At 44.5% G+C, this 72,089-nt stretch overlaps 2 protein-coding genes and 1 non-coding gene across 3 annotated transcripts; 1 reads left to right on the top strand and 2 right to left on the bottom strand.

Annotated features, from left to right (window-relative positions):
• The first annotated feature begins 36,367 nt into the window (after nt 1-36,367).
• LOC123089348 (60S ribosomal protein L18a-like protein) lies at nt 36,368-39,272 on the top strand. Its single transcript, XM_044511053.1, has 5 exons — nt 36,368-36,584; nt 37,932-38,065; nt 38,257-38,389; nt 38,454-38,571; nt 38,878-39,272. The coding sequence occupies exons 2-5, from the start codon at nt 38,056-38,058 to the stop codon at nt 38,968-38,970; spliced, it is 354 nt and encodes a 117-aa protein (XP_044366988.1). The 5' UTR covers nt 36,368-36,584; nt 37,932-38,055; the 3' UTR covers nt 38,971-39,272.
• A 21,575-nt stretch (nt 39,273-60,847) lies between these two features.
• On the bottom strand, nt 60,848-62,652 carry LOC123115087 (noroxomaritidine synthase). The gene has a single exon (XM_044536357.1). The coding sequence runs from the start codon at nt 62,604-62,606 to the stop codon at nt 61,041-61,043; it is 1,566 nt and encodes a 521-aa protein (XP_044392292.1). The 5' UTR covers nt 62,607-62,652; the 3' UTR covers nt 60,848-61,040.
• Nucleotides 62,653-62,919: 267 nt separating this feature from the next.
• TRNAG-GCC (transfer RNA glycine (anticodon GCC)) lies at nt 62,920-62,990 on the bottom strand. Its single transcript has one exon. It is a non-coding gene; the product is annotated as a tRNA-Gly (tRNA).
• Between the last annotated feature and the right edge of the window lie 9,099 nt (nt 62,991-72,089).

Below are 72,089 nucleotides of genomic sequence, written 5' to 3'. Positions count from 1 at the left end.
CCAAGCTAAACACATATCATGTGACGAATGAAAACATAGCTCCAAGTGAGGTTACCGATAATGTTGGAGACGAAAGAGGGGATGCCTTCCGGGGCATCCCCAAGCTTAGTTGGTTGGATATTCCTTGAATATTACCTTGGGGGTGCCTTGGGAATCCCCAATCTTAGGGTCTTGTCACTCCTTATTCTCCTCATATCAACATTTCACCAAAACTTGAAAACTTCAATCACACAAATCAAAACGGAATTTTGTGAGATAGGTTAATGTGATAAAGAGTAAACCATTTCACTTTGGTACTGTCAAAGAGAAGATTCATAATTATTCCACATAATGCCTGCTATAGCATATCATTTCCATAATCTATATTGAGCAATATAAGCCATGGAAACAAGAAAACAAGCAAACTATGCATTGAAAACAGAATCTGTCAAAAACAGAATAGTCTGTAGTAATCTATACTCAAACCATACTGCTGCTACTCCAAAAATTATGAAAAAATGACCGCGTGAGAAATTTGTATATTAATCTTCTGGGAAAAGAATCAACTCAAAAGCACTCTTCAGATAAATATGAGAGTTATTTTCGTGAGCGCAAAAGTTTCTGTTTTTTAGGAAGATCAAATCAACTATCACCCAACATGATTCCAAAGGCTTTACTTGGCACTTTATTGAAACAAAAACAATAAAAAATGATTACTATAGTAGCATAATCATGTGAACACACAAAAATAGTATATGAAAGTGTTGGGTTGTCTCCCAACGAGCGCTTTTCTTTAATGCATTTTAGCTAGGCATGATGAGTTCAATGATGCTCGCATAAAAGATAAAGACTAAAACATGATGGGAGCATCATGAATCATAAGTTACTCTCTCATAATAATTTTCAGTAGTATCATGAATACATTCATCCATATAACCATCACATAAAGCATTCTTTTCATTATCAAAATCATAGCTAATTTATTACTCTCTATAGCATACATGTCATCATAATAATCATCATAGATAGCAACATTATTGTCATTGTCAATTGAAACCCCTTCCAAAGTAGTGGATGTATCACTAAATAAAGCCATGACCCCTCCAAATCCACTTTCATCAATATTGTAATAAGATTCAACACCCTCCAAAATTGTGGGATCACTACTACCTAGACTTGACACTCTTCCAAACCCACTTTCATCATTGTAGTCATCATAAATAGGAGGCATGCTATCATCATAGTAAATTTTCTTATCGAAAGTATAAGGAATCAAAGGATCATATTCATTATGCAAAGCATCCCCAAGCTTGGGACAAGCACTATTTTCAGCAAATAAACCTTCAAACATTTCATACTCATCAAACATAGCATCCCCAAGCTTGTGGTTTTGCATATCATCATAATCAATCTTATCAATAGCATGAATGGCACCAATAGTATGGCAAACATTATTATCATAATCTTCCAAGCAAGTGCCAAAAAGATCTTCAAGGTCATAAGATACATTATTTTTTTTCCAATCATAATCATCACAACAAGTAGTAGGCATCACAAAATCATACTCACCATCATCATCCTCCATCAACATATTTGATTCACTTTCATGAGGCACAATGGTGATAGGAGCAATATTACTTGGGAGAGTTACCTTTTTACCTCTACTTTTTCTTCTTTTCTTTTCTTCTTCACCACAATTTTTTCGAGCTTCTTGTTGAAAAGATTGATTGGATAGGAAGCTCCTCCTCGTTACCTGATTCATCATAAGAAACACTAGGAGGGTATTGGGAAACATTTTCCCTATCATTAGTACTCTCTTCATACTCTATTTGTTTTCTTGTCTTTAGATAGTTGGCAATATAAGGATTCTCAATGCAATTTACCGCACAAAACATATAAATATCCTCTAGATAAAAATCAAGAATTCTATTGATATTAAAATATTGGAATACCTTTAGTTATACGTTTCATTTCTTCATACCCCAAAAGAAGACTAAGCTCTTTATGATGCTCAAGGGTAATCAAATTATCACAATTTTTGGACATGATTTGATCATGAAACAAATAGTATTGGAGATTTAAATGACCATGTTCATTGCAAAGTTCACAAGGATGGCGAGAAATATTAAATCTTTCAGCACAATCATCTAGCTCCCTTGCAACTTTTTCGTTTCTAAATATTTATGCTTCTTACAAAATCTATATTCCCTTTTTGGTGTGCGTGTGCACTCCCAATTTACTCCGCAAAAATTGACATTCTTATAGGAGACATCATTATTATGGCTAGTGTAATCATCATTAGCATTTTGGATATTCAAAGAATTCATACTAACAACATTGCAATCATGCTCATCATTCAATAATTTGTGTCGAACATTTTATTGACTTCTCCTTCTAACAATTGAGCACAATTTTCCAAACCATCATTTTCAAGAAAGACATTATAAAGATGATCAATAATATGATGCAACCTCAATTCAATTTTTTGTAGTTTTCTTTTATGAACCAAACTATTGATAAAACAAGAAACTAAAAGATTTGATTACAAGATCTAAAGATATACCTTCAAGCACTCACCTCCCTGGCAACGGCGCCAGAAAAGAGCTTGATGTCTACCACACAACTTTATTCTTGTAGACTTGTGTTGGGCCTCCAAGCGCATACTTTTGTAGGACAATAGCAATTTTCCCTCAAGTGGATGACCTAAGGTTTATCAATCCGTGGGAGGTGTAGGATGAAGATAGTATCTCTCGAGCAACCCTGCAATCAAATACAAGAAATCTATTGTGTCCCCAACACACCCAATAAAATGGCAAATTGTATAGGTGCACCAGTTAGGCGAAGAGATGTTGATAAAAGTGTAGTATGGATAGTAGATATGAGTTTTTATAGTGCAAACAATAAAAAACAGCAAGGTAGCAAATGATAAAACAGAGCATAAACGGTGTTGCAATAATGGAAAATGAGGCCTAGGGTGCATACTTTCACTAGCGCAATCTCTCAACAATGCTAACATAGTTGGATCATATGATTATCCCTAAAAGTGCAACAAAGAATCACTCTCGAATTCCTATTAGTGGAGAACAAAAGATAGAAATTGTTTGTAGGGTATGAAACCACCTCAAAGCTATTCTTTCCGATCAATCTATCCTGGAGTTCATACTAAAATAACAGCAAGATATTCTTTCCGATTGATATAATCAAGAGTTCGTACTAAAATAACACCATATGATACATATCAACCAACTCTAATGTCACCTAGATACCCCAATGTCACCGCGATTACCCATGAGTTAATTATACGATATGTATCAAACAATTTCAGATTCATAATACTCAATCCACACAAATAACTACAAGGAGACCCCAAAGTTTCTATCAGAGAAAAGATAATAAAAATGTGCATTAGCCCCTATGCATAGATTACCCCAAAGTCACCGCGGGAATCCGCAAGTTGAGTGCCATAACATATATCAAGTGAATCAAAATAATACCCCATTGTCACCACTGGTATTCATATGCAAGACATATATCATGTGTTCTCAGATCTGAACATTCAATCCGACAAGACAAAACTTCAAAGGGTAAAGACTCAATTCATCACAACAAGAGTAGAGAGGGGAGAAACATCATATGATCCATCTATGTTAACAAAGGCCATGATACATCAAAATTGTGACATCTCAAGATCGCGCGAGAGAGAGACTAAACACAAAGCTACTGGTAAAAACCCTCAGACCCGAGGGTGGACTACTCCCTCCCCATTGTGGTGGCCGCCGGGATGATGAAGATGGCCACCGGAGATGATTCCCCCCTCCGATAGGGTGCCGGAACGGGTCCCGATTGGTTTTCGGTGGCTACAGAGGCTTGCGGCAGTGGAACTTCCGATCTAGGGTCTCCTCGAGGGTTTTTGGAATATTTGGGAATTTATAGGGCAAAGAAGGGGTACGGGAGGCCATCGAGGTGGGAACAACCCACGAGTGCGTGCCTGGGGGCCCAGGCGCACCCTGGTGGGTTGTCCCCCCTTGAGGCATGATAATACCCAAGTGCAGGGAATCATCGTAGCAATTCCCAAAGGTGGAAGTGATAAGTATGGAGTGTCGAACCCACAAGGAGCTAAAGGTAAGATCAATATTCTCTCAAGTCCTATCTGCCACTGATATGACTCTACGTACACTGAACGTTTGCTTCCAACTAGAAACGAGAAATAAAACTATGTTGTGGGTATGAAGAGGATAGCTTTGCATGATATCGGAGAGCTAAAATATAAAAGTAGGTGTTGTTATCATAAAGTTGTAAATATTATAAATAGCGAGTGTGGAATCATGATGGGTCGGTGTGGGGAATTATCCTAGGCAATTGTTAACAAAACCGGTAATCACTATTGCAATTTCATATGAGGGAGAGGCATAAGCTAACATACTTTCTCTTCTTGGATCATATGCACTTATGATTGGAACGCTAGCAAGCATCCGCAACTACTAAAGATCACTAAGGTAAAACCCAACCATAGCATTAACATATCAAGTCCCCTTTATCCCATACGCAACAACCCCCTTACTCGGGTTTATGCTTCTGTAACTCAAGCAACCCACTATAAGCGAATCATGAACGTATTGCAACACCCTACAGCGGGAATCCCTCATGCTTGCGTGACGCGAAGGGCACAATAGGACAGCACCAAAATAAAACATACAACTCATACCAATCTAGATCATCAACCAACCCAAAGACAAAGGATATCTACTCAAAACACCATAGGATGGAAACACATCATTGGATCATAATATGTGGCATAAAGCACCATGTTCAAGTAGGGATTACAGCAGGGTGCGGGAGAGTGGACCGTTGAAAAGAGATGAGGATAATGATGATGATGGTGACGTTGATGAAGACGATCACCACGGCGATGATTCCCTTCCCGATGGCACTCCGGCGCCACCGAGAGAGAGGAGGAGAGGTTCTCCCCCTTGTGCTTCCTCCTCCATGGCCTCCCCCTGGATGGGGAGAGGTTCTCCCTCTAGTCCTTGGCCTCCATGGTGATGATGGCCCCTCCGGGATCCTCCCCCATGGCCTCCGGTGATGATGGCCCCCTCCGGCAGGGTGCCAGAGAGGGCCTAGATTGATTTCTCATGGCTACAGAGTCTTTCAGCGGCGGAACTTCCGATCTAGGTTATGTTCTGAAGGTTTGGGTATTTATAGGAGAGATTGGCGTTGAGAACTAGTCAGGGGGCCCCACGGAGAGTCCAAGAGGCAGGGGGCGCGCCCTCCACCATCGTGGGGCCCATGGGACTCCCCTCCAGTAACTCTTTGTTCCAGTATTTTTTATATTTTCTAGAAAAATTTTCCGTTGATTTTCAGCGCATTCCAAGAACTCTTATTTCTGCACAAAAACACCACCATGGTAGTTCTGCTAAAAACAGTGTCAATCCGGATTAGTTCTAATCAAATCATACCAAAATCATATAAAACTATTGTAAACATGGCATGAATACTTCATAAATTATAGATACGTTGGAGACGTATCAGGGCACCCCCCCCCCCAGGTGCTGCTCTGGCCCAATGGTTCTCTTCTGGTCCATAAAAAATCCACAAAAAGTTTCGGGGTGTTTGGAGAACTTTCATTTCTGCAGAAAAAACAACACCACGGTAGTTCTGCTGAAAATAGCATCAGTCCGGTTAGTTTCATGCAAATCATACAAAAACCATATAAAATTATTGTAAACATAGCATGAATACTTCATAAATTATAGATACGTTGGAGACGTATCACATTCACATTGTTTTAACCTCACATACTCCTGGACTAATTCCAAAGCCCCTTTAAATAATCATCTTCTTTAGTAAGACTAGCCATCTATTCCTAATTTTCCAAACCATAGCCCTCCGGTCCAGCGGTTCCAAAGGGCAAAAGAGATCCAGATGTAGGCTTTTAGTGTCCAACATGTCCTCGTCAAAGGCTCGTTGAGCATAGTTTCCGCCGTCACCGACCACCCAAGGGGTGTTCAGAAGTGGATCAATAATGTATCCAACTCCCTTCAAAAGGTGGAGATGAAGGTCATCGGTCTCGAGCAAAGTACATGGAGCATGCCACTGGGAAGATCCAACGCGTCGCCGTCCTTCACCTGTGCCTCGAAGATGATGTTTTGGTGTACCACATCATACACGCGCCCTCCATACCAGGTGAGCTCCATGATTTATTGTCTCGGGAGGACATATACTTCTGTGGGGCAGCCATTGAAGGGGACAAACAGAAGCTGGTGCCATACAACCTTGATTTGAACAGCATCCCTGGCCTACAAACCAGAATCAAAATTCCTGTAGAACATTGTGATAAATAGCCACCATCACTATTCGACGTACCAAATTTTGTGATCGGAACAAATCTTTAGAAGGGTGAAGAGACGCTGACATTAAGGTCGTCTCGATGGGAGAATTATCCCTTGACGTACGAGCGGATAAAATATGCTGCCCTCGGTGCCCGTGTGACTTTCGAGATAGCTACAAGGTCCAAAGAGCTTGTTGCGAACTCGTCTCATACAGAAAATGAGATCAAGAAGAAGAACGAGAAGAAGAAGAAGAAGAAGAAGAAGAAGAAGAAGAAGAAGAAGAAGAAGAAGAAGAAGAAGAAGAAGAAGAAGAAGAAGAAGAAGAAGAAGAAGAAGAAGAAGAAGAAGAAGAAGAAGAAGAAGAAGAAGAAGAAGAAGAAGAAGAAGAAGAAGAAGAAGAAGAAGAAGAAGAAGAAGAAGAAGAAGAAGAAGAAGAAGAAGAAGAAGAAGAAGAAGAAGAAGATCAAGAAGAAGAAGAAGAAGAAGAAGATCAAGAAGAAGAAGAAGAAGAAGAAGAAGAAGAAGAAGAAGAAGAAGAAGAAGAAGAAGAAGAAGAAGAAGAAGAAGAAGAAGAAGAAGAAGAAGAAGAAGAAGAAGAAGAAGAAGAAGAAGAAGAAGAAGAAGAAGAAGAAGAAGAAGAAGAAGAAGAGAAGAAGGAGAAGAAGATCAAGAAGAAGAAGAAGAAGAAGACACTACAAAAAAATACACTTCCATGATGATACGTGTTTGTCACAGTAGGTCGCGTTTTTTGTCATGCATGTACATCCATGACAAATTTATGACAGAATCAAGATAGTCATACATGTGCTGTCGTAGAAGTGTTCCATGACATTACCAAAATTATCATCACGGAAGTGTCCACTTCCATGATGATAAATCGCGCGTCACAAAAGTGCTTTCGTCAAAGGTGACCGACACGTGGCATCCACCGTAACGGAACGCCGTTAAGCTATCGGGTCAGGTTTTGGATCCGATAACCCATTAACAGCCCCAACCAATGGGGATTTTCCACGTGTAAAATCATCATTGGCTGGAGGAAACACGTGTTGGCTCACCGTTGGGACAGATGTCATCCACTCATTGGACGGAAGACGCCTATGGTACGTCGACACGTGGCATGGCCCAACAGAGGCCCATTCCTGTGAAAAGGTCGGCCCAGTAAAAATTAGCAGGCCGACCCATATAAGGCCTACTTGTGTCAGATCCATTTAAGCCTACGGCCCATACGAGATGAGCCAATTCGGCCCGTCAATAGCCCGTTAAAGATTTGACACCATTGCAGCCCATCGTCAGTTCGAGCCCTGTTAACAGCCCGCTATATATCTGGGCTCAATATCGGCCCGATGAGATTTCATCCTGTTAACGGCCCGTTTAATGGATGGGCCAATTTTCAGGATGTACATATTTTGGCCTTTTAGCGACCCATTTAAATGTTGGGATAGTTTCCAGCCCGGTGTGTCCTTCAGCCTGTTGACGGCCCATAAATCTGATGGGCCATTTGTTGTCGGACCTGAATTTCGGCCTTTTAGCGGCCCATTTAAGTGTTGGGCAATTTTCTGGCCCGGTGTCACTTTCAGCCTGTTGACGGCCCATAAATCAGTTGGGCCATTTTTAGTCGGACCTGAATTTTGGACTTTTAGCGACCCATTTAAGTGTTGGGCCAATTCCCGGCCCTGTGTGACTTTCGTCCTGTTAACGGACCATAAATGAGTTAGGCCATTTGTAGTCGGACCTTAGTTTTGGCCCTTTAACGGCCCATGCCCTTCATGGTCCAATACCAGCCCGGTTTCTCTTTCAGCCTGCTAAAGGCCCACAACACAGTTGGGCCATTTACAATACGACCTGACTTTCGGCCTCTTAGCGGCCCATGGTCTTCATGGTCCAGTACAAGCCCGCTGTCTCTTTCGGCCTGCTAAAGGCCTACAGTATAGTTGGGCCATATGTAGCCCAAACTTAGTAACGGCCTGTTAACGGCCCGTGAAATAAACTGGGGCCACCTGTTGCCCGCTTCGATGTCGGCCTGTTAACGACCCGGGAGGTAAGAGGGCCGACCATTAACTTTCGGCCTAGTAACGGCCCATTAACTTAATGGGCCCACTAAAGTTCGTACATGTCTTTAGGCCAAATTAGATAATTTGAGCCCATTACGACGAGCAATTATGCACAGGACCAAAACCGATCACGCAAAGGTACGACATACAGGGAATAACGTTGCACATCCAGCATATATTACAGGAAATTACATCCACTGGGCAATCAAAGATTGATGCCAGTGCAAATAAATGAGCAGAACCTAACCATCTACAACGTCACAATCTGCAACCTCAGCACAGATGACGCCCATAAGCATGTGGGCAAGTTCTTTCTGCTTTGCTACACTGTCTCTGAAAACATTGATCAGTTGTTGTGTCGCACGACTCTGCACCTCTGATTCATCCACCATTTCCATCATTGCTTCAGCCATTAATTGGTTCACAAACATACATTTATTCCGTTGCATTCGAGACAGAGGATACTGAACAGATTCAGATGGCGATTTTGGCAGGCTTGTATTATTGATAGTGGAGAGTGTCTCGACCACTGCATCATAACATAAATTAGGACGGGAACCAAACAGATTAATCATGAGTTATTGCCATATTACCTGGCCTAGATTTACTGGAAAGAAACAATGGGGTTGCCTTGCTGTTTTCAGAGTTTGTCTTCTTATCTTCAGCAGCCTGCACAAAATTAACACACTAGCATTGCTATCATTGGCCAAGTCAGATAATAGGAAAGCAACATTGACACAACGAACGTTTGGGCAAGTAGCCTACACCAAATTAACACAATATGGCACAGCTATCATCAGCCAGGTAAGGTAGTACGAAAGCAACATTGACACAATGAATGAATGGGCAACCAGAGAAGCACTACAATTCAGTAATGTGCGTGATATGAGATAGTACATTCATGCAGCTCAGTATGCAAAACTACCAGGCAGTTTTCCTTACAAAAATCAACATTGGCGCCTTTAACATTTTGCTACAACTAATTTTAGATCAGATAAAGGTTAGATTCACGCCAATTAACAAAATACATGTTGATGTAAAAATATAGTGATATACAACAGGTACTTACATCAGCATTGGAGCACAGAGAATTCCCGCAAGATATTTTCCTCGAATACGATCCCAATGGAGGAAGTCTTCTATCGTTCAACCTTATTTTCTAAAAGAGAGATGGGTAAGAAACATGTAGAAAATATGATCAGAATGCTATAAAATTTCATGATGCGAGGATACGCACACGCTTCTTAGAATGGAGTTGACATTCTTTTGCTGGACTGGAGCGGACTAGTTCTTTGGCCACTGGAATCTGCTTATTATCAGTGGGAGTTGGGTTTCTCTGTGCTGGAGCAGTATCTATGAAAAATGGAGTTGGTTTATTATCTCCTGGCGTTTGGATCTTTTGCAAAGACCTGGTTGTAACCCTTCAGATTCTAACATAGCCGTCTTCCCCTTGCATGCCTTATATAGAAGAATGGTGATTCAGTTATAAAACATGCTACAACAGAGATGGAATAGGTACTGAAGAATAGAAAGGCATGACATATTGACATGTATTCCCTCCATCCGGAAATAAATGGACGGGTCTAGGCGTATTTCAGTTCTAGATACATCCAATTTTATCCATTTCTGCGACATTTAATCCAGACGGAGGGAGTATGATGTAAGAGCTAGGGATACGACAGGACAACACAGTAAAAAAATACTGAAAAACCCACTGCAGAACCAAAGTATTCAAACCCACTGATATGAGATAGTACACTCATGCAGCTCAGGATGCAAAACTACCAGGCAGTTTTCCTTACAAAAATCAACATTGTGGCCTTTAATCATACATTTTGCTACAACTAAATTTAGATCAGATAAAGGTTGGATTCACGCCGATTAACAAAATACATGCTGATGTAAAAATATAGTGATATACAACAGGTACTTACATCTACATTGGAGCATAGAGAATTCCTGCAAGAATCTTTCCTCATAAACGATACCATTGCAGAAATTCTTCTATCTGTTAAGCTTATTTTCTAAAAGAGAGATGGGTAAGAAACATGTAGAAAATATGATCAGCATGCTATAAAATTTCATGATGCAAGGATACGCACACGCTTCTTAGAATTGAGTTGACATATTTTTGCTCGACTGGAGCGGACTAGTTCTTTGGCCACTGGAATCTGCTTATTATCAGTAGGAGTTGGGTTTCTCTGTGCTGGAGCAGTATCTATAAAAACTGGAGTTGGTTTATTATCTCCTGGCGTTTGGATCTTTTGCAAAGGCCTTGTTTGTAACCCTTCAGATTCTAACATAGTCGTCTTCCCCTTGCATGCTTGTATAGAAGAATGGTGCTTTAATTATAAAACATGCGACAGCAGAGAGATGGAATAGGTACTGAAGAATAGAAAGGCATGACATATTGACATGTATTCCCTCCATCCGGAAAAAAATGGATGGGTCTAGGCGTATTTCAGTTCTAGATACATCCTTTTTATCCATTTCGGCAACATGTAATCCGGACGGAGGGAGTATGGTGTAAGAGCTAGGGATACGACAGGACAACACAGCAAAAAAAACTAGTTGAATGTAAAACTATATGCTAGCGGAATACGTACAGAAATAACTAAGGCAACATACACGTGTATGATTGGGAAAATAAGATGGCATTGCAACAGAGCACTAGAACAGCACTTCAATGTAAAAAAACATGGTATGGCAGACAGATGAAGTACATACTGATGAATAACAATGCATAAGATATTCAGAAGCATGATGTCCAAATTAAGCAGATGGCATTGCGATAGAGTAGAATGACAGTACTTGAATTTGAAAACATGTTATCATGAATGGAATAGGTACTGAAAAACAGGAAGGCATGACATATTTACATGCATGATCAGCATGCTAAGCACATGGCATTGCAACAGAGTAGATACACTCCAGGACATTATATGCATGTTGTACCCATATCACAGGCCAAGTTAGAGCAAGGACCTTGTGGGGTGAAGAGGATTCATCATCTTTCTGCAAGTCTTCTGAAGAACTGCCTTTACATGTTCCATCATATTGGGTATCATTGACATCAAGTTTATTGGCCTTTACATTGCTCCGTGAGGTTCTTGTGGATATATCAGTGTGTGCAATTATATCTGACATGCATGGAAGACAACTAGTAGTTAGATTTATGTAAATGAGTGCCTGTAGGAGACGACATAAATAGTAGGACTGGGGTTAACTAGCAGCAACAGGTCTCATAAACTAAAGGGAGAACACAGATGAAAGCTACAGAATATGTATCGTTTGTACTCGAGATTAACTAGATGGCACACAAAAGTATTAAAGAACAACATAGGTAATACTAGAAGTGGTATAATACTATAATCACCAGCCTGTGGGATAGCATTGGCTGATGGATGATAACTATGGAACAACGTTACCTAAAGAACAAGTATCTTAGCTGAACTATGGAACAGCGTGAACTCCTGAACAAGACCCGTAAGAGATCAGCATGAATATACAGTGAAATGTGATGATCTATTTTCCGTGCTTAGATGAATAACAAAGCCATAAATGTTGCACACAAGTAAGATGAGGGTACAACCTATCTGGCTGCCATCCATAGGAGTGAGCATCATGTGATGACTTGTCGATGGCCCTGCAGTTGTTGTGGCTGTCCATGTCGGGCACGCGCATTCGATGCAGGGAACTATTGAGTGGGGACTGTAGCTCCCTTCTGGTGTATGCTTCCCTTGTTGGAGCAGCTGCGGTGAGTCAGAAGACGGTGTGTCTGAAGATGCAGATAACGCATAAAGTTAAGAATGACATATCTCTTTGATCCGAAGAAATACACTAAGAGATCAACAGCAAGGTACAGAGTGGTCACACGTCTGTTGACTGAAGACTAAATTGGGGTCACACAATTTTATTTTATTTTGGTACTGTCCGATCTATGCCGGATGGCTTGATGGCCGTCTTGTGCCTGCCGGCTGACACTGTTCGGAATCTTCCCCGAATAGCCAGCGACCAACAGCAGAGCAGCCTGCCTCCGCCGTTTGTGGCCCCGTCCAAACCCCCGCTCCCCGCCCCACCGCACTACCGTGGTTGCGCCGCCCCCGGGCTAATCCACAAAGACTCCCCGTCATCCAGATTCGGCGGCGGCAGTACCTTAAACCCACGCAACTCTAAAAGATAGCCATCTAAGTGCTGCTTCCACGGCGAACTTGCGGCCCCGCACCCTTACGTTAGACACCAGCCAACCGGCAGCCTAGGAGCTCCACCGCCTCGAGGGGTGCTGCTTCCCATTGGGAATCGATTGGCCCAGAATAAAAATTCAGACAACTCACGCCTAAATAAAGTGATTTCAGATGAGGGTGTGACCTATCTGGCGCCATGGTGAAGTAGGCAGGTCCAGCTGCCGAGTCGCTGAGGCCGGCGCGGTTGCGGTGGTGACCGGCAGCAGGGGAAGAGCGATGTCGCGACGGTCGAGGGCTACGCAGAAGCAGCACCAGGACTCTGGACGGATCCGAAGTTGGAGCCGCTCCGGCGCCGTGAACAACGGTGGGGTGAATCGGCTCCGGTACGGTTCACGCGGCTGTCGTCGAGGCAGCACCAGCAGCACGGAGTAAGAGGCACATGGCCTAGTGCACGACGGCAATTGGACAGCGTCTCCGGCATTAGGGAGGAGGGCGGCTGTGAAATTGGTGCGGTGTGGGGCACCATGGAGGTGGGGCTGAGGTTTCGCGGCTCGGGAGAAGGGAGCTTCCCGGGGAGAAGGTGATTTGGCGCCCACGAGGTATGAATGGGGGCGGGCGGGGGGGAATTGGGAGGGGAGTGGAACCATGTCTTACGGACGCATTTGTCTGAAATGTGAGGGGGAGTTACAGTTCTACCCTTGCCTATAGGCTTCTCGGCTTGGGTCTGTGTACTGAGGGTCGGGGATAGTAGAGTAACTTTGCTTCTCCCCAAATAGTGGGCGGGAGCGATTTCGGGCGAGGAGGGCGTGTTTTGAACTATAGTGGGCGCGAGCGAATTCGGGCGAGGAGAGCGTGTTTTGAAATAGTGGGCGCGAGCTATTTCGGGCGAGGAGAGCGTGTTTTGCCGACCATGGTTTATGAATTATTCGGCACATGTCATTTCGGCCGAGGAGAAGGCGCGCTTGGATGAAGTTACGAACCTACCCTCGATGTACAACGGGCCAATTGATGCGTGTCCCACATAGGACGGTAATTTCGCGTCTCCCATTTATTTGCTCGGGCGAATTCCACCGAGCAGAGAGGATGTTTAACGGTTCGTTCAAATTTTGGGAGAACGAGCATCCACGTCTACCTTACCAAGTCGATTCGAATCAAATTTTGAAATATTAGCTTGCCACTTCTTTTTTAGATGGAGAGATGATGCTCGGTAGTAATGTGTTTTTACATGCTCGTTGCTAGTGATTTACTATATGACAAATAGTTGACCCACTCAAAAACGCGAATCAAACCCAAAATGAAATATCTCGATTCAATGAACTAGCTCGTTCAGTAGGTCAAAATAGTGAACTAAATCCAAAATTGAACACCTCAATCGAGTAGCATGTTGTACAATATTATAGTACTCCATGAACATGTTGAAAGTCAAATTAATGAACTTGTTTGATATACGCATATATCCGTTCATGTGTGGATTGCAGACAACATGGTCTCCAATTTAAATATTTGAATGCAAGTTTATATCACTCTTTGATGCATAAAACGCGACCTCCCCCTCTCCCGGACTCATGTTCTCTCTCTCTTTCTCTCTCTCTCTCTCACTCACTCTCTCGCCGACAATCTTCAATTCTGTCGCACGCATCCAACACAAAAACCTTGTTGGTCCCTCTCCCTTTCTCTCTCTCTCTCTGTGTGTGTGTGTGGGGGGGGTCTTTCTAGTCTGCATTCATATATACACCATCTATAGGTCTCTCTCGCACACTATGTATGATACTCTAGCTAGTCCAAGCTAGATATCTTGGGTGCACTCATCGTACGCACACAAATTCCTTGGCTCTTTGCCCGTAACTCTCTCACTCACCACTATGTCGTCTTGGAGCTCTTCCCCTCCTCTCTCAAACTCTCCATCCACCTGGGTCACATACACATGCATATCTCACTCGCACTCGATAGGCCCATCTAAAACTCTATCTCTCTCCATCGTTCTCTCTCCATCTCACACGCACACACACACACAATCTCATGCCCAGCTAGCCAAGTATGATGGTCTCTCACTCAATTGTAGGCACACGCAGTCCCCCCTATATGTATATGACTAGCTAATCTTAGTCTCCATCACAAACATGTGCATGGTCTATCTCGATTTCTCTCGGGGCATCTTTCTATCGCGCACGCACTCCCTCGATCTCCCACCCATATAGTCCCCTCACGATCTCGAGGGGATCTCTCTATCACAAACACACCCTCTCTCCCTCCCCATGCGTCCATGCCATCCATGTGTCCCTCTCGACCTTTTTTCCTTGTTGGCCAGACCTCTATTGGACATGTGCTACAGGGGTGTCTCTCTCCGTTGCAAACAATCACACACTAGCTATCTTCGTGTATCTCCTCGCCTCGCTTTTCCATCTCGGAGATGCATGCGTGATATGTTCGCATAAGAAACGAAAAAACACACTCTCTCTAATTTATCGTTTGTTGTCACTTTCTCTTTCACACACATACTCTTTTTGCACACTTACTCATTCTCCTTCACACGCACTTGATCTGTCTCGACTGAGGCACTCACCTCCGTCCATAGCACATAGATTTATTGAAAAGTCAAACATCACAAAGTTTGACCATGTACGTGGAGAAAAAGAATTACATCTAGTACGGCAAACATATACCATTAGATTCACCATGAGATGTAGTTTTGTATGATGTATCTTTGGTATTGTAGATATAAATAACATTTGCGTAAACCTGATCAAAGTTTCCAAAGTTTGACTTCTAAAAAATTTACATGCACTGCATTATCGAGCGGATGGAATATCTCTTTCCCCCTCTCAGCTATCTGACGCACCACTCAGCCTTATCGGGGCTCCTCAATCTCTCTCAAACTTTATTGGTCAGTTTGGTTCGTGACCTGACCCTCATGCCTTGATGGTCGGTACTGCCTGGTGTGGACGTGAGATGTAAAATATTTCTGCCTGGCCAGGCTTGTGTGGTGCTGAAGCGTTTGGTTCATGCCTGGGCCAGGCAAAGCATCAACGTCCCATCAATCAATCCATGCATCAATTATTTAATGCTAATATCCATCCATGTTGCTGTTAGCCTCGTGGCCGCACGACCAGGCACGGCCAGGCGTTCGAAATCGGTCGCTTGGGCCAGGCTACTTGCAGTGTCTGGAGTTCAGCCAGGCTAATTAAAGTGCAAGGGAACCCAGCCCAGGCGGGCTTTCTTTTTCACAGGGTAGCAACCAAACAAGCGTGCATGAAATCCAGCCACAACCCCAGGCCACGCAAAAGATGCTCACGACGCAAGCCAAACTGGGCCTTATATCTCCCTGGTTCACACATACACATGTCTCGCTCGCGCTATACATATAGACCCATCCAACACTCTCCGCCCTTGTTCTCTCTCCATGTGACACGCACCCCCCTAAGTACCATAATCCCTCACTCCATCATAGGCTCTGTTTGGATCCATGGGTTAGAGTTAGTTTGGGTTAGTTTGGAGTCAACTAACCCAAAAAGATCCAAACAGGAGGGTTAGTTTAGGTTAGATGCATCTAACCCATCCAAAAAAACTAACCCATCCAAGAGGTGCTTATTTGGGTTAGTTCTTCTCGGGACCACTAATAAACACTTTTTTCTCTCGCTCTCCCCGCAGCAGATCCCTCCCCACTTCCTCGAAGCTTCTCGTCCTCTCCCTCCCTCCCTCTCGCACCGCCCGTGAAGGTGCCTCGCCGTATCCGCGCTCCATCTAACCCTGCCATCCAAACACCTCTTTACTTAGAGTTAGTTCAGGGTTAGAATCTAACTCTAACCTCTAACTGAGTTAGAGTATCCAAACAGGGCCATAGGCGCAAGCACTCCCCCCCCTCCTAAGTATGATTATCTCTTACTAGCCATCAGGAACACACGTATTGTCTCCTTCCATCCATACGTCTATCTCGATATCTCTCGGGGCATCTTCTATCGCGCACACACCTTGTCACTCGATCTCCCACCCATGTAGTCCCATCACGATCTCCAGGGGATCTCTCTATGACAAACATACACTCTCTCCTCCCCATGTCTGCATTTTCTCCGTACGTCTCTCTCGACCTCTCTCCCTTGTTTGTCAGACCCCTCTTGGCCACGTGCTAGGGGTCTTCCTCTCTCGGTTCCAAACAACCACACACTATCTCCTCACCTTGCCTCCGTTGTCGAAGATGCATGTGTGATATGTTTGCATAAGACACGCACGCTTTTTCTCCACTTTTATCGTGTGTTGTCCATGTCTCTTTCACACACGCACACACACTTTTTTCACTCACTCTCTCTCTCTCTCTCTCTCTCTCATCAGGGACTCTGTCACGTCCATAAGCATATGGATGTTTTGAAAAGTCAAACCTCAGAAAAGTTTGACTAGGTATATGTGGAGAAAAACATTTACATCTGGAACGATCATTAGATTCATCACAACATGTACTTACTTCATACTATCATTTATCTTTGGTATTGCCGATATAAGTAATTTCTTTATAAACTTGGTCAAAGTTTCAAAAGTTTGACTTTAAAAAAATGTTGTAACTACATTATCGAACGGAGGGAGTAGCTCTTTCTCTCTCTCTCTCTGCTATCTCTCACGGGCCTCCCCTCTCACTCGAACTCTCTATACCGACGGATTATACGCTCACTGTGTCAGCGTATAGCTCTGTATATTGTTTAGTTGACCGGTCAACCAATCCACATGCTGCGTTGTCAGCTCGTGTTCTGTATCTTGGTGTGCTGGCCCATGTGGCAGTGGGTGAAAATAAGTAAACTAGAGGCCCATCTGACACGCGGTGAAGGAAACAAAGTTGAAACCACTCGGGGTAGCACCCCGCATGCTAGTAAATTGAGGGCGCATTGAGGACAAACTTCTTGCGCGCGAAGGACGCACTCGCGCACAATTCACCACTGCGCGGCGGCATGCACAGAAGGACGCACTCGCGCACACCCAGCACACAACACACACCAGCACACGTGTACACCGGCGTCGCCGCCGGTTGAGATGGACGGGCAGCCAAAGCGGAGGCCGCTCGAGCCAAAACCGCATCCGGCGAGCCTGGACTTCATCAGCAGCCTCCCCGACGACATGCTGCTCGTCATCATCGGCCTCCTCCCCACCAAATCTGCCGTGCGGACCGCCCTGCTCTCCCGGCGGTGGCGCCCCCTCTGGCGCTGCGTCCCCCTCAACCTCACCGTCGACAGCTGCCTCTGCGACGGGGATTGCAAACGCATGGCCGCAGTCTCCAAGATCCTTTCATCGCACCCTGGGCCAGCCAGACGCCTTGACATCCGCATGTTCAGTACCAACTGCAAGGTCCAACCCAAGTTCGACGAGTGGTTCTTATCCCCGCCCTAGATCAGCTCGAGGAGCTCAGCTTTGAAGCTGGACGATGTCGCTCTCTGCCGCCGTCCGCGCTCCGCCTCACGCCAACGCTGCGCCGCGCCAGCTTCAGCTCCTGCTATCTTCCCCAGATTAATGCCGCGCCCGCCCTTCTTCTCCCTCAACTCAAGCAGCTCGACCTCTTCGACGTTGTCATCTCGAAGAAGGCTATGGAGCACCTGCTCCGCAGCTGTACTGCGCTCGAGTACCTTCGTCTTGAGCAGATCCACGGGTTCATTAGCCTCCACATCGCCTCGACGAATCTCCGATGGATTTATGTGTCTTGCTGGCCCCGCAACAAGACATCAATTGGGAAGAGATCACTCCAGCTGTTCCACGTTATGGTCATTGAGAATGCGCCTTTCCTTGAGAGATTGCTTGTATCGGATCTAGAAGGTCCAACAAAAATCAGGGTCATTGACGCGCCGAAATTGACAGCGTTGGTGTACTCGTCTGCCAAATTCTCCGAACTCTTTATTGGATCCGTAATCGTTCAGGTACAACACTCATCTTCTTCTCCGTCTTCTTGAAATTCACATTTTTAAATTTCTTCTTGATGTATTTACGACCGTCTTCCAGAAAATGATTCCCACAAGCTTGACCCAGTCCATGCGCACAGTGAAGATCTTAGCACTAAAATCTATCGGCCCCAATCTGGATCAAGTTGTTGGATTCCTTACATGCTTTCCATGCACGGAGAAGCTACTCATCGAGGTGAAACTTCTTTCCTATTAGTAAACGGTAATCACAACGTAGCTCAATTTTTTCGTAATTTTCCCAAATTACGATGACAAGTGTAGTGTTCAAAACTACATCTACGCACTGCACCGAAAGAAATGTTTTTAGTATTTTTTCTCACGTGATCACCTGCATCATTTTTATGCTGTACTACTATAGTAGCCTAGGCTAGTCATAGTGGAAAGTAACTTAGACTACTCCAGTAACTCTATGGTTACCCTAAGGGCAAGTACTACCTCCGTCCTGGTTTACTCTTCCAATTTTGTAGTATCAAAATTTGACCATAGATTTAACTGACAAAATGTTAATGCATGTCACTAAGAACTATATCGTTGGATTCGTATTTGAACATAATTTCAAATGGTGTAATTTTTAGTGACATGCATTGGCATTTTCTTAGGTAAATCTATGGTCAAAATTTTATACTAAATACGAGGTAGTATTCCCTCCGTCCCAAAATTCTTGTCTTACATTTGTTTAGATACGGATGTATCTAACACTAAAATGTAACTAGATACATCCGTATTTAGACAAATTTAAGACAAGAATTTTGGGACGGAGGGAGTACAAAAGTGGGCTATGTAGGCCAAAACATGTGCCAAATTCACTTGTGATGCATTTGGCATCGATGCCCCTCCATTGCTCACCTGGTGCCCCAATCTGGAGCACCTACTTTGCTCCGGTGCCAAATTAACTCACGCAATGAAAAAACACTGCGTGGGAGAGAGAGAGGACTGAGGCAATAAAAAACACTTGTTTGGGAGAGTGAGAGGCTGGTGTAGTTGGTTTGATTGATTTGTTTATACATGTGGGTCTGTGTGCACAGCGGTGCCAACTCTCTCACATCGCGAGAGCGGTGCCAAAATCTTTTGATTTGACATCGATGCGTATTATGTGGCATACTTTTGCGAAATATGGCATCGGCCACATAGTGGAAGGCAACAAATGCCCAAGCTCTTCACGTGCTCCTAGTTAAATGAGAGGAAACAGAAACAGAGAGAGAGAGAGGAGAGAGAGAGAGAGTGAAAAAATATCACTAGCCAGCCAACCCTATCGTATGAGCGAATGATATTGGTACCTCTTGATGACACGGCAATCTTATGCAGCCAGCTGCTCTAATATGTTCTCTTCTTTTGCAGATAAAAAAAGACCCGAAAGTGAAAAATGTGCTGCACTATAACAATCTCATCGAATGCCTTGATCTCCATCTTACAGAAATTGATTTGATCGACTACCGAGGCAGCACATCTGAGATTAAATTGGCCAGGTTCTTTGTTCTGGAGGCAAGTGTGCTCAAGGTAATGAGGTTTGGCGTTCTCTGGCGCAACAATGAATGGCGTGCTGATCACCGCAAGCGTCTAAGCCTAAATGACAAAGTCTCCGCAGAAGCTGAATTTGTTTTTGAAACATCAAGTGGCCAGAGACTCGAAAACTTATTTGCCCATTAGTGACTTGTCAGGGCGGTGGATTTTAGTTTGTACGATAACGCTGCATCCACCTAAAGTAACGAAAGTTCTTACGTGAACTTCCTAGTAATTCCCTCTTCCTAGGTGCAGCATTACTCCTAACATTTGTAATATCAGTTTGAAACTTGTAATATTGCCGTGTCCTATTCCTGCGTTTTCAAAATCCTGCGAATCAAACAGGTCCTGAGTTGGTGATGATGTTGTGCCTCCCATCTTTCACCAGTAGCCGTCGGATCTAGATCTGACGCATACAAACCAAGCTTCTCCATTTTTGCAAAAAGATGCCCGCACTTGTTCCCTATTTACAAACAACTCCTTGTCTCTCACAATCAGCCTTATCTCCTCCCCACCACATCTAGAAGGCCGTGGAAAAATCTGGCGCGATGGCCGCTGCCGGAGCAGTCCACCCCCAATCTTGGTGTTCCGTGCAATGCACGGGCATCTACGCACGGGAAATTATGTCGAACAGGGCTAGTTGTAAGCAGGCTAGCTCTACAGCCATGATGATAGTGACTGCAGACGGTGAGGCTGACTATGGTATGCCGAACACGGCGCCTATACTCAGGTGTCATCTCCGGCGCAGGGTCTTGTCACTTCACTGTGAGGAGCAGCACGTAATAATTTGACCAACGGGTAGTACAGTGCTAGTACTCCTAGGAGTACTACATTGGTAGTACTACTACTAGTACTAGTAGCACCACCGTCTGGATTTAGGAGTACTACCACGTCCATCTGGATTTTAGTATTTGACTAGCAATATCTAGTAATGCATGTCACAAAAAATGTACTACTCCCTCTGTAAATAAATACATGGTGTTTTATTCCTATCGGCGAGAGAACTTAATGTTTTCTTGCTAACTAGAGTCTTAATAGGATTACATGCAATGAACTAAACACTGCATGTCATGTTTGGTAGTCTCAAGTCATTGAAAGCATGCACGGCCCACATCTCTCATTGGTTGATATGTCACGAAATAAGAAACAAGGAGGGAGTTAATGCACCGTGCCTAAGTGTTTTGGGATTATTTGGTTTTCGTAATGTGACTTACACAACATTTTTGTTTACATGCATTAACATTTTATTAGTTAAATCAAAGGTCAAAACTTGGCGCAAAATGCAAAGGGGACCAATAAACCAGTAAACATCAAACTTCTCTCGTTTGGCCCCAACTAGAGGTCCGGTGAGATGACTATACTGCACCGGCACGGAGGGGCACAACTTCATTGACTTACGGCAACTGCCTTTGGGTGAACGACACATGGGCCCAGGGGGTGGCTGGCCCACCTATCATACAGCCAAAGGCAGGTGCAGTAGAGGGCCGAGGAGTAGTACGAAATCCTACGCACCTACGCACGCTAACCAAGGGCAAGAGTGATCACTCGAATCGCAAGATCAGTTAACTAGTAGAAGCTAAGCTAGACCCATGGAGGAGATGAGCGCGAGCATCAGCTGGCTGTGCCAGATGGTCCACGACGCTGGCCTGCAGCCTGGCAACGAGGAACGTCTCCAGGTAGTATTGCTTGAGGCCGGCAGGGCGAGGGGCCGCTTGGACGACAGCTTCGTCTCCTTGTTCGACGAGGTCCTCGTCGGTTTCCTCGACAAGTTCACCATCGTCAAGAAGCTCGCGGACGACTTTGACGTAAGCCTTCAGCCGACGCGCCCAGGCTCTGCGATGCCCGCCACCCTCAACGGCCACTATGGTGACAACCTCTTCGACGCACTGGTGGCCCTGCGACTGCCCGCCGTCGCGCCGGAGAATGTCCACCTTGAGGTCGCGCTCGCCGCGCAGCGCCTGGCGCAGCAAGACACCATGGACATAATCACCCATGTCTATGCGCATGCAAGAGGAGGATGATAGGACGCTGGCCTTCTTGGACCGCAGGGCAACCTTGGACGCACTGTTTAGAAGCACGTTGAGCTCGCCGCCAACGCCGCTGCTCCTCACACGTCGGTTGGTGACCCGGCGCACTAGGGCGTGAGGATGTCGTTGATGGATCCGTATGTATTTTTATCTTTCCGTCAAATCCATGTAGTAGTATATGATACTACAGTAATTATCTTACCTTTCGCATCAACTTCATAATTTTCGTACGTACTCCATGCATGAACGGCGCCAGAACCAAACTTCTCATTACTCTAGGCAAAATCGTTATTTTCTATCTATCGATCGCGCCATGGAGCAGAACCAAATTTTACAAGTTACGAGTTCAAAAGGAAAAGCCTGCCGTGTTCGCGTCGCACCCCCACACGGTTGGTCCGGCACGCCGCTCAAGCGGGAATGCGTGCGGTGTTGCATTTTCACTTACAAGTGGGACCGTAGTTGAGCAAACCGACTATCGGCAAACCCCCACCCCGCCCACCGCGCGATGGCTGAGAAAACAGGAGGGAGAAGAGATGGCTGTAGCACGGACTCCAAGAAAATTGGTGTCGGATGGGACTCGTGTGGGTGGCGTGTGCCGTAGTGCTAGACGTGAATGCTAGTTATGGCCCATGCCACCCCACTATATCGAGCCTATATCGAGGTACAGTACGTAGAACAAATTTCCTGCAGTCCGTGCTCAGCACTCCTCTATCTCTCTTCTCAGCCAGCCAGCGGACGCGCGGAGCCCATCGTCTGTTTGCTCACATGCGGTCCCACATGTCAGTGAAAACGCAAGCGGACCCACTGAACCTGCACATCTTTCACCTCGACGTGCTGGTGATGAAAAACAAATCCAAGAAAGATCTTCGGTGGCCGCTTTTGGAGTTACTCAAGAGTAGTAAGATTCTATTTACAGTTTAACCCAAGATGCACATCTCGTGGCTTCAACTTATCAACTACCACTCTATTTTCTTTCATGACACGACCTGGATGCTGGATGTCCCACGTGTCGGCAAAAGGAGGAAGAACCCGACCAAATCTTCGGTTGTGCTCTCGGATTAGACTAGTTGTGCTAACTTAAAATTTTATTGTGTACTCCCTCCGTTCCAAAATACTTGACTTCCATTTGTCCAAAAATGGATGTGCCTATATACTAAAACATGTCTAGATACATATATATTTTGACAAATAGAAGGCATGTATTGTGCAACGGAGGGAGTAGAATGGATGCAAGTTTTTGTATTGGGAAGAAGAGTACATCCATATATTGATAGAGCGCAATTTAGTAGATGTTCTATCACTTTTAGCTAGCACAGAGGCTATAGATGAGATTAGTGCACTTGTTGATACTCCTACTTGGTATGCGTGTTGCTGCTTAGACGCAGAGAAAAACGGACCGGAGGGAGTACTAGAATAGAGGCTAGACATGAGACTAGATGCGAGGAAGCAACGTCTACTTCTTTACACTCGAAGAAGAAAGAAGCACGCAAGATCGAGCCTCCGCAGATCAACAATGAATGCATCGAGAAGGCACTAATCCAACTTACAGGAGTAGTAAAATGTATTCTTGTGGTTCTTGTTTTCTTTGGTCTTGCTTTTCTAGTCAAAATTATCGTTGGAGTTCGTGCAAAACGGAGGTCCGTTTGGGGTCGTGCGTTGCAGTTGGCCTTACAAGTGGGACCGCAGTTAAGGAAACCGACTATCGGCAAACCCCCACCTCGCCCGCCGCGCGATGGCTGAGTTAGAGAAACGATGAGGTTGAAGAGATTGCTCTAGCACGGACTCCAAGAAATATGATGTCAGATGGAAGTCGTGCTGGTGGCGTGTGCCGTACTCCTGGACGTGAATGCTTGTTCTGGCCCATGCCACCCTACTACTCCTACTAGTTAGTACTATATAGTACTACTAGTATCGAGGATTCGAGGTGCTGGTTACGTAGTACAGTATGGCTACAGTAAAAACACCCGCACGACGCGCAAAGCATGTGAAGCTAGTACAAATAGTGTACTACTATTGTTGATTGGCCCCATCCGATAACCTGTTGCAATGCACGTACAATTATGTATTCGGAAAATATATTTTTTGCCTCGTCGCACCACTCACTCACAGAAGCAACTCGAAAGCCATTCATAAATTTAGTAAGTTTATCACAGGCATATCATTTTATTACATACAACAGGTCATCAACCCACATCGACAACGAGGATACATTATAAATACTAAAGTTTTCACCACACAACAAATAACAAGCAATGAAATGAACTTCAACTCAACCATTCCTCGGCGTTGGAAACGCTTGCTTTGAACCACAAGTGATTCTCTGGGACGGGCCATCCATTGTCGATCTGGAGACCAACGCAGGACTGATCATCCAGGCTGAAGCGGCCTACTATATCAGTACCAGGGTAGGGAACCACCCAAATGTCCGAGGTATAGACACAGTTGCTTCTCATAAATGGTAGTAACGTTGTGTCAACAGCAGTTGGATCGCCTTTCACCATCATTGGATAGTTTTGTCCAAGGAAGAGCGAGTTTTCTCCAAGACTATCAATTCTGTACCAGGGAGAAGGAGTTGGCGCTAGCACACTAGTATCCATCCCGAATACCATGCAACGGGTGTTGGAATAGGTCCGGAGAGTGCGACCATGGGAGACTACACCTGCTTCCTTAGCAGTAACATCATCAGTGGGCTGTATACACACGAGAAGAGGTGATCCATCGGAATTAGTTGCCAGGCGCCAAATAGTATATGGGCGCTGCTCGTCCTCATGCTCGTGATCATCACCATCATCATCTCCCCCTTGGTTATAAAAATCTTCAAGTATAGGTGGTGGAATGTTCACAGGACCTTGGAAACACAAGAAGAAGGTTAATTAGTAAGGCTGGCCATAGTGGGGGTAACATAAGTAGTATCATGCACTTGGGACTCGCAAACATGCTTATGTGGCAGGCAATTAAGGAAGAGAGAGATGGTTATAGTAACATAGGTAGATACCGTAACATAATAAATGTGATGCTACTATGTGTCATGCATGGCAATAAATGAGACCACCTATGATACTAATATAAGATACTATGCACTATAGAGGTAGTAACATAAACTAGTAACATATGCATGTTACTAGTCTAAGTTACTCCCCACTATGACCAGCCTTGCTAACCCGCATGCATGTGGATGAAACAATTATAATTACGGTGGAAGACAAACGTACCGAAACAACGAGGATGCCATGCAAAAACAGTGCCACGAGTGGTGGCAGCAAACACAAGGCCCTCGTATTGAATTGCATCACAGTACTCATCCGTGTACAGAAACTGATTTTTGAGCAATATCCATCCAGTCAAACCACTGACGACGGCAACAAGCTTGTCGAAGATAGCAACAACTTCATAGTTGTTGTAATTCCAAGAGCGGTTGGGGACTCGAGAAATTGCTATCTTTCATAGAAGACAGTCACCATGATTGTATTTGAACGTGCGTACAATACCGGTGTGCTCAACCTCTGGGCAGTCTGCTGAGATTTTTGGAAGTGGAACCCGGTCACGAGTGTACACATTCTCTGTTGGAAAAGGCAGTGCCTAGGAGGCGCTTAGGCATGCCTAGCGCTAGGCGATGGCCAAACGCCTCGCCTAGGGCATAAATAGAAGTCTAGGCAAGGCAAGGAAGGAATTGTCTACCCAAGCAAGGAGTCATGCCATATTGCACTAATATGCCAAACAGGTCATATTCCAATGGCAGTAGCTGGCAATTAACTTATTTAATGCCCTAAATTAATATGGACACATACATAATACTCACAAATACACCCTGATAGTAAAACTATATTACCGCCTAGTTCACGCCTAGGGCGCTTAAGCACCGCCTAGGCACTAGGCGAAGGCCAACCACCTCGCTTACGCCTACCGCCTTTTCCAACCTTGATATAAACAAATCAATATATACGTAAACCTTCGAAAATATAAAGCACACATGATTTTTTTCCAAGAAACTCATTTTGAGGTATCTAATAATTATTAATAAAGTATATTAAAAATAATGAAGAGCTATAAAAGATTCATCTATGTGGTATATGAGGAGCGGGAGTACGTACTCCCAATAGTACACAACTATTCTGATCACGGGACCAGAATATTATTTTGATCACAACATGAACTTCCTGAGTTAGACGCCTGAACTTTCCTCTATAAGAACCCGACCTAGCTATCTTTGCAATCGTGTCTCCCCACGCGAATTATTCTGGTTAGTCGTGTTCTATGTGATGTAAGTGTAATTTAGGAACGGTTTTTCGCAACTAAATGTCCGTTTTAAATAGGAATCTCACTCGTTGGCGGATTTTGCACTCGCATCATGATGAACTTGCGTTTTTTGCAATTTTACTGCCTTAGAGCATTACTAGTAGAGCCCTCAAACCCTCAAACCCCTAAAAATAACCACTTTTTTTACAGTTTTCACCGAAAAAATGCCGTAGACTAGAACCTCTAAACCCTCAAACCCGTAAAAAAATTTAGAGGTCCAACCCTCAAACCACTTTGCAACCTGAAGAAGTAGGGGTTGAGGAGAAAATCTCCCCCAACCCGCACTCCTCCTTCTCTCTCGCGCGGGAGCCAACTGCCTCCTCCTCCTGGCCTCCTCCTCCCGCCGCCTCCTGCCGCACCGGCCATGGAGGGCACCGCCGCCGCCGCGCCCCCGCCCGCCGCGCCCGCCCCGCCCGTCCCGCCTGCCTCGCCCGCCCCGGCGCCCGCCCCCGCCCTCGTCCCGCCCGCCTCGCCGATCCCTCGCCGGCGGTCCGGCAGTCGGGGCGCCACCGGCTCCCCACTGGCCCACGCGCCGCCCGTCCATGGCGAACCCGAGGAGGGTCATCGCGCTGCAAATCAACACGCAGACCCCGCCATTCCCCCCCCCCCCCGCCGCGCCCTCGTCCTCCTCGCTTCCTTTGTCGCTCCTCCACTTCCTGAAGCGGCCGGCGTCCTTCCCCTTCCTGCTCTCCCTCTTCATCCTCCTCACCTGGATCTCCCTCCACTTCCACCAACCCACCCCCTCTGCCTCCCTTCAGCGCCCCACTGTCACTGCAGCCCGCGAGGCCGGCCTCCCTGGTGAGCTCCCCCTTTTCCTCGCGAATTCTACGTTTTCAGTTATGCTCTCTATTGTTAGCTCGCTGCACTAAGTTGAATGTGGAAGGGATGATGTAGAATAAATAACACTGTGTCATCAATTGCAGAAATCAGGCCTGCCTAGTTCATATTTGTAGTAGATACTCCAATTCTTGTTCAGTTTGAAGTTCATAGTGAGAAGAACAAACTGATGTTCTGAACATGATACTGGTGGAAGTGCAGCATGAACAATGTTGTCACGCGTGGCTTTAACACCTTTCGGAGCCATTTGGTTTCCACCTTTCAAAATAATCTTTGTGATGTAAACTATTAAACTATTAATATGATGATTTTGTGATGTAAACTATTAAACCATGCATCAATGATTGTCATTTGGTAATTTGTTTGGAAGTTGATTGTGTTCTTGTTGTCATAAATTGTGAGATGTCAACTGATAGATTTAAAGGTTGGGGTCGAGGCAAAGACTAGAACCCTCAAATCCAATCCTTAAAGCAGTTTAAGGGTTGGGTTTGAGGGTTCTAGTATTTGCCCCTGTTTTTTAACCCTTAAAAGTGTCAAAAAGTGGCACTTCTCAACCCTTAAAAGTTAAAACTGCTTTAAGGATTTGAGGGTTTGAGGGTTCTACTAGTAATGCTCTTAGTTGTTCGACCTAAACTTCCCCCTGTGCTAGCTTGAACTTCCGCCAACATTGCCCAAATGGGGCTTGCGATATACCTTTGGGAAGCTATTGACTTGAGTATCATGACCCAAGATAAATTTTTGCCAAAATGTAAGCGGTTTAAGAGCAGTTTTAAAAACCGTTTTTCTTCACATAGAAAACGTGAATCATATTTTAGATTGCATTTCTAAACTATTTATTGGAATGAGACAAATAATATGGTGTTGGAAAGCTGCTGCAAAACCGCTCCTTCCACATGTTGAAAGTTTTCTCTAATTTCCTATGGATAAAGAGTAATTTGGAAAATCATAAAATTTCGCAAACCGAACAGCCGAATTCGTATTTTTGATGTAATTTCTAAACGGCTAATTCAATTGAGGCAAATGATATGGCGTTGGAAAGCTTACGAAAATGCTCTACTTTTTCATGTTAAAAGTTTTTTGTAATTTTGAATGGCTTAAAAGTAATTTAGAAAATAATACAAATACTACTGAGTTCGTATTTTCGAGCTAATATTTTAACCGTACGTCCGAATGTAACAAATGATATGTCGTTGGAAAGCTTGAGGAAATGTGAAACTTTTTCGTATATAGGATTTCTCCGAATTCCTTAAGGTTTTAAGTCAAATTTGAAAATGGCTAAAAACTTATTTTCGCCGTAATTTCTACAAACTTTATCGGATTGGGGCAAATAATATACTATTGAAAAGCTATAGAAAATGTGGAATTTTTCATGTTCATGGTTTTCTCTAATTCCTAGCTGTTTTCAAGTAATTTTGAAAATGGCGAGATCATTTGTTCTGCCTCTATCGTGAAACAGATTCTTCGAGAATGCACCGCATGAAGAACTTGAACTTTTCGGCATGTCTAGTTGAACTTCACTCTATTTTCACGTGGTTTTTTGTACTCGTAGCTCTCCATCCACTGCTCGTGGCTCTCCATCCACTCATCGGAATTGAGCAAGTGATATACCGATGGAAAGATGTTGTAAACACGCAACTTTTCCGTGTTGATCATTTTTTCGTACTCGCGACGATTTTAAAAGTTTATCATCTGAAATTCATTCAGCGTAGTAGTTGAACTTCCTGCTGTTTTCACGTTGAACTTATATGACGTATTTTTGTTTATAATTTTTCCATCCATTTGTTAGTGTTACACAAAATATATCCCTTTTGTACAAATCTCTATCACAATATTTTTTTTAACTTTCTATTACCGAGGACTTGAACTTATAACAACAACAAATTTGGACCTTGCCTTTTAATTCATTTTCTCATATTAAACTCACACCATGTAGTAGATGAACTTTTTCCATTTTTATAATTTGAATTTTTATTTCCTTTTTTTGAAATTAAATTGCTCCCAAATAATAACTGAACTTCTTTGTGGATTGAGATAATTATTTTCAAGCGGAAAAAAGACAATTTCTTTTTTGTGCTTTTGAACATGGAAATACAAGGTGAACCTCTCTCGCAAGAATTTTTTAACTTCCCGGGACAGTGCACTTGAACTTCTTTCAACAAACCTTTTAAGCTTTTATTTTTTTATACTTTTATTCTCACCTGAAATGCATTCCTTGTAGTATTGAACTTCTCATTGTTTTCACCTTGAACTTCTGTCACATTCTTGTGTATACGTAAACTTACACGCAATTGAAGGTCCGACGTCATTTTTTGCCATCTGAAAACAAAAAAAAAGTCCATTTTTTTTATTACAATTGAACTCCTTTTTTAGTATAATTAGAACTTCTCAGTTTAACAACGGAAATGAAATGCTCTCTTATTCTAATCTTTTATAAACTTCGAACTTCTCTGTTATTTTAATTTGAACTTCTTACTTTTATTCTGTTGGAAAAATTATGGTTTTTAAATAAGCATCAAACATTTTTAAAAATAATAATTGAACTTCAAACTTTTATTTTTCTCCGAACAAAAAGAATTTTATTTTTTCGTATACATGGAACTACTATGTTACTTTAATTTGAACTTCTTGTTTTTATTTCTTTGCTAACAAGGAAAATCTAAGTTTGTTTTAAATATTGAACTGCTCTATTTTTGTAATTTGGACTTCTTAGTTTTGTAATAAACATTGAAGCGCTCCGTTATTTAAATTTGAACTTTTAGTTTTTTATAGAAACAAGGGACAAATTATTTTTACAAACTTTTGGATATTTGACCTTCTTAGGTTTTTAAGAAACATTGAACATCTCCGTAATTTAAATTTGAACCACTAGTTTTTTCTAGAAATGGGGAAATATCATTTTTTATATAATTTTTGAACCGGTCTGCTTTTTATATTTGAACTTCTTGGTTTATTTCTAGTAAAGGGGAAAATCCTAGTTTTATAATAAACAATCGAAATACTCCGCTATTGTAATTTGAAGTTCTATTTTTTAAATAAGTTTACATATTTCGCCCGTGTGTTCAACTCTCTTTTTTTGGACCCACAAGGTGTGTTGTTTTAGAAAACGGTTTTTTGAACTATCAATGATAGAAACTATGAACTTCTCACCACAGAACATATTTAGTAAACCCCCCCCACGCACACACACACACAGCACACGCAACTGAAGTATATCTTTTTTAAAATTTGCGAATTCCTACAACTGGCACACACACTGAACCTTCACGAGGATAAGGCTGAACTTCCTCATTTTTACAACACACACCAGAACAGGAGCACATAGACACAACCCTGGGCACATTGTGCTTGAGAATTTCCATCCTGGGCACATGGTGCTTGAGAAGGACACTTTAGAGGCGAGGAGAAATTTTCCAACCCGTGTCCCTCTAGCCCCAAGTTTATCCTTTTTGCAAATTACGTGTTCTTTTTACCACTCGTTACTTACTAGTTTTATCTCAAAAAGTAGCTGGTCAATTATGCACATGTTTGCGAATTCACATACATGCCGATTAGAGCAACAACAAAATTACACAAAAAATACTACTTTTCACTATGAAAAAAGGTCCATTTTTACATGCTTGTCTTCACATGTACTTACAGAAAAACAACTCTAAAAAAGCTCCATTTTCTCATGGCAGTAGCACAATAGCAGCTCTTACATGCATACAAGAACAATTTGTAGGCAAACTTTGGTACCCTGTTGAACACAATGTAAGTGAAGCAAAAAATTCACCTAAAAACTAAGACAAAATGCACCGTACAAGTGCAGAATAAACAGTTAAGAAGAGACTAGTCCCCCTTGGCAACATGGGCGGAGTTGCATGGCCCGAGGTGGCGAAGTTGAACGGCCAATGCGCTGCTCACCTCTTCTCTTCGTGGTGAGTGATTTTTAAACTCCTTCGATAGTCGTACATGAACTTCTCATGAACCAATATGTTCATAACATTAAAAACATCTTGCATGCACCAATAAACAAAATGGAGAACAAAATTCCGATGCATATATATCGCTAGGAGGTCAACTTGTACATATATTATTGAACTGGCAAAATTACTGTCTGCGAACCGCCTCACATTTAAATCAAGTCTGATGCTCATACAAAAAGAAACAATGAATAATTTAGTCTGTGAAGCAAACCATTAAACAGAGCAAATCAGTAAGCTGCTTTTTTTTACCCCACTAAGAGTTCTCTAGCTAAAACCAAAAAGGATCTTATCCTTCTGAGCAATGAACATGCAATCTCCAACTCACCATTTTTCTTTTCGTTTTCTTCCTTGTGCACCCAAATCCCAAGATCTACTGCTGCTAGGAACTTCGTGTGTACAATAAAATCAAAACCAAACATCGGCAGTTTGGCCTTGAGAACGGATTTGGGTGCAGTGCACTGAAAATTGCAGCAGTGTCACCGGACTGTTAATTATGTTGCATTATTAGTACAACACCAACCTACTGACGGGATCCATTTATTCAGAGTAGTAAGTATACAGGAATAGAAAATACATGCTCTCTCTCACGGTTAGACAAACAACAACAAGAGATAGCCAACAGCACAGCCGGACTCTAGGAGGGTGACGAGCATGTACACCACCGCACTCCAACTGCTCGACCTCAGCAAGAAAGAACACGCAGCATGCAGCAGTGCCGCCGGACTCCAGCACCTTGACCTCACTTCAGCATGGTCACCACGACAACTCTGCAGCGTCCCGCATGGCACCGAGCTGATCTTTTGAATGCCACCTAGAAGTGCAAAAATTTGAAGTGTTGACCATAAAAATTTAGAGTAATTTGAATAGCAGGAACATTATAGCCATGTTGTGTCCACTGATTGAGGACTATAGGAGGAGAAGGTGTCATAGATGCAGCAGGCAGTTCAAGTAGTACCGAGAGCATGCAGCGTCAAGCCACCAAACTGAACCTGGCCTTGTTTTGCAGAATGAATGAGAGAGCTCAACAGTGTCTCACATGGTGCTTCAGTCGAGGGAGAAGTTCAAAGCGGCCTCCACGAGAAGTTCAACATGGCAACGGGCGAAGCAGTTGGGGGTCGAGAGGAGGCTGGTGGTTGGCCACGGCGGTGCACTGCCAGGCGTTCCATCGATGGTGGCGCGTGGCAGGGCTGCAGATAGAGAAACCATGGAGGCGCTCGTGGCCGGGGCGAAGCAGGGAGCGCACATGGCACGAGGTCGTCACCGGGAGGAGGAGCTAGGAGAGGCCAGTGCAGCCTGGGTGGCAGGGGAGGCACGGCGGCGCACCAGAGGTAGGCGGCGCGGCGTGTTCGGGAAATGGCATACAACCATTGCGTGGTGGCGGCAGGCGATGACGGGATCGGATCCCGGGGCGGAGGCGGCACGACTGTTGGATTCGGGGACGGGGGTGGCGCAACGGCCGGATCCGGGTGCGGTGGCGGCGCAGCTGCTGGATCCCGGGGAGGGAGCGGCGCGGCGACCGGTGGCAGCTGGTTCCCGAGGCAGGGGAGGGGAGGCGCAAGAGGAATCGAGGCAGAGGAGGTGCAGGACTGGGTGTTTTTTTTCTCCGCGGGTTCCGAGTTCGGGAGGGGCTCCGGGCTTACTTATACGGCTGATCGTGATCGGAATAACTATTATGATCCTGGGATCATAATAGTGCTAATATATATATATATATATATTGCTAATTTACAAGATTATAACGAACCGTGCACGCACAAAAGAGCTACACGTGCACCTAACGCTGGCCTAGCACGCAGAGCAGTCATCATCCATCAGCCTGTCGATCAAGGAGGCAGAGGAGGTGCAGGACTGGGTGTTTTTTTCTCCACGGGTTCCGAGTTCGGGAGGGGCTCCGGGCTTACTTATACGGCTGATCGTGATCGGAATAACTATTATGATCCTGGGATCATAATAGTGCTAATATATATATATATATTGCTAATTTACAAGATTATAACGAACCGTGCACGCACAAAAGAGCTACACGTGCACCTAACGCTGGCCTAGCACGCAGAGCAGTCATCATCCATCAGCCTGTCGATCAAGGGCTCAGTGGGAGCGGAGGCCACCAAGTCGATGACCTACACACCTTGATTGATCGAGGCTGGGGCAGACTCGACATTGAGAATGGCCGGTGTTGCCTCGGGCGTAGCTCTCACCAAGGCTACAGCGACCGTTGGGTCTGCCCCAACGACTTCCTGCGAGACGACGTTGGCTCTCGCCAAGGTTGCTGTGACGGCCCCCAAGCAATGCCCCGGCAACGTCCGGCGCTGCGCCCTTCTCCATTTGGGACATAAGTCTGCGCCTCGTGCGGCAGCCACCACTGCCGCTATTGTCGTTGCGTCATCGAGGTCCCTCCTCCACCGCCCACACCATCTGCCGCACTCTGCACCGAGCCAGCAGTATCGCCCGCTTGCGATCCCTGTCTCCTTTTAGGACGACCCTGGCTAACCTGACGGCTTGCTCATACCGTGTTTCCTACTTCCTCTCGGGTTGCCAGCGCACGATCCCGTTGGGGAAGCTTTAGTTATTTGATCTTAGATTACGTTAATTATTTATACCTCCAGAGCTGGAATCATCTGGCTCTAGAGTTATAATTAATTAACCTAAACTATGATCTCCGGCGCCCATTCCCGTCGCGCAACTACATCCTGTAGTCGGCCGTTGAGGGTATGCCGGTACGTGTGGGTAACTAGCTAGCAAGTGGATCGATAGCGAGTCGCCGTCGGCGGCCATTGCTGTGGTTATTTATAGCTAGCAGCTGGCTAGGGAATTGGGGATTTTACAATTCACCCCTGTGGAGCGTGGGAAGCCTTCGCTGGAGCGCGGGAAGCCTTCACTGGAGCACGGGAAGACTAAGTGGAGCACACAACCCGACAACCATATGCGGTGTCACGTGTTACCACACACGTGTAGGAAATGTATCTGTAACTTACTAATCATCGCACATGAGTACTCGCAGACGCATCGTGTGCGATACTCCTAGCCACCGCAAGCAACTATTTTGCAGTTTTTAAAGTTTTTGGTACACACAGAATCGCACACAAATTAACTGTAGTAACCGTCTGTGTTATAATTTCTCATCGCAAACAGTTCATCCGAGTGGGCTGTTTGCCGCGTATCACACACATCTTGTTTACACGAATCGTTTGTGTTCTTTTGGCTCGTTACAAACAGTTCATCTACGTGAATTGTATTACGCATATCACACATATCTTGTTAAGTTGAACCGCTTCTATTGTGTTCCCTAATTGAAAACAGTTCGTCCGAGTGAACCGTATGACATATATCACACACACCTTGATCTGGCTAACCATTTCAGTTGCATTTCCTAATAGCAAATAGTTCATCGGAGCGAACTGTATGCTGTATGTCACACACACCTTGATATGGTTGCCGTTTCTGTTGTTATATCTCATCGCAAACAGTTCGTATGGATCAACCGTATGCCCCACATCGCACATGCAACTAAAATCTGAACCGTGTTTGATGTATCCTTCATCACAAATGGTTTGCATTTTTGACGATTTTTTTACATCACCGTTTGCGATTAATGCATCACACACAGTTTCATCGAAGGGTCTCTGATCGTAGTGTCGCGTTAGCGGCATCCTGCAGTAGTGAAACTCGTCGACGGTGCAGAGTAGCGGAAGCAATGACGAGTCGGTGTAGCCTAATGACCCCGTCGATTCCCACACCTAGGTTACACCTCCCAGCACGAGATTTATTCTCCAATATGAGAGTCGAAGTAGACGAGCCTTCCGAGGTATCCATGCATTCCGAAGTAGTAGTCCGATAGAGCTTCGACATCGAGGAAGAAGAATTGCGAGAAAACTAGAGAGAGAAAGCCCAATGACGCTTCTAGTCTAATTAGGAGTCTAATTCTCTTTGAGCATCTATAGTCGGGCGCCTCAAACCCGCCTCATACGTCCGGGTGGGCCGCCCGGTCACTGCCCGGCTACGGTTTTTTGACCCAGACGGGCCCCTCAAATGGCCCTCAAAAGCCGAGGTTGACCGGCAGCTCTCATATCCAGCCCAAATATGGGGCGGATATGAGGGCGCCTGGACGCGCCCGGGAACGCCCCCCACGTCAGACCCGACCCACGCTGGCCCACCCGACCCTACAAAAAATCCTCCCCATCATCTCGTCAGACCAAACCCTAGCCACTTCACTCCCCTCCCCTTCACTCCCCTCCGCCATCCAAACTCGTCTCCGGCTCCTTCCGGCCGTCTCCGGCATGGTGGGAAAAAGATCCGAGTCCTTCACCTCCAAATCTGTCGACCCCGAGCTCATCCCACGCGGTCCCGAGGAGGAGATGGCCGCCCAGGTTGCGCTCCGCCTCGCCCGGGAGGAGGCCTGCGTGCGGCTGCGCTCAGACTCCTTCCATCGGAAATCCATTGCGTCCACCCAATTGGCGCATGGATCTGGCACTAGGCCAGCCGTAGCTGCCTCGCCGGAGGCCGTGCGGTCCGCCTGGCGTCCGAACGCGCTGGCGGACGCGCAACCCCTCCTTTGGCGCGCCGATCATTGGGACGCACCATGGGCCTCGTCCAACGAGGCCATGGCCCGCAGTGCCCGCCGTGCACGGCACCGGGTGCGGGAGGCGGCGACAGCCCTCGCAGCGGTAGACGCCGGCGAGGTGGAGTCGCATTCTCTGGTCCCCCGTATGGCGCATCAGTCCGGGCGTCGCAACCGCATCGTGGTGGATGTCGGCGGCTCGTCCCCGGACAGATCCGTCATCGATTTGACGTCCACCGACACCCAACAAGTTCCGGGCTCCGACGAGGAAGGTAGGGCATGGGAGACGGCGGCGCCTTGAGTCCTATGAGCCGGCTCGTGTCCCATGTCCTACTCTATCTTGCCGGTGCCCGGACCAACACTCTGAGGGGCGCAGCCAGCCGCCGGACATGACCATGGCGGAGCCAGACGGGCGGGGAGCGGAGCCGGACGAAGCTCCGCTCAAAGATCGCTGTGTTGCATGTAATAATATGGATTTCAGATTTTTAATTCGAGGTATCCAGATATGGATTGCATTTTTTAAGGCGTGATCAGTCACTGTCTACAGACATTTGAGAGGTCGGATTTGCCAGGTCCAAGCGTAGTTGCTCTTAGACCAAGTAGACCGAGGGAGGGGTAGGTAGCGAACACCACTCCTTTGGCCCTCCGGAGCCTATACCAGCAAGTATCCAACGTGTCACATCTGCAATAGCAGCCAAAATCCACTCGGGAATATCAAGAAAAGGAGGGGGAGAGCCACTTGGAAAGGGCAAGCAATCACCCAAACGGGGGGGATACCAAAAGGCAGAAGCCGCTCACGCCCACGCCTTCTCCGCCCTCCCTCCTCCTTCCAATTTTTCGCATCTCAGCAAAGGACCACCTGCTGAAAGGCACATCCGCCGCAGAATTACATGGACTTTCCTTGCAGGAGATTCGATTCGGTTATGTAAGTTTGCAGCTTCCGTTTGGCCGTTTGACGCCACCCTTGCCGCGGTGTGCGTATCGCTTCTGCAGATCTCAGCTCAGTTCTTGGTTTCTTGCTTTGGTGCCCTGATTATACGTACTATATGTTGGATAAAAATGCGATAGCTCGTGGAGTTTCTGGAATGTACTAGGACCGGATCTTGACATCGCTCGTCTGTGATTTCAAGCAGGGCGTTGACCCTGTGGCTGTGGGAGGAACACAACCCGTTCGATGGTATTACAGACTCAAGCTGTGTGTTGGATTTCCGGATCTTTGTGTTCAGAGAGCTTTCCTTGGCCTGCCCCAACAGTTCAACCCCTATTTTGGTGTAATGCGCAGTGCAGGACACAAGACCTTCCTGACACTGCATTTTTCTCTAGTTGAATCCAGTTCAGATGAAAGTGTTTCTAATGTTAGCACTTTAGCTGTCACGTACAGGCCTAAGGGTAAAAATTACTCTGCCGGCTTATCAGGGACAAGTCAAAGTGGATGTCCATGAAGTTTAAAATTTGCCATGGCACCGCGTTCCTGTTGCCTCCGCCTCGTCCACAATCTTTCCCGTTGGGTTTTGAGGTGTGAGCTTGTTTCCATCAAGTTCTTCGTAAAACCACATTGGCCTTGACAATTTATGAGTGTGCCAGTACACCATCTAAATCCTCCCCTGCTTCTTTCAGTTGAACCCACTTCAGATGAAAGTGCTTCCAATAGTAGCACTAAAACTATCATCGTCTACAGGAAAAGTCAAAGCGGGTGTCCATGAGGTGCAAACTTTGAGTTTGTCACAATTCTCTTACGCAAGTTTGATCAAGTCAGTAAAATTGGTTCATTGCCACAGTTTAGGCATGCCCAAAGGTTTGTTGAGTTGTCAAGATTAGCTTAGGCAATCTCAGAAACTCACTTGTGACGTGTCTTGTTTTTCTCTGAGACAAGTTAGGCAAAAATGTTTGACAAACTTGATCACTCCAAGGCTGTGAACCGCACAAGCCTATGTCATTTGGATACAGTTCTACCCTGCTATATTTTCTTGATGAAAATGGTCTGAAAAGAATTGTTGCGTCGGTGAGCTGTGTACTTCCCGTTCGTTGTGAGAATTGCTCATCGCATTTATGTAATGAATAGCTAGTTCAATTGCATTCGATATATTTCTGAATTGCAAAATTTGTACAGAATCATCATCTCTGTAGTGCACTATCTAAAACTGCTGTTTGTTTCGAATACACTTTATTCTACATAACTAGATTAGATGCCACATGATTTTCCTGCCATTTTCTCATGTTTCTGTGCAGCTGCTTAATGTTTATGCTAATTACTCACATTTCGTTTATGCAGCTGCTTGATGTGATGATAGCTCTTAGATCATAGTTTACATTAGCCATTACAGCAAGGAGTCCTGAAATGCTGAAAAGCTCCATGTTTCTTCCTGCTGGTTCCTTGACCAAACAACTGTAGTATTATGAGGGGAGGTACTGAATCTGCTTATGCACTTACTTTGTGTGAGATGCCTGTCAGATATTGGTTGCAAAACACTTATCTTATTAAAAGCATGCTCGCTGATCTGTAAAAGACAAATATAATGAAGAGTGTTTATAAGTACATGTCACTTGGAGAAGTATTTATCTTAGTTTAACTAAATTCACTGTTTTGTGTTCCATAGGAAACTCAAATGAATATTGCAGTTGCCAGGTGTGCCTCGGCAAGTACACACTACTTGGCGATGAAGAAAATCCAAGATTGGCAATGTTCAAAAGACGCCTTCCCTTCTTTGGTTGTGGAATTGGATGGTGTTGGTGAGGCAGTCTACTCCTTCATTCTTTCATTTGGTTATTGTTTACTGTATTAAATTTTTTGCAGTTTTCTTTTAGGTTTCCTGTGCCCGTTAATTTGGTACATAGCAGCTCTTCTTTATTGCTGCAAGTACTACAACCGTGATCCTCGAGAACGGCCTGGGCTTGCCGCTTCTGCTCTTCTGGTTAGTTTCTATTCGTCATACACATGCGGAGCATATCATGTCCTGTTAGATTTAGTATATGGCATACAGAAGCAATAATTCTTTTTGCATGTTTATTAAGTTAGTCAATCATTCATCGGTGCACATTATCATAATTCATGGTTGAATTGCCTGCATGGCCTTCTTTACTTCCTTGTGATGTACGGGCATTTTAAATCTAATATACAAACTCATCAATGTGCTTCTCCAGTTTTTTCATTCTTTTTCTTGTACACTGTTAGCAAATGAGTTTTCATTCTTATGTTTCCTCTGCTTTGGTGTGTGCAGGCAATCATGTTTACAGCAGCGACTATCATTACCCTTTCTGTTTTACTGGTAATGTGTACACACAAACGGTTCTTGAATAGCTGTGGTAGCTGACTGAAGAATGTACAGTAGCTAGCTGCAAGATATTCGATGCATGTCCTTGAGGAATGAAGTACTTGACAGAAATACTCTTTAGGTTCCTTTGTTAATCAATTGCTTAAATCCACGGGAGAAATCGAAGGATTGCCCTTCGCGTGGTAGCATGTCAGCATGTCCGTCATTTGCTCGAGTGTAGATTACTGTACAATTTTGTGCTGGCAGATGAACCTGTTGCATAACATTTTTTGTACTGGCAACCAATTGGAGTTTATTCTTTCAGGCACAATCAGAAGATTACATGCGCGAGCTGAGTAATATATCAGCTACCACTGAAATAATTATGTTTTACTTATATCATGCTGTCTGTGTGAACTATGTATATAGTATTGCTGATTACTGAAATAGTGTTTTTATGTATTGCTGTCCGTGATATATAAAAATCAAACTATATACATGTAATGCATGCATACTGTATGTGTAGCCTTCATCATCAATTAGCCCTGTTTGATAGCAAAGTATTTTGACAATACTACAGTTTTTCTAGTTCTTTTTTCAAAAAGGGGGACTCCCCGGCCTCTGCATTAGAATGATGCATACAACCACCTTTATAGAAAAGCAAGTAGGTTCAACAAAGTCTTACAATCTGAAACAAAGTAACGGCAAGCTCACAAAGAGCCACAGTGCCAAAAATAAAAAGCCAAGAGGCCAAAACCGGCTAGCATAAGAAAGATAGAAAAACTAATCACCTATCCTATTACATGATGTGGACATAGCTATCATAAAAACGTCTACAAATATTACATCACAAATTATTAACCAGGTACTTTCGTTCCTTTGGACATATTATTTAACTCACAGAAATATTATATTACACTCATGTTATGATTTACTTGTATTCAGAAAGAAAAGAATGAAAGAAGCCAGGGAACTATTGTGTTTTAAAACCAAATGAAGCAATTCTTGATGCATGCATGCGCTCCATCCTCCTTGCATGCATGCATGGCCACCGAAGCATCCACTCCATACCATCCATCAACGATGTCACGTGGAGTGCAAGAGGACCGAATCCACTGATCAGTATAAGCCACGTGGGCCATGGCACTTTCGGCTGCCCCTAGTCTCCTCACGCGCCAATTCTCAAGAAGGCCTGCGGCTTGGCCTGCCAACCGACCTGTAGACAATTTCCTTCGACCAGCAGTCCGGATGGAACACGTCGACGTACTCGTTCGGCGCCGACTCTTAATAAATAGACGTCATCTATTAGGGTTTAGACCCGGGTTTTGTTTAGAGAAGTTTAGCTATTGCTATTTTTATTTGTCACCCGGGTTTTGTTTAGAGAAGTTTAGCTATTGCTACTTTTATTTGTCTTCGCTCGTAGCAGTTAGTGCGACCGTCAAGACATCTATCGAAACCCCAATTTGTGAGATCAATTCATCTAGCATATCCGCAATTTTAGATTGCTTAGCTATTATTTTCTTGCATGTTCTTCGATTTGCTTGCAGGAAAAATCCTTCGTGGATAGGTCGATCGCGCCATTGGCTCGGTCGATAACGCCGTGGAGTTGGTTCAGCGATTGCCGTGGATATCAGTCGTGTACGGTTCTCCCTGTACGGTTGGTAGCCGGATCGTGAGGATCAAGTCCCATCCAAAATCGTAGTTATCTCCCTCTCATCGAAAGATCGGGCCCCAGTTCACATCAAGTGGTATCAGTTTTCAGGTTCATCGGTGAGAGATTTACAGTATTATTAGATTAGATTGTTTTTCAGTCCTACAACCCAAAGAAAAGCCAAAATTTTTTTAGATTAGTTCATTCGCTGCACCTATCTTTTTAGCCTTTAGCAATTTTTGCATCTACTATTTGCTTTGTTGAATTTTTGGTTGCATTCATCCTCATATTAGTGCTGGTATAGATTCGTTTGGGAGAAAACTATCTACTAGATCATACTTGTTTTTGTCCACCAAAATTTCCTTCGGCGAGTTGGTTGTTCATCTGAAAAAAAAGACATACAATTCTTTGCGGACTTTCACCGTGGACTCGCAGCTGCCAGATTTATTTGCTACTGTATCTTCCACCACACCTACCGCTTTTACGCTCACAAAGTTTGTACGTGGCATAATCTGTATCCGTAGTTTCCACCGCCACACGCTATCCCAGAGATCAACGCGGACCATGTGCACTACAGCGCCGCTGTTCCCTGCCTTTTTTTATCCTTGCATGCAAACATCATCACATTAGTTGTTCCTTATTTTATCTGTTTGCTTTTCGGCTAGTAGCACACGTTCCGACAACGTCCTATAGCTCTTGTTAATATCATCTTGGGTATGTTCATTTGCTAGTAATCGGCTTGATAAAAAAGAAAAAAAAAGAAAGAAAAAAGGTGAGTGAGAAAAAAAGCTAAAGAAAAAGAAAAAAAAAGTTACAGCCGGTTACCACCTTTTGGAATATCTGTCCAGAAACTTTACTTTGATTAGATACATAGTATTTGCTGAACATTTTCTGCCCTTGACTACCCTACACTACTGTTTATACCTCACTTATATCTAGCTACTTAGAGCTATCATCTCTCATCCGTATCGACTCATTTGATTCTGTATCTAGACTTAGATTGTTTTATCTCTTACTAGTCGACTACCAGCACTAGTTCGGAGTTTGAGCAATTATTCAACTTGCATTGCTTTTTGCTAAATTGTGCCACTGATATTGTGAGTTGAGAAACCTTTGCCAAGCTACACTTTTTCCTACTAATAAGTACAGGTCCCGACACTACTGATTCCTGGTTATCGCTCCATCCAATCTTCATCGGTCGTTTGAAGCCAACACCAACGTGCCGATCACCACCTGTTGCATTGGTAAGAACAAGTAAGAATTTGATACTAAGCTTGAGTGTGAGCGATTTTTTCTTCACCGCGTCCTACTAGTTGATAGGGATTATACACTGTGTTTTTTTTTCTCTTTCGCTAACAATGGCACAGGATCAACCCACACTTGAGGGTCTCACTGCGGATGTGAAAGTCACCAGCGAGCGTCTCGCCCAACTTGAGGGTGCTCAGATTATGGCCGAAGAGAGGCTCAAGGCCATTGAGGATGCACAGGGTGTTGCGAACACACAACTACAAGACATCTTGTTACGTCTGGACGAGCTGCGGACTGCACTCCCCGTCAACAACAACGTCGTTCCTCACAACTCCACGGGTGTTGCCGCTACTTCGCGAGCTCGACGTGTGCCCATGGGTCATCCACAGCACCCCGCTACTGCCACCGATGCTGCCACCATAAACCAACACCCACAAATTCCTCCTCGCGTCCATGAGCGACATGGGGACAACTACGAGGCTTATTCTGGTGACACCAAGGACGACCAAATGGTCAACCATCACAACGACCGTGCTCATCGACAACTGCGTTTCAACCGTCAAGGTATGGCACAAGGTCCACACGGGTATGATGTTCGAGATTACGACCACTCTAGTGCTAAAATTAAATTTACTATGCCTGCTTTCAATGGTAAATATAATGCAGACATTTATCTTGATTGGGAACTTTCAGTTGAACAAAAATTTGCATGTCATGATATTCCTGAGAACCAAAGAGTTAGGGCAGCCACTAGTGAATTTACAAACTTTGCTTCCATGTGGTGAAGTGAATATTGTCGTATTAATGCAAATAATATACCTACTACTTGGGATGCTTTAAAACGAGCTATGCGATAGCGTTATGTTTCTTCATATTATGCTCGTGATAAGCTAAATGAATTGCAACGTTTAAAACAAGGTAGTAGTTCTGTAGAGGATTATTATCAAGAATTGCAAATTGGCTTAGTGCGATGTGGATTAGTTGAAACCGAAGATGCTATGATGGCTAGATTTTTAGGTGGTTTGAATTGTGATATTCAGGATATATTAGACTATAAGGAGTACAATTCTATTACTCGTTTGTTCCATTTTGCTTGTAAAGCTGAAAGGGAAGTACAGGGACGACACAACAAGGGACGGGGTAATTTTTCTGCAGGTCGCCGCTCATCATGGACACCCTCTCCTACAGTTCCGTCCACTATTGAGTCAACACCACCTATCTTGAACAATGGTGCACACCCATCAAGTTCAAAATCAGCTCCACAATCATCTGAGACTTCAAAAGCAATTTATCTAGCACCCACCACTTCGTCTGGACGCACAAGGGACATGAAGTGTCATATATGCAAAGGTGGCGGCCACTTGATGAAGGACTGCCCAAATAAACGAACATTCATTGTGCGGGAAGATGGTGAGTACTCCTCTGCTAGTGATTTGGATGAAGATACACGCGCTATGCTTGCCACTAATAATGCAGGTGACATTAAGGAGCATGACACAGAGGAGATACATATTAATGCTGAGATGGCCGATAAGTACCCATGTCTTGTAACCATGCGAGTACTTAGTACCCAGGTGGGGCATACTGAGATACCTCAACGCCATAATCTTTTTCAAACTAAGTTTGTTGTCAAAGGGCATTCCGTTCGTGTGATTATTGATGGTGGAAGCTGCAATAATTTGGCGAGTATGGAGATGCTAGAGAAGCTTTCCCTCACCACTACGAGACATCCCCATCCATATTACATCCAATGGTTCAACGATTGTGGTAAGTTGAAGGTAACACGTCGTGTGCGAGTACAATTTACACTTGGTTCATATCATGATTACGTTGACTGTGATGTTGTACCTATGCAAGCTTGTTCTTTATTGTTAGGTCGACCTTGGCAATATGATAATATTGTTACTCATCATGGTAGAACAAATTCATATACTCTTTTGTTCGAAGGAAAAACCATCAACTTGCTTCCTATGACCCCTGATGAGATCATAAATGATGAGAAAGTTAAATCAACGGACCGTACTACACACAATATGCTTGCTATCAATTCTGAAAATTTTCCGTTGACTGTCCCAACTTTTGAGAGGGACATACTGCATGCCCAAATAGTTCATTTGCGTTTCCATAATTCATACATAGACTCTGTGTGGGATAAAACTTTTCATGATTTTCCTAATGGTGCTAGTACAAATTTATTTCACCCTCCTGACCTAATGCCTTCGGAACGGTCTACATACGTTGCATCTATTTTTGTGCCAAGTCGTACTCCATAAAGATGATCGTATCATCAACGTACTGCAGGATGGACACACCTCCATCAACTAGATGAGGCACCAAGGCACCCACCTGACCGGCCTCCTTTGCCCTACCTATCAAAATTGCCAACATATCAACCGCAATGTTGAACAGAATAGGAGACATTGGATCACCTTGTCTCAGGCCCTTGTGTGTCTGGAAATAATGACCTATGTCATCATTCACTTTAATTCCAACACTCCTTTTTTGCGTGAAAGATTCTACCTGGCGTTGCCAGGCTTCATCAAAACCCTTCATGCGTAAGGCCTGTTGGAGGAAAGGCCATTTAACTTTATCGTAAGCTTTCTCGAAATCCACCTTGAAAAAAACTCCATCTAGTTTTTTCGTGTGAATCTCGTTGAGCATTTCATGAAGGACCACAACCCCTTCTAGGATGTTCCTCTCCGACATGAAAGCAGTTTGGGAATGCTGCACCACAGAATGCGCAATCTGCGTGAGCCTATTAGTCCCGACTTTGGTAAAAATTTTGAAACTGACATTAAGAAGACAGATGGGCCTGAATTGCTCAATTCTCACAGCCTCTGTTTTCTTAGGAAGCAGGGTTATCGTTCCAAAATTCAGTTGAAAAAGCTGAAGCTGTCCAGAGAATAAATCATGTTATTGTAGTTTTAATTACTATGACCTGTTTGGTCACCAACAAAAACTGTGATATTCAAACTAGAGTATTCCCAAAACCAAAGTATTTTCTCTGTCTAAAAAAAGAACCGGAACCTCTTTTTTTTAAAGGGAGCACCTAGAACTCATTCGAATGAGAAATAAAATGGTCTCAGTCGAATGACGTGGGTGATGACATCGCACGATTATTTGTCGACCTCGGCACATAGCTGTGGGCGGGATTTGGTACGGCTGCGGGGGGGGGGGGGGGGGGGGGGGGGGGCTGGGGAGGAGGGGGCTCGTGGGGTAGGAAGGAACCTGCTCCTCTGCGCGTGACGACCCAAGATCCTTGCCCTCGCCGACGGGCATCTCGACGCCAGCGACTCGAGCCGCAGCAACCTGCCATGTACTTGAGGATAAAGAAAAAGGAAGAAGGATATACAAGAACTAGTGGCTTTATTACTATTTTCATCCTTAGAAAATGATTATATATGTGTGTGAAAAAAACTACATAACTATGATATATATATAAAATAATGACTACTAACAACAATCTAAAAGAGCTAGAAACAACAGACAACCTGTAAAAAATGATTAAACAAAGTTTTCACCGTCACCGACAAACACTGGCCTTGACCCCCTGGATGTGGTCACATTATACGTCTTGCAGGTGCACTTGGTTGTGTCGAGTTGCGGTTGCGGTCGAATTGTAGCGATTGAAACTACAAGACAAAGAAGGCCTAAAGAAATTGAACCGATTTCATCGACGTCGAAACCCGTCCGCCCCGATCCTCAGTTACGGTCATAATAGATGTTGTGCAGTTATGCTTGGGTGTGTTGAGTTTGCGATTGCGCTCGGGATGGGCTGGTTACAACTACAACAAAAAATAGTAACATAAAAAAGGAACTGATTCCCATTAGCACCGACAACCCTCCCGACCCCCGGTTGCGCTTGGGTGTGCTGAGTTCTAATTACGCTCAAGTTGGGGCGGTTGCAACTACAACAAAAAATAAAAAAAATAAAAAATGGAACCGATTTCATCGGCGCCGACAACCCTCCACCCCGGCCCCCGGTTGCGCTTCGGTGTGCTGAGTTGCGATTGCACTTGGGTTGGGGCAGTTGCAACTACAACAAAAAAACCTAACAATAAATAAAAAAGGAACCAATTTCATCGGCGCCGACAGCCCTCCGTCCCGACCCCCGGTTGCGATCACCTTATATGTCTTGCCATTGTGCTTGGGTGTGCTTAGCTGCGATGCTCGGGTTGGGGCGGTTGCAAGCAAACAAAAAGAACCCTAAACAAAAGAAAAATGGAAGCGATTTCATCGGCGCCGACAGCCCTCCGCCCCGACTCCCGATTGCGCTTCAGTGTGCTGAGTTGCGATTGCACTTGGGTTGGGGCGGTTGCAACTAGAATAAAAAACCTAACAATAAATAAAAAAGGAACCGATTTCATCGGCACCGACAACCCTCCGCCCTGACCCCCAGTTGCGATCACGTTATATGTCTTGCAATTGTGCTTGGGTGTGCTGAGTTGTGATGCTCGGGTTGGGGCGGTTGCAAGTACAACCAAAAAGAACCCTAAACAAAAGAAAAATGTAAGCGATTTCATCGGCGCCGACAACCCTCTGCCCCGACTCTCGGTTGCGCTTCGGTGTGCTGAGTTGCCATTGTGCTTGGGTTGGGGCAGTTGCAACTACAACCAAAAAAACTAACAAGAAATAAATAATGGAACCAATTTCATCGGTGCCGACAGCCCTCCGCACCGACCCCCGGTTGGGGTCACTCTATATCTCTTGCAATTGTGCTTGGCTGTGTTGAGTTGCGATTGCGCTCGGGTTGGGGCGGTTGCAACTATAAAAAAAACCTAACAATAAAGAAAAATGGAACCGATTTCATCGGCGCTGACAACCCTCCACCGCGACCCCTGGTTGCGGTCACGTTATATGTCCTGCAGTAGCGCTTGGGTGTGCTGAGTTGTGATTGCGCTCGGGTTGGGGCGGTGGCAACTACAAACAAAAAGAAACATAAACAAAATAAAAATGGAACCGATTTCATCGATGCCGACAGCCCTCCACCCCGACCACAGGTTGCGGTCACTTTATATGTCTTGCAGTTGCGCTTGGGTGTGCTGAGTTGCGATTGCGCTCGGGTTGGGGCGGTTGCAACTACAAACAAAAAAACCTAGCAAAGAAAAATGAAACCGATTTCATCGGCGCCGATAGCCCTCCGCCCCGATCCCCGATTGCGGTCACGTTATATGTCTTGCAGTTGTGCTTGGTGTGCTGAGTTGCGATTGCGCTCGGGTTGAGGCAGTTGCAACTACAAACAGAAGGAACCCTAAACAAAAGAAACAAAAAGGACCCTAAACAATAGAAACAGAAAGAACCCTAAACAAAAGAAAAATGGAACCGATTTCATCGGCGCCGACAACCCTTCGCCTCGACTCCCAGTTGCGCTTGGGTGAGCTGAGTTGCGATTGCGCTTGGGTTGGTTCCAACTACAACAAAAAAACCTAACAATAAATAAGAAATGGAACCAATTTCATCGGCCCAACAACCCTCCACCCCGACCCCCGGTTGCGGTCACGTTATATGTCTTGCAATTGCGCTTGGGTGTGCTGAGTTGCGATTCCGCTCGGGTTGGGGCGATTGCAACTACAAACAAAAAAACCTAGCAAATAAAAATGGAACCGATTTCATCGGTGTCGGTAACCCTCCGCTCCGACCTCCGGTTGTGGTCACATTATATGTCTTGCAATTGCGCTTGGGTGTGCTGAGTTGCGATTGGGCTCGGGTTGGGGCGGCTGCAACTACAAACAAAAAAAACCTAGTAAAGAAAAATGGAACCGATTTCATTGGCGCCGACAACCCTCCGCCCCGACCCCAGGGTGCGGTCACGTTATATGTCTTGAAATTGCGCTTGGGTGTGCTGAGTTGCGATTGTGCTCGGGTTGGGGCGAGTGCAACTACAACAAAAAACAATAACAAAAAAAGGAATCGATTCTCGTCAGCACCGAGACAACCCTTCTGACCCCCGGTTGCGCTTGGGTGTGCTGACTTCTAATTACGCTTGGGTTGGGGCGGGTGCAACTACAACCAAAGAAACTGAAAAAATGGAATTGATTTCATCGGGGCCGATAGCCCTCCGCCCCGATCCCCGGTTGCAGTCACGTTATATGTCTTGCAAATGCACTTGGGTGTGCTGAGTTGCGACTGCGCTTGGGTTGGGGCTATTGCAACTATAACAAAAAAACTAACAATAAAAATGGAACCAATTTCATCGGCGCTGACAGCCCTCCGCCCGGCCCCCAATTGCGGTCACCTTATATATCTTGCAATTCAGCTTCAATGTGCTGAGTTGCGATTGCGCTCGGGTTGGGGCGGTTGCAACTACAAACCAAAAAAACCTAGCAAAAAAATGGAACCGATTTCATCGGCGCGGACAACCCTCTACCTCGGCCCCCAGTTGTTGTCATGTTATATATTTTGCAATTGCGCTTGGGTGTGCTGAGTTACAATTGTGCTCGGGTTAGGGCGGTTGCAACTACAAACAAAAAAAACCTAGCAAAGAAAAAATGGAACCGATTTCATCGGCGTCGACAACCCTCCGCCCTCGACCCCGGTTGCAGTCACGTTATATGTCTTGCAATTGCGCTTGGGTGTGCTGAGATGCGATTGCGCTCGGGTTGGGGCGGTTGCAACAACAAACAAAAAGAACCCTAAACAAAAGAAAAAAAAAGAACCGATTTCATCGGTGCCGACAACCCTCCGCCCCAACTCCTGGTTGCGCTTGGGTGCGCTGAGTTGCGATTGCGCTTGGGTTGGGGCTGTTGCAACTACAACAAAAAAACTAACAATAATAAAAAAATGGAACCAATTTCATCAGCGCCGACAGCCCTCCGCCCGACCCTCGGTTGCAGTCACGTTATATGTCTTGCAATCTTCTTGGGTGTGCTTAGTTGCGATGCGCTCGGGTTGGGGCGGTTGCAACTAGAAACAAAAAAACCTAGCAAAGAAAAATGGAACCGACTTCATCGGCGCCGACAACCCTCTGCCCCAACCCCAGTTGCGGTCACGTTATATGTCTTGCAACTACACTTGGGTGTGCTAAGTTGCGATTGCGCTCGGGTTGGGGCGGTTGCAACTACAAACAAAAAGAACCCTAAACAAAAGAAAAATGGAACCGGTTTCATCGGCGCCGAGAGCCCCCAACTCCCGGATGTGCTTGGGTGTGCTGAGTTGCGATTGGGCTTGGGTTGGGGCGGTTGAACTACAACAAAAAAACTAACAATAAATAAAAAATGGAACCGATTTCATCGGCGCCGACATCCCTCCGCCCCGACCCCCGGTTGCGCCAGAAATATGCCCTAAAGGCAATAATAAAGATGTTATTTATATTTCCTTATATCATGATAAATGTTTATTATTCATGCTAGAATTGTATTAACCGGAAAATTAGTACATGTGTGAAGACATAGACAAACATAATGTCACTAGTATGCCTCTACTTGACTAGCTCGTTGAATCAAAGATGTTTAACTTTCCTAACCATAGACATGAGTTATCATTTGATTAATGGGATCACATCATTAGGAGAATGATGTGGTTGACTTGACCCATTCCGTTAGCTTAGCACTTGATCGTTTAGTATGTTGTTATTGCTTTCTTCATGACTTATACATGTTCCTATGACTATGAGATTATGCAACTCCCGTTTACCGGAGTAACACTTTGTGTGCTACCAAATGTCACAACGTAACTGGGTGATTATAAAGGTGCTCTACAGGTGTCTCCGACGGTACTTGTTGAGTTGGCGTATTTCGAGATTAGGATTTGTCACTCCGATTGTCGGAGAGGTATCTCTGGGCCCTCTCAGTAATGCACATCACTATAAGCCTTGCAAGCATTGTGACTAATGAGTTAGTTGCGGGATGATGCATTACGGAACGAGTAAAGAGACTTGCCGGTAATGAGATTGAACTAGGTATTGAGATACCGACGATCGAATCTCGGGTAAGTAACATACCGATGATAAAGGGAACAACGCATGTTGTTATGCGGTTTGACCGATAAAGATCTTCATAGAATATGTAGGATCCAATATGAGCATCCAGGTTCCGCTATTGGTTATTGGCCGGAGACGTGTCTCGGTCATGTCTACATAGTTCTCGAACCCGTAGGGTCCGCACGCTTAACGTTCGGTGACGATTGGTAATATAAGTTTATGTGTTTTGATGTACTGAAGGTAGTTTGGAGTCCCGGATGAGATCGGGGACATGGTTAGGAGTCTCGAAATGGTCGAGACGTAAAGATCGGTATATTGGACGACTATATTTAGACACCGGAAAGGTTCTGAATGATTCGGGTATTTATCGGAGTACCGGAGAGTTACGGGAATTCGTCGGGGAGTATATGGGCCTTATTGGGCTTTAAGGGGGAGAGAGAGAGAGGCAGGCTGTGCCCTCCCAAGGCCTAGTCCGAATTGGACTAGAGGGAGGGGCGGCGCCCCCTCGTTCCTTCTCTTCTCTCTTCCATTTCCTTGACTCCTACTCCTACTACGTGGAAGGGGGGAATCCTACTCCCAGTGGGAGTAGGACTCCCCAGGGCGCGCCATAGAGAGGGCCGGCCCCTTCCCTCCTCTCCTCCTTTAAATACGGGGGCAAGGGGGCACCTCTAGATACAACAATTGATCATTGATCTCTTAGCCGTGTGCGGTGCCCCCTCCACCATATTCCACCTCAGTAATATCATAGTGGTGCTTAGGCGAAGCCCTGCGTCGGTAGCATAATCAACACCGTCATCACGCTGTTGTGCTGACGGAACTCTCCCGCAAAGCTCTGCTGGATCGGAGTTCGTGGGACGTTATCGAGCTGAACGTGTCCTGAACTCGGAGGTGCCGTACGTTCGGAACTTGGATCGGTCAGATCGTGAAGACGTACGACTACATCAACCGCGTTGTGCTAACGCTTCCCCTTTCGGTCTACGAGGGTACGTGAATAACACTCTCCCCTCTCGTTGCTATGCATCACCATGATCTTGCGTGTGCGTAGGAATTTTTTTGAAATTACTATGTTCCCCAATAGTGGTATCAGAGCTAGGTTTATGCGTAGATGTTATATGCACGAGTAGAACACAAGTGAGTTGTGGGCGATACAAGTCATATTGCTTACCAGCATGTCATACTTTGGTTCGGCGATATTGTTGGATGAAGCGGCCCGGACCGACATTATGCGTAGGCTTACGCAAGACTGGTTCTACCGACGTGCTTTGCACATAGGTTGCTGACGGGTTTTAGTTTCTCCAACTTTAGTTGAACCAAGTGTGGCTACGCCCGGTCCTTGAGAAAGTTAAAACAACACTAACTTGACGAAATATCATTGTGGTTTTGATGCATAGGTAAGAACGGTTCTTGCTCATCCCGTAGCAGCCACGTAAAACTTGCAACAACAAAGTAGAGGATGTCTAACTTGTTTTTGCAGGGCATGTTGTGATGTGATATGGTCAACACGTGATGAGATATAAGTTGTTGTATGAGATGATCATGTTTTGTTGAAGTTATCGGCAACTGGCAGAAGCCTTATGGTTGTCTCTTTATTGCATAAGATACAAGCGCCAAATAATTGCTTTACTTTATCGCTATGCGATAGCAATAGTTGCAAGAACAACAGTTGGCGAGACGACCATGTGATGACACATTGATATAGATCAAGATGATCGAGATCATGGTGTCATGCCGGTGACGATGGAGATCATGACGATGCTTTGGAGATGGAGATCAAAGGCACAAGATGATGATGGCCATATCATGTCACATTTTTTGATTGCATGTGATGTTTATCTTTTATACATCTTATTTTGCTTAGTTCGACGGTAGCATTATAATATGATCTCTCACTAAATTTCAAGGTATAAGTGTTCTCCCTGAGTATGCACCATTGCGAAAGTTCTTCGTGCCGAGACACCACGTGATGATCGGGTGTGATAAGCTCTACGTTTAAATACAACGGGTGTAAGACAGTTTTGCACCCGCAGAATACTCAGGTTAAACTTGACGAGCCTAGCATATGCAGATATGGCCTCGGAACAGTGAGTCCGAAAGGTCGAGCGTGAATCATATAGTAGATATGATCAACATAGTGATGTTCACCATTGAAAACTACTCCATCTCACGTGATGATCGGACATGGTTTAGTTGATTTGGATCACGTAATCGCTTAGATGATTAGAGGGATGTCTATCTAAGTGGAGTTCTTAAGTAATATGATTAACTGAACTTTAATTTATCATGAACTTAGTCCTGATAGTATTTTGCAATTATGTTGTAGATCAATAGCTCGCGTTGTTGCTTCCCTATGTTTTATATGTGTTCCTAGAGAAAACTATGTTGAAAGATGATAGTAGCAATTATGAGGACTGGGTCCGTGATCTGAGGTTTATCCTCATTGTTGCATAGAAGAATTATGTCCTTGATGCACCGCTAGGTGACAGACCTATTGCAGGAGCAGATGCAGATGTTATGAATGTTTGGCTAGCTCAATATGATGACTACTTTATAGTTTAGTGCACCATGCTTAACGGCTTAGAATCGGGACTTCAAAGACGTTTTGAACGTCATGGACGATATGAGACATTCCAGGAGTTGAAGTTAATATTTCAAGCAAATACCCGAGTTGAGAGATATGAAGTCTCCAACAAGTTCTATAGCTAAAATATGGAGGAGAATTGCTCAAATAGTGAGCATGTGCTCAGATTGTCTGGGTACTACAATCGCTTGAATCAAGTGGGAGTTAATCTTCCAGATAAGATAGTGATTGACAGAGTTCTCTAGTCACCATCACCAAGTTACTAGAACTTCGTGATGAACTATAGTATGCAAGGGATGACGAAAACGATTCCCGAGCTCTTCGTGATGTTGGAATCGACGAAGGTAGAAATCAAGAAAGAGCATCAAGTGTTGATGATTGACAAGACCACTAGTTTCAAGAAAAGGGAAAAGGGAAAGAAAGGGAACTTCAAGTAGAATGGCAAGCAAGTTGTCACTCCCGCGAAGAAGTCCAAAGCTGTACCAAAGCCTGAAACTGAGTGCTTCTACTGCAAAGGAAATGGTCACTGGAAGTGGAAATGCCCTGAATATTTGGTGGATAAGAAGGATGGCAAAATGAACAAGGGTATATTTGATATACAGGTTATTGATGTGTACCTTACTAGTGTTTATAGTAGCCCCTGGGTATTTGATACTTGTTCAGTTGCTAATATTAGTAACTCGAAATAGGAGTTACGGAATAAACAGAGACTAGTTTAGGGTGAAGTGACGATGTGTGTTGGAAGTGGTTCCAAGATTGATATGATCATCATCGCACACTCCCTATACTTTCGGGATTAGTGTTGAACCTAAATAAATGTTATTTGGCGTTTGCATTGAGCATGAATATGATTTGATCATGTTTATTGCAATAAGGTTATTCATTTAAAGTCAGAGAATAATTGTTGTTCTGTTTACATGAATAAAACCTTTGATGGTCATACACCCAATGAAAATAGTTTGTTGGATCTCGATCGTAGTGATACACATATTCATAATATTGATGACAAAAGATGAAAAGTTGATAATGATAGTGCAACTTATTTGCGGCACTGTCGTTTGGGTCATATCGGTGTAAAGCGCATGAAGAAACTCCATAAAGATGGATTTTTGGAATCACTTGGTTATGAATCATTTGATGCTTGCGAACCGTGCCTTATGGGCAAGATGACTAAAACTCCGTTCTCCGAAACAATGGAACGAGCTAGTGACTTATCGGAAATAATACATACCGATGTATGCAGTCCAATGAGTATTGATGCTCATGGCGGGTATCGTTATTTTCTGACCCACAGATGATTTGAGCAGATATGAGTATATCTACTTAATGAAACAAAAGTCTGAAACATCTAAAAAGTTCAAAGAATTTCAGAGTGAAGTGGAGAATCATCGTAACAAGAAAATAAAGTTTCTACAATCTGATCGTAGAGGATAATATTTGAGTTACGAGTTTGGCCTTCATTTAAAAACAATGTGGAATAGTTTCATAGCTCATGCCACATGGAACACCACAACATAATGGTGTGTCCGAACGTCGTAACCGCACTTTATTGGATATGGTGCGATCTATGATGTATCTTACCAATTTACCACTATCGTTTTGGGGTTATGCATTAAAGACAGCTGTATTCACTTTAAATAGGGCACCATCAAAATCCGTTGAGACGACGCCTTATGAATTGTGGTTTGGCAAGAAACCAAAGTTGTCGTTTCTTAAAGTTTGGGCCTGCGATGCTTATGTGAAAAAGTTTCAACCTGATAAGCTCGAACCCAAATCAGAGAAGTGCGTCTTCATATAATACCCAAAGGAAACTATTGGGTACACCTTCTATCACAGATCCGAAGGCAAGATATTGGTTGCTAAGATGGATCCTTTCTAGAGAAGGAGTTTCTCTCGAAAGAAGTGAGTGGGAGTAAAGTAGAGCTTGATAAGGTAATTGTAATTTCTCCCGAATTGGAAAGTAGTTCATCACAGAAATCAATTCCAATGATTCCTACACCAATTAGTGAGGAAGCTAATGATATTGATCATGAAACTTCAGATCAAGTTACTACCGAACCTCGTAGGTCAACCAGAGTAAGATCCGCACCAGAGTGGTATGGTAATCCTATTCTGGAGGTCATGTTACTTGACCATGGCGAACCTACGAACTATGAGGAAGCGATGATGAGCCCAAATTCCACAAAATGGCTTGAGGCCATGAAATCTGAGATGGGATCCATGTATGAGAACAAAGTGTGGACTTTGGTGGACTTGCCCGATGATCGGCAAGCCATAGAAATAAATGGATTTTCCAAGAGGAAGACGGACACTGATAGTAGTGTTACTATCTACAAAGCTAGACTTGTCGAAAAAGGTTTTTGACAAAGTTCAATGTGTTGACTACGATGAGATTTTCTCACTTGTAGCAATGCTTAAGTCTGTCCGAATCATGTTAGCAAGTTGCCACATTTTATGAAATCTGGCAAATGGATGACAAAACTACATTCCTTAATGGATTTCTTAAAGAAGAGTTGTATATGATGCAACTAGAAGGTTTTGTCGATCCTAAAGGTGCTAACAAAATGTGCAAGCTCCAGCGATCAATCTATGGACTGGTGCAAGCATCTCAGAGTTGGAATATATGCTTTGATGAGTTGATCAAAGCATATAGTTTTATAAAGACTTGCGGTAAAGCCTGTATTTATAAGAAAGTGAGTGGGAGCACTACATCATTTCTAATAAAGTATATGTGAATGACATATTGTTGATCGGAAATAATGTAGAATTTTCTGGAAAGCATAAAGGAGTATTTTGAAAGGAGTTTTTCAAAGAAAGACCTCGGTGAAGCTGCTTACATATTGAGCATCAAGATCTATAGAGATAGATCAAGACGCTTGATAAGATTTTTCAATGAGTACATACCTTGATAAGATTTTGAAATAGTTCAAAATGGAACAGTCAAAGAAGGAGTTCTTGCCTGTGTTGCAAGGTGTGAAGTTGAGTGAGACTCAAAATCCAACCATGGCAGAAGATAGAAAGAGAATGAAAAATCATTCCCTATGCCTCAGTCATAGGTTCTATAAAGTATGTCGTGCTGTGTACCAGACCTATTGTGTTCCTTGCCATGAGTTTGGCAAGGGGGTACATAGTGATCTAAGAGTAGATCACTGGACAGCGGTCAAAATTATCCTTAGTGAAGACTAAGGAAATGTTTCTCGGTTATGGAGGTGATAAAAGAGCTCGTTGTAAAGAGTTAAATCGATGCAAGCTTTTACACCGATCCAGATGACTCTAAGTCTAAATCTGGATACATATTGAAAGTGGGAGCAATTAGCTAGAGTAGTTCCATGCAGAGCATTGTAGACATAGAATATTTGCAAAATACATATGACTCTGAATGTGATAGACCCGTTGACTAAACTTCTCTCACGAGCAAAACATGATCATACCTTAGTACTTTTTGGGTGTTAATCACGTAGCAATGTGAACTAGATTATTGACTCTAGTAAACCCTTTGAGTGTTGGTCACATGACGATGTGAACTATGGGTGTTAATCACATACAGATGTGAATATTAGTGTTAAATCACACGATGATGTGAACTAGATTATTGACTCTAGTGCAAGTGGGAGACTGAAGGAAATATGTCCTAGAGGCAATAATAAAGTTGTTATTTATATTTCCTTAATAATGATAAATGTTTATTATTCATGCTAGAATTGTATTAACCGGAAACTTAGTACATGTGTGAATACATACACAAACATAATGTCACTAGTATGCCTCTACTTGACTAGATCGTTGAATCAAAGATGGTTAACTTTCCTAAACATAGACATGAGTTATCCTTTGATTAACGGGATCACATCATTAGGATAATGATGTGATTGACTTGACCCATTCCATTAGCTTAGCACTTGATCGTTTGGTATGTTGCTATTGCTTTCTTCATGACTTATACATGTTCCTATGACAATGAGATTATGCAACTCCCGTTTACCGGAGGAACACTTTGTGTGCTACCAAACGTCACAACGTAACTGGGTGATTATAAATGTGCTCTACAGGTGTTTCCGAAGGTACTTGTTGAGTTGGCGTATTTTGAGCTTAGGATTTGTCACTCCGATTGTTGGAGAGGTATCTCTGGGCCCTCTCGGTAATGCACATCACTATAAGCCTTGCAAGCATTGTGACTAATGAGTTAGTTGTGGGATGATGCATTACGGAATGAGTAAAGAGACTTGCCGGTAATGAGATTGAACTAGGTATTGAGATACCGACGATCGAATCTCGGGCAAGTAACATACCGATGACAAAGGGAACAACGTTTGTTGTTTTGCGGTTTGACTGATAAAGATCTTCATAGAATATGTAGGAGCCAATATGAGCATCCAAGTTCCGATATTGGTTATTGACCGGAGACGTGTATCGGTCATGTCTACATAGTTCTCGAACCCGTAGGGTCCACACGCTTAACATTCGGTGACGATTGGTAATATGAGTTTATGTGTTTTGATGTACCGAAGGTAGTTCGGAGTCCTGGATGAGATTGGAGATATGACGAGGAGTCACGAACTGGTCGAGGCGTAAAGATCAATATATTGGATGACTATATTCAGACACCGGAAAGGTTCCAAGTGATTCGGGTATTTATCGGAGTACCGGAGAGTTACGGGAATTCGTCGGGGAGTATATGGGCCTTATTGGGCTTTAAGGGGGAGAGAGAGAGGCAGGCTGCGTGCCCCCCAAGGCCTAGTCCAAATTGGACTAGGGGGAGGGGCAGTGCCCCCACCTTCCTTCTTTTCTCTCTTCCCTTTCCTTGACTCCTACTCCTACTACGTGGAAGGGGGGAATCCTACTCCCGGTGGGAGTAGGGCTCCCCAGGGCGCGCCATAAAGAGGGCCGGCCCCTCCCTCCTCTCCTCCTTTATATACGGGGGCAAGGGGGCACCTCTAGACACAACAATTGATCATTGATCTCTTAGCTGTGTGCGGTGCCCCCCTCCACCATATTCCACCTCAGTAATATCGTAGCGGTGCTTAGGCGAAGCCCTGCGTTGGTAGCATCATCAGCACCGTCATCACGCCATCATGCTGACGGAACTCTCCCGCAAAGCTCTGCTGGATCGAAGTTCGTGGGACGTCATCGAGCTGAACGTGTGCTGAACTCGGAGGTGCCGTACGTTCGGTACTTGGATCGGTCGGATCATGAAGACGTACGACTACATCAACCGCGTTGTGCTAATGCTTCCGCTTTCGATCTACGAGGGTACGTGGACAACACTCTCCCCTCTCGTTGCTATGCATCACCATGATCTTGCGTGTGCGTAGGATTTTTTTTGAAATTACTACATTCCCCAATAGGGGCGGTTGCAAGTACAAACAAAAAGAACCCTAAACAAAAGAAAAATGGAAGCGATTTCATCGGCGCCGACAGCCCTCCGCCCCGACTCCCGATTGCGCTTCGGTGTGCTGAGTTGCTATTGCGCTTGGGTTGGGCGGTTGCAACTACAAAAAAATACTAACAATAAATAAATAATGGAACCGATTTCATTGGTGCCAGCCCCGACCCCCGGTTGCGGTCATGCTATATCTCTTGCAATTGTGCCTGGGTGTGTTGAGTTGCGATCGCGCTCGGGTTGGGGCGGTTGCAACTATAAAAAAAACCTAACAATAAAGAAAAATGGAACCGATTTCATCGTCACCGACAACCCTCCGTCGCGACCCTTGGTTGCGGTCATGTTATATGTCTTGCAATAGCGCTTGGGTGTGCTGAGTTGCGATTGCGCTCGGGTTGGGGCAGTGGCAACTACAAACAAAAAGAACCGTAAACAAAATAAAAATGGAGCTGATTTCATCGACGCCAACAACCGTCCACCCCGCCCCCAGGTTGCGGTCACGTTATATGTCTTGTAGCTGCGCTTGGGTGTGCTGAGTTGCGATTGCACTCGGGTTGGGGCGGTTGCAACTACAAACAAGAAAAACCTAGCAAATAAAAATGAAACCGATTTCATCGGCGCCGATAGCCCTCCACCCCGATCCCCGGTTGCGGTCATGTTATATGTCTTACAGTTGCGCTTGGGTGTGTTGAGTTGCGATTGCGCTCGGGTTGAGGCGGTTGCAACTACAAACAAAAGGAAGCCTAAACAAAAGAAACAAAAAGAACCCTATACAAAAGAAAAAAGGAACCGATTTCATCAGCGCCGACAACCCTTCGCCCCGACTCCCGGTTGCGCTTGGGTGTGCTGAGTTGCGATTGCGCTTGGGTTGGGGCGGTTGCAACTACAAAAAAACCTAATAATAAATAAAAAATGGAACCAACTTCATCGGCGCTGACAGCACCCCGACCCCTGGTTGCGGTCACATTATATGTCTTGCAATTGCGCTTGGGTGTGCTGAGTTGCGATTCCGCTCGGGTTGGGGCAGTTGCAACTACAAACAAAAAACCCTAGCAAGGAAAAAAGGAACCGATTTCATCGGCGCCGGCAACCCTCCGCCCTGACCCCCAGTTGCGGCCACGTAATCTGTCTTGCAACGGCGCTTGGGTGTGCTGAGTTGTGATTGCGCTCGTGTTGGGGTGGTTGCAACTACAAACAAAAAAACCTAGCAAAAAATGGAATCGATTTCATCGGCGCCGACAGCCCTCTGCCCCGACCCCCGGTTGCGGTCACGTTATATGTCTTGTAACTACGCTTGTGTGTGTTGAGTTGCGATTGCGCTCGGGTTGGGGCGGTTGCAACTACAACAAAAAACAATAACAAAAAAAGGAATCGATTCCCATCAGCACCGACCCCCGGTTGCGCTTGGGTGTGCCGAGTTCTAATTACGCTTGGGTTGGGGCGGGTCCAACTACAACCAAAAAAACTAACAAAAAATATAAAAATGGAACCGATTTCATCGGGGCCGACAACCCTCCGCCCCGACCCCCGGTTGCGGTCACGTTATATGTCTTGCAAATGTGGTTGGGTGTGCTCAGTTGCGATTGCGCTCGGGTTGGGGCGGTTGCAACTATAACAAAAAACAATAACAAAAATAGGAACTGATTCCAATCAGCACCGAGACAACCCTCCCGACCCCCGGTTGCGCTTGGGTGTGCTGAGTTCTAATTACGCTTGGGTTGGGGCGGTTGCAACTACAACAAAAAATACTAACAAAAAATAAATAAAAGAATGGAACCGATTTCATCGTCGCCGACAGCCCTCCGCCCGACCCCTGGTTGCGGTCACGTTATATGTCTTGCAAATGCGCTTGGGTGTGCTGACTTGCGATTGCTCTCGGGTTGGGGCGGTTACAACTACAACAAAAAACAATAACAAAAAAGGAACCGATTCCCATCAGCACCGAGACAACCCTCCCGACCCCCGGCTGCGCTTGGGTGTGCTGAGTTCTAATTATGCTTGGGCTGGGGCGGTTGCAACTACAACAAAAAAAACTAACAAAAAAAATAAAAAATGGAACCGATTTCATAGGCGCCGACAACCCTCCGCCCGACCCCCGGTTCTGGTCATGTTATATGTCTTGCAAATGCGCTTGGGTGTGCTGAGTTGCGATTGCGGTCGGGTTGGGGCGGTTGCAACTACAATAAAAAACAATAACAAAAAAAGGAACCGATTCTCATCAGCACCGAGACAACCCTCCCGACCCTTGGCTGTGGTCACGTTATATGTCTTGCAAATGCGCTTGAGTGTGCTGAGTTACAATTGCGCTCGGGTTGGGGCGGTTGCAACTACAACAGAAAACAATAACAAAAAAGGAACCAATTCCCATCAGCACCGAGACAACCCTCCCGACCCCCGGTTGTGGTCACGTTATATGTCTTGCAAATGCGCTTGGGTGTGCTGAGTTGCAATTGCGCTCGGGTTGGGGCAGTTGCAACTACAACAAAAAACAATAACAAAAAAAGGAACCGATTCCCATCAGCACCGAGACAACCCCCCCGACCCTCGGTTGCGCTTGGGTGTGCTGAGTTCCAATTACGCTTGGGTTGGGGCGATTGCAACTACAACAAAAAAAAACTAACAAAAAAAATAAAAAAATGGAACAAATTTCATTGGCGCCGACAGCCCTCCGCCCCGACCCCCGGTTGCGGTCACATTATATGTCTTACAAATGCGCTTAGATGTGCTGAGTTGCGATTACGCTCGGGTTGGGGCGGTTGCAACTACTCCTAGACAAAAGAAAAATGGAACAAAATTTTCACCTGCACAGACAAAGAAAAACCCGCCGCGCTCTCTGTACTGCAGCCGCCAACGAGAAGAAGGAGAAAAGGAGTCTACTCGTATATCCTAGACCGGGCCTGACGACAAGTGCGTGGATGATGGAGCCCATACAACAAAAAATAACTGATGGGCCGCCAGCGGGACAACATATGGGCCGCGCCTCCCCGTCGGGCGAACGTCTTCACCTGGACACACGAATCGCGGAGCATTTTCATCCGACGGCCACGAAAGTAAATGAGACCAAAGAAAAAAAAGCATTCGAATGAGTTTTAGCAAATCCGTACTTTGATACATAAAAACTGCAGTATATCTTGCACCAACAGGTTAATATACCCTAGTTCAAGTACTTCGGTTTTACAATACTTTATTATCAAACACAGCCTTATCATTTGAAATTATGATAAATCCAGATCGACAAACATAGATGACACTGTCATAAGTATTTGTATGACGTGTAATTTGGTACTAATTCACTCCACTTTGTGTATATGAGTATCGGAATATGCGACGAAAAGCCTGATTTCATTCATCTTCATCAAGCCGCCTCCCTTCTCTTGACCTTAACCATGAGGCCGTTCTTGGTGTGGAGCACCACCGAGTCGCTGGCCTCCACCACATGGCCGTCGACGAGCTCCACCCGGAAGTTATATATGATGGCCGCGGCGGCGATCTTGAGGTTGGTGAGCCCCAGGTCCTTGCCCAGGCAACTCCTGGGCCCGCAGTTGAAGGCTGCGAACTTGTAGCTCGGCTGGTGCCGGACCCGGCCGCTGCCGGACAGCCACCGCTCCGGCCGGTACTCCCGGCAGTCGTCGCCCCATATCCCCTCCACCCTGCCCATGGCGTAGATGCAGAAGAGGATCCTGGTGCCCTTAGTCACCCTCGTGCCGTCCGGCAGCACGTCGTCGGCGCGCGCCTCCTTCTCCTCGAACGGCGCGGGCGGGTGCAAGCGCAGCGTTTCCAGCACCGCCGCGTGGAGGTAGGTCGCCGACCGGAGCGTGTCGCAGTCGAACACGACCGGTTTGCCGCCGCAGCACGCGGCGTTGGCGCGTAACGACTCGAGCTCGGCGAGGACCTTGTCTTCCACGTGCGGGTGCGTGCAGAGCATGTAGAAGAGCCAGGTGAGCGCGGACGCGACGAGGTCCTTGGCCGCGATCATGTAGCCGACGGCGGCGTCGCGGAGGAACTCGTCCCTCTGCCGGTCGGTCATGGCGGGGTCCCTGGGCCACGCCATGTACATGGACAGCAGGTCGCCGCCTTGTCCTTCTCCTTGGGGGAGCGGTTTTGCCTTGCGGTTCGCGATCTCGAGGTAGACGAACTCGTCGAGCACCGCCTTGGCCTCGGCGAACCTCCTCTCGATGCCGACGTTGAGCCACCTCAGCAGCTTCCACCACCGAGCCGGCACGACGTGCCGGAACATGACGGCCTCCCCGGCGATCCTGGTCGCCTGGCCGAAGGGCGGGTACGGGGCGTCGGCGGCGGAGACGGACAGCGAGTCGAGGTCGGCGGCGAACACCACGGCGTAGGAGACGTCGAGCGAGAAGCGCATGAACACGTCCTCGAGCTCGACGGCGCGTCCGGCCGCGGCGGCGTGGTCCAGGAACGGCACCAGGAGCCGCGCCGTCTGCCGCCCGACGGTGGATATGACGAAGGAGCGGAACAGGGGGGCGGCGAAGACGGTGGCGACGACCTGCCGCTGCCGCGCCCAGGACGCGGCGTCCGCGTTGAGCAGCCCGTTGCCGGCGACGTCGAACATCTCGGCGAAGTCGTGGCCCTTGTCGTAGCAGTCGAAGTTGGCCGCGAGGCAGTGGTGCATGGTGGCCGGGTCGCACGTTACGAGGAAGTCCCCGCCGACGAGCCACGGCCCGCGGAACACGAACATGCACCCGGAGTCCCTGAGCGCGGCGGTGGCGACGTCCAGGAGGTGGCCGAGGTTGCTGAGCACGAACGGGAGCATGCCGACGACCGGCCATCGCAGCGGCACGCTGCTGCCGCGGCACCGCAGAGCGAGGCGGAGGGCGGCCAGGGAGAGGAAGCAGAGCGCCGCCAAGAGGATCTCCGGGTAGGAGAGGAGGAAGGTCCGGAAGGCGCCCATGGTGGCCATTGGCGCGCGCTGCCGAATGGAGTGTGCCTTGCACGCCGGCAGTTAATGTACTGATGATGACCAGTAGTAACTGGCACTTGTTATACTACTTCCCTGTGGAGTGGTGAGATTCACAACGATTGTGTGGGCCTGGGATTTCGGCTGATGTGAGATGGACGGTAAATGGTTCATGCCGAGTTCGTGATAGAAATCGTCGACTGCGGCTTGGGTCGGCACACCGCCGCTGCACGGATCGACTTGTTGCTCTGCTGTTCCGACGGGCGACTGTTTTCTCTGAGCTCCAACCGGGTCGTGATCGATAAAAAAAATGTACTGCACCAGCCGGGAATCGAACCCAGGTCTGTACCGTGGCAGGTTACTATTCTACCACTAGACCACTGGTGCTTCGTGTTAATTTTCAAACAACCTTCTATAAGACAATGGTAGAATTATCCTCGGGGACGGTAGGCAGATCATGCTACGCGTAGCATTCTTTTGAACAAAGGTATTCCGGACAGATTTTTTTATTTTGTAAACCGTGTGCATTCATTCTTAAACAGAATTACAAACCCACACTTTCTAGATTTTGGTAAGGTGAGTTTGAGCATTGTACTCCCTCCGGACGTATGTAGTCACTTGTTGAAATATCTAGAAAGATAAATATTTACGAATGGAGGGAGTATCAAAGAGTCAAATTTTGTAGCTCATGAATTAGCTAGATGGGGACGTGATAAAAATCCATCTTTTTGGGTTGATTCCCCTCCGGAGTTCATCGTTATTCTGTACTCGCTGCTTCTGCAGCCTTTTGAGTAAAATATTCAGGTGGGGGAGCCCCCCCTCCCCCCCGGTGATTCACAAAAGAAAAAATCCACACGTAGCCACGATCTACGACATCCTGTTGAAATATGGGGTGTGCTTTAGAGCCATCTAACAATTTTTAAAAATCTCTAAGGACCCATGTATGGTATCATGACAAGATATATGATGAGAAGTTAAGCTTGGGAGGAATTGGTTTCAGAGATTTTAGGCTTTTTAATCAGTCTCTACTCGCTCGTCAAGCATGGAGACTACTCGCTTATCCGAATAGTCTATGTGCTCGTGTCTTAAGGGCAAAATATTACCCAAGCGGGCGGTTGGAGGATATTGTTTTTACTGGTACCCCTTCTTCTACTTAGCAAGGCATAGAGTATGGTCTGGAGCTGTTAAAGAAGGGACTAATTTGGCGTGTTGGCAATGGCACAAATATAAGAATCTAGAGGGATAACTGGGTTCCACGCAATCACTCGCATAAGGTTGTCTCTTCGAAGGGAAGATGCAAACTTCGATGGGTGTCTGAACTTCTGGACATACATGGAGCTTGGGATCGTAGTTTGGTTCACAGTACCTACCACTTGATGCTCACGAGATTTTAAAGATCCGGCCTTTTAAATTCAAATAGATCGTAGTTTGTTGAAGCTGCATATGATCTATCTGAATTTAAAAGGCTGAAGCTCTTTATGTTGCTGTGGCGTATTTGGTAAAGGAATGAGGCAGTGCATGCGAAACCAACTCCTCCTATTTTTTGTGTCCAAGAGATTTCTCTGTAGCTATGTGCCTTCTATCATGAGCATACAAAACAAGCTAGAGCATGATCCAATTAAAGGTAAGTTCGTTCTTGATGTTGAACCCCTTGTGGAGTAGTCTAGTTGTGTTCCATCCAACCAAATTTCTTCCCGAACACCACCAAAACAAGGTTCTGTGAAGCTAAAGACTGACAGATCGTTTGGCCAGAATGGATCCGTAACAACATGCATGGTCCTTCGAGATACTGAAGGGAAGATCATATTTACCGCTTGTCATCACCTATTATCATGCCATAATACGCTTGAAACAGAATGCTCTTTCTGAAGGAATTTCCTTCGCTATGCAGTGGAGCAATCTTTCGCTTCATGTGGAATCTGATTGTATGGAAGTCATAAATATGATGAGAAGTGAGAAGCAGGATAGATCAAGATATGCCTTCTTAGTTTGAGAGATCAAATTGAAGTTGTTAGAAAGAGATGCTTGTATTACTCATGTTCGACGTTCTCACAACTCTGTAAGCCATTTTATGGCTAGTTATGCTAGATCTTGTAGTCGAACTGCCGTATGGCTTGGCAATGGGCCTACGGGTGTTGCACAACTATGCAACAACGATTGTAGTAACTTAAATGAGTAATACAAGTTTTTTCCCGCAACAAAGTATCATATCAATAGTGGAGGAAGAGTTGGGCCCCTTTATAAGGAATCATTTTTTTAAATGTTATAGGAGTTCATCGCAAATAATTAAATGTTATTGTTGAGAACAGAAGTGGTTACCGTTGCTACTGTTACAATTACTACAAAACTGCTATCGTTACTTTTGCCACTGTTACCATTACTATCATACTACTTTGCCACTAAATACTTTGCTGCAGATACTAAGTTATCCAGGTGTGGTTGAATTGACAACTCAACTGCTAATACTTGAGAATATTCTTTGGCTCCCCTTGTGTTGAATCAATAAATTTGGGTTGAATACTCTACCCTCGAAAACTGTTGCGATCCCCTATACTTGTGGGTTATCAAGACTATTTTCTGGCGCCGTTACCGGGGAGCATAGCTCTGTTCTTTGAGTCACCTGGGATTTATATCTGCTAATCACTATGAAGAACTTGAAAGACGAAAGAACTAAGATATTTCCCTCAACTACGAGGGGAGGAAAGGAACTGTCATCTAGCTCTGCACTAGATTCTCCTTCTGTTTTGAGTACGCTTGCGACACCTAAACCTGCTACTGCTATGAATTCTGATATGTTGCATGTTATTGATGATGCCACTTCTGCTATGCATGATACTTATGATGAAACTACTTCTATGCTTGATACTACTTTGCCATTAGGTGAATTTCTAGATGAACAACTTGCTAGGGTTAGAGAGAATGAAATTATTGAAGATGATATTATTGAAGATAGTGATGATGAAGGTTCTCCCCCTAAGTATGAATTACCTGTTGTTCCTGAGGGTTATGTTATGGATGAAGAAGCTGCTAGAGCCATTCTTGCTTGCAAAGATAGATATGATCTTAAGAAGTTATTAGATAAATGGAAGCAACAATCTTTAAATGCTAGAATGAAATATGACTCTGCTTTTGCTACTTCACCTATCTGTGTTACTGATAAGGATTATGAATTCTCTGTTGATCCTGAGATAACTACTTTGGTTGAATCTGATCCTTTTTATGGCTATGAATCTGAAACTGTTGTGGCACATCTTACTAAGTTAAATGATATAGCCACCCTGTTCACTAATGATGAGAAATCTCGCTACTATTATATCCTTAAGATATTTCCATTCTCATTAAAGGGTGATGCTTAAACTTGGTTTAATTCTCTTGATCCTGGTTGTGTGCGTAGTCCCCAGGATATGATTTATTACTTCTCTGCTAAATATTTCCTGCTCATAAGAAACAAGCTGCCTTGAGGGAAATATATAATTTTGTGCAAATCGAAGAAGAGAGTCTCCCACAAGCTTGGGGGAGGCTTCTCCGATTACTTAATGCTTTGCCTGATCATCCTCTTAAGAAAAATGAAATACTTGATATCTTCTATAATGGACTAACCGATGCTTCCAAGGACCACTTGGATAGTTGTGTTGGTTGTGTTTTCAGGGAAAGAACAGTCGACCAAGCTGAATTGCTATTGAATAATATGTTGACTAATGAAAATAATTGGACTCTTCCTGAGCCAATCGAGCCAACTCCCGAGCCTATTCCTAAACCTACTCCGAAGAAGAGAGGTGTTCTATTTCTCAGTCCTGAAGATATGCAAGAGGCAAAGAAATCTATGAAAGAAAAAGGTATTAAAGCTGAAGATGTTAAGAATTTACCTCCTATTGAAAAAAATACATGGTCTTAATATACCGCCTGTTGAAGAAACACATTGTCTTGATAACCCGACACAGGTAGTAAAGGTAAATTCTCTCTATAGATATGATAAAGTTGAAAAAATTCCGTCTACTAAATTTCCTAGCCAATGTTTAGATGAATTTGATGACTTTATGGCTAGACAAGAAAGTTTTAATGCTTATGTTGGTAGAGAAATTAAAGAGTAATGCTCACATGATTGGACACTTGAGTGATTATATGGCTAGAGTTAAAGGTGAACTTAAACTCATTAGTAAATATGCTTCTATGGTTACCACTCAAGCAGAATAAGCACTTAAAGCTCAAAGTGATTTGCTCGATGAATTAAATAATAAACATGACTTTGCTGTTAGAGTGGCTACTAGAACTGGTAGAATGACTTAGGAACCTTTGTATCCTGAAGGCCACCCTAAGAGAATCGAGCAGGATTCTTAGAGAAATAATTTAGATGCACCTAGTCCTTCTAGAAAGAAGAAAAAGAAAAATGATAGGACTTTGCATGCTTCTAGTGAACCTGTTGTAGACACACCTGAGAATCCCAATGATATTTCTATTTTCGATGCTGAAACACAATCAGGTGATGAACATGAACCTAGTGATAATGTTAATGATAATGTTCATGTTGATGCTCAACCTAGCAATAATAATGATGTAGAGATTGAACCTACTGTTGATCTTGATAACCCACAATCAAACAATCAACGTTATGATAAGAGAGACTTTGTTGCTAGGAAGCACGGTAAAGAAAGAGAACCATGGGTCCAGAAACCCATGCCTTTTCCTCCTAAACCATCCAAGAAAAAGGAGGATGAGGATTTTGAGCGCTTTACTGAAATGATTAGACCTATCTTCTTACGTATGCGCTTAACTGATATGCTTAGAGTAAACCCTTATGCTAAATATATGAAGGATATCATTGCAAATAAAAGAAAGATACCGGAAGCTGAAATTTCCACCATGCTTGCTAATTACACTTTTAAAGGTGGAATACCTAAGAAACTTGGAGATCCAGGAGTACCAACTATACCATGCTCCATTAAAAGAAACTATGTTAAAACTGCTTTATGTGATCTTGGAGCCGGTGTTAGTGTTATGCCTCTCTCTTTATATCCTAGACTTGAATTGAATAAGTCGACACCTACTGAAATATCTTTGCAAATGGCCGATAAATCAACTGCTATACCTGTCGGTATTTGTGAGGATGTGCCTGTTGTGGTTGCAAACGTCACTATCTTAACGGACTTTGTTATTCTTGATATTCCCGAGGACGATAGTATGTCGATTATCCTTGGTAGACCCTTTTTGAATACTGCAGGGGCTGTTATTGATTGCAACAAAGGCAATGTCACTTTTCATGTCAATGGTAATGAGCATACGGTACACTTTCCGAGGAAACAACCTCAAGTTCATAGCATCAATTCTATTGGAAAAATTCCAACTATCATTATTGGAGGTTTGACTTTCCTCTTCCTACTGTCAAGAAAAAATATGATATTCTTATTATTGGGGATGTTCATATCCCCGTTGAGCTAACCTAGTGTTATTCGAAATTTCTCCGGTCCCATGTTATTCGGAATGAGTTTGTTAACAAGACTTGATCAACCTTGTTAGTGGATTCCTTTTGATGATCATGAGATGGATGAAACTAGAAGGAACAACCTTCTGTACCCTCTTTTTACTTTATGTTATTTAGAATAAATAAAGCAAAAATAGTATTATTTGTCTATTTTCTGATTTATCCTTGCAACAAAAAATATCCTGAAAATAAAAGTTCTCCAAATGCCCTGCAAATTTAGTATGATTTTTTATGAAATCTTTGAGGATTTTAGGCACTAAGAACACAACAGGGGGGGCAAGCACCTGGCCACGAGGGTCCAGGGCGCGCCCACTCTGACTGGGCGCGCCCCCTGCCTCATGGGCCCACGGTGGCCCCCCTCCACTTATTTCTGCACCCACACACTCCATCTTCCTCCCAAAAAAATCCCCATCCAGCTCAAGCACGAGTTCTAGTTCATTTTGCTGCGATTTTCGATCTCCTTGCTCAAAGCTCCATTCACAAAACTGCTTTGGGAGATTGTTGCTTGGTATGTGACTCCTCCAATGATCCAATTAGTTTTTGTTCTAGTGCTTTATTCATTGCAATTTTTTGCTACCTAGGTGACCCTGTTCTTGAGCTTGCATGTCAACTTTATGAGGTCCCAAGTAATTCTAATGCATGATATAGGCTCTAGGCACTTGTGGGAGTAGTTGCTATCAATCTTGTTTAGTTTGATTCACTTTTATTTTGAAGTTACTAAAAAATTCAGAAATTTTTCAGAGGAAGAAATATGTTTAGGAAAATGTACCAAGGTGGTTCTTCAACAAAGAAAAGACCCAGGCGTGCTATGCGTGAGCAAGACAATGAACCACCAAGGGAAGCTGATGTGCGACCTTGTGAATGGCCGTCAGAAGAGTTTATGGTCAATGCAGGCATCAAGGATGAATTTGATGCATATGTGTGTAATGCTGATCTTGAGGACTTCATGCAAGATAAGTGTCCTCAGTACTACCATTTGACTGTTTCATTCGTGAGAAGGTTTAAATTTACATCTTCGCGTAATTCTCAAAATGTCCTGTTTGATATTTATGATCAATCATATACCATGGACTTAGAAGATTTTACTACTGCTTGCAAACTTCCACAGTGGGGTAATTTTAATGAACCCCGTAAATCTGAATATAAAGACTTTCTTGCTAGTATCACTATGGGAGAATCTAGAGATATAGCACAAGCTACCATAGGGAGCATTCATTTTCCTGCTATACATTATTTTTCCCTCTTCATTGGTAGATGCATTAATGGTAAAGATACAGCATGTCACATGTGCGTCCCCGATCTTTGTGTTCTCAAGAGTGCTGTATTAGGTAATAAAGATTACAACTTGGGGGCAATTGTTGCATGTAGGTCGCATAACAATGGTTTAGTTGGAGATTTGTTTGGAGGGATTTATGCGACCCGTGTTGCTAATTATCTTGGTATACCTCCACATGAGGGTGTGATACGTCTCCAACGTATCTATAATTTATGAAGCATTCATGCTATTTTATTATCTGTTTTGAATGATTATGGGCTTTATTATACACTTTTATATTACTTTTGGGACTAACCTACTAACCGGAGGCCCAGCCCATATTGTTGTTTTATTGCCTGTTTCAGTATTTCGAAGAAAAGGAATACCAAACGGAGTCCAAACGGAATAAAACCTTCGACGGCGTGATTTTTGGAACCAACGTGACCCAGGAAACTTGGAGTGCAAGCCAGGGGAGCATCGAGGAAGCCACGAGATAGGGGGGCACGCCCACCCCCCTGGGCACGCCCTCCCCTCTCATGGGCCCCTCGAGGCTCCCCCGACCGACTTCTTTCGCCTATATAAGTCCACATACCGTAAAACCATCTAATATCAAGATAGATCGGGAGTTTCGCCGCCGCAAGCCTCTGTAGCCACCAAAAACCTCTCAGGAGCCCGTTCTGGCACCCTGCTGGAGGGGGAATCCATCACCGGTGGCCATCTTCATCATCCCGGCGCTATCCATGACGAGGAGGGAGTAGTTCACCCTCGGGGCTGAGGGTATGTACCAGTAGCTATGTGTTTGATCTCTCTCTCTCTCGTGTTCTCTCTATGGCACGATCTTGATGTATCGCGAGCTTTGCTATTATAGTTGGATCTTATGATGTTTCTCCCCCTCTACTCTCTTGTGATGAATTGATTTTTCCTCTTGAAGTTATCTTGTCGGATTGAGTCTTTAATGATTTGAGAACACTTGATGTATGTCTTGCCGTGTTTATCTGTGGTGACAATGGAATATCACGTGCCACTTGATGCGTGTTTTGGTGATCAATTTGCGGGTTCCGCCCATGAACCTATGCATAGGGGTTGGCACATGTTTTCGTCTTGACTCTCCGGTAGAAACTTTGGGGCACTCTTTGAAGTACTTTGTGTTGGTTGAATAGATGAATCTGAGATTGTGTGATGCATACTGTATAATCATGCCCACGGATACTTGAGGTGACAATGGAGTATCTAGGTGACATTAGGGTTTTGGTTGATTTGTGTCTTAAGGTGTTATTCTAGTACGAACTCTTGAATAGATCGATCCGAAAGAATAACTTTGAGGTGGTTTCGTACCCTACCATAATCTCTTCATTTGTTCTCCGCTATTAGTGGCTTTGGAGTGACTCTTTGTTGCATGTTGAGGGATTGTTATATGATCTATCTATGTTATTATTGTTGAGAGAACTTGCACTAGTGAAAGTATGAACCTTAGGTCTTGTTTTCTATCATTGCAATACCGTTTGTGCTCACTTTTATCATTAGTAACCTTGCTGTTTTTATATTTTCAGATTACAAAAACCTATATCTACTATCCATATTGCACTTGTATCACCATCTCTTCGCCGAACTAGTGCACCTATACAATTTACCATTGTATTGGGTGTGTTGGGGACACAAGAGACTCTTTGTTATTTGGTTGCAGGGTTGTTTGAGAGAGACCATCTTCATCCTACGCCTCCCACGGATTGATAAACCTTAGGTCATCCACTTGAGGGAAATTTGCTACTGTCCTACAAACCTCTGCACTTGGAGGCCCAACAACGTCTACAAGAAGAAGGTTGTGTAGTAGACATCAAGCTCTTTTCTGGCGCCGTTGCCGGGTAGGTGAGTGGTTGAAGGTATATCTTTAGATCTTGCAATCGAATCTTTTTGTTTGTTGTTTTATTACTAGTTTAGTTTATAAAAGAAAACTACAAAAAATGGCGTTAAGCTTATCTTATATGCTTCATCTTTTTAATATCTTTCGTGAGTATGATGGAAAGGAAAATTGTGCTCAATTGCTAGAAGAAGAATGCATTAAAATGCTTGGTACTTAATCTTTGAATGATAAGCATGATTGCAATGTTGTTAGTATGAACTCTTTGAATATCCATAGTACTAATGATGATTGCACTAGTTACGATGAAAATATCTCTTATAAGCATGTCGATTTTTGTGGAGTAGATTGGGTTTGCAAGTACACACCAAATAGGGAAAATAGATATTGCAAGAGGCATAAGTATTTAGAAACTAAAGTGTTGCAAGAAAGTCTTGATGTTTGTGCCGAAAAATTCAAATTTTTCGCGCTCCTTGTGAACTCTGCAATGAACATGGTCATTTAAATCTCCAATGCAAATTGTTTCATGACCGAATCGTGTCCAAAATTTGTGATAACTTGATTTCCCTTGCGCATCATAATGAACTTAGTTTGCTTTTGGGGTATGAAGAAATGAAACGTATAACTGAGGGTATTCCAAAATTTAATCTTGATAGATTTCTTGATTTTGATCTAGAGAAGATTTATATGTATTGTGCGGTGAATTGCATTGAAAATCCTTATATTGCCAATTACCTAAAGAAGATAAAGCAAATAGAAGATGATGAGAATACTAATGAAAGGGAAGAGACTTCCCAATATCCTCCTATTATTTCTTATGATGAATCTGGTAACAAGGAGGAGCTTTCTATTCAACCAATCTCATCAATAAGGAGCTCAAAGAGGAAGGTTGAA

This window comes from Triticum aestivum, chromosome 1B (genome assembly GCF_018294505.1).
Source record: "Triticum aestivum cultivar Chinese Spring chromosome 1B, IWGSC CS RefSeq v2.1, whole genome shotgun sequence".
Taxonomy (NCBI): Eukaryota; Viridiplantae; Streptophyta; class Magnoliopsida; order Poales; family Poaceae; genus Triticum; species Triticum aestivum.
Note: the sequence above shows the minus strand (reverse complement) of the source record. Positions and strands in the feature narration are given on the sequence as shown.

Coding starts and splice junctions, on each gene's coding strand:
- LOC123115087 (XM_044536357.1), bottom strand. CDS start 62,606: ATGGCCACCATGGGCGCCTTCCGGACCTTCCTCCTCTCCTACCCGGAG.
- LOC123089348 (XM_044511053.1), top strand. Junction 38,390..38,453: donor TGTGGAATTGGATGGTGTTG/GTGAGGCAGTCT, acceptor AATTTTTTGCAG/TTTTCTTTTAGGTTTCCTGT. Junction 38,572..38,877: donor TTGCCGCTTCTGCTCTTCTG/GTTAGTTTCTAT, acceptor TGGTGTGTGCAG/GCAATCATGTTTACAGCAGC.